We start from the raw sequence: 72089 nt of genomic DNA on the forward strand, positions 1-72089 counted from the left end.
AGTCCAGACGCAGGACAACAGACGAAGATACCAGGAGCTTGGCACTTCACGCTTATTTAAAGATTCCATCATGACCACTCCACTATTCAGTGCAGATACATTCTGACCAGCGTTCAAAATTTTCACAATAATATCATATAAATATTTGTGATAAAACATATAGAAAATCTCTGAGACCAGTTGGCGATATCTTAATGAAATCACTTACAGATTATTCCAACAATTATAAACAAATCTTAAGCATATGAATCGCCACATCGGGCACTTGTGTTAAAACACTGACTTGACCCTGTTTTATACATCACAACTATAATTAAATATACATCGGAAGCTGTTGGACTGTTAAAGAAGGAAACTCGTCCTGATAAGATAATTTTTGTATCGGAGGATTTTATAGTTAGGTCACTAGTTATGTAAATAAACTAACTTGCTTTCGGGTGGATTTAATTAGAAAAATAATCTGTTCGATATGTTGTTATATTACCCCCCGAAGAACCATGGACCTTGCCGTTGGTGGGGAGGCTTGCGTGCCTCGGCGATACAGATAGCCGTACCGTAGGTGCAACGACAACAGAGGGGTATGTGTTGAAAGGCCAGACAAACATGTAGTTCCTGAAGAGGGGCAGCAGCCTTTTCAGTAGTTGCAGGGGCATCAGTCTGGATGATTGACTGATCTGGCCTTGTAACACTAACCAAAACAGCCTCGCTGTGCTGGTACTGCGAACGGCTGAAAGCAAGGGGAAACTACGGCCGTAAATTTCCCCGAGGGCATGCTGCTTTACTGTATGACTAAATGATGATGACGTCCTCTTGGGTAAAATATTTCGGACGTAAAATAGTCCCCCATTCGGATCTCCTGACGGGACTACTCAAGAGGATGTCGTTATCAGGAGAAAGAAAACTGGCATTCTACGGATCGGAGCGTGGAATGTCAGATCCCTTAATCGGGCAGGTAGGTTAGAAAATTTAAAAAGGGAAATGGATAGGTTAAAGTTAGATATAGTGGGAATTAGTGAAGTTCGGTGGCAGGAGGAACAAGACTTCTGGTCAGGTGACTACAGGGTTATAAACACCAAATCAAATAGGGGTAATGCAGGAGTAGGTTTAATAATGAATAGGAAAATAGGAATGCGGGTAAGCTACTACAAACAGCATAGGGAACGCATTATTATGGCCAAGATAGATACGAAACCCACGCCTATCACAGTAGTACAAGTTTATATGCCAACTAGCTCTGCAGATGACGAAGAAATTGAAGACATGTATGATGAAATAAAAGAAATTATTCAGATAGTGAAGGGAGACGACAATTTAATAGTCATGGGTGACTGGAATTCGTCAGTAGGAAAAGGGAGAGAAGGAAATGTAGTAGGTGAGTATGTATTGGGGGTAAGAAACGAAAGAGAAAGCCGCCTGGTAGAATTTTGCACAGAGCACAACTCAATCATAGCTAACACTTGGTTCAAGAATCATGAAAGAAGGTTGTATACATGGAAGAAGCCTGGAGATACTAGAAGGTTTCAGATAGATTATATAATGGTAAGACAGAGATTTAGGAACCAGATTTTAAATTGTAAGACATTTCCAGGGGCAGATGTGGATTCTGACCACAATCTATTGGTTATGACCTGTAGATTAAAACTGAAGAAACTGCAAAAAGGTGGGAATTTAAGGAGATGGGGATCTGGATAAACTGACTAAAACCAGAGGGTGTACAGAATTTCAGGACAGCATAAGGGAACAATTGACAAGAACGGGGGAAAGAAATACAGTAGAAGATGAATCGGTAGCTTTGAGAGATGAAGTAGTGAAGGCAGCAGAGGACCTAGTGGGTAAAAGGACGAGGGCTAGTAGAAATCCTTGGGTAACAGAAGAAATACTGAATTTAATTGATGAAAGGAGAGAATATAAAAATGCAGTAAGTGAAGCAGGCAAAAAGAAATACAAACGTCTCAAAAACGAGTTCGACAGGAAGTGCAAAATGGCTAAGCAGGGATGGCTAGAGGACAAATGTAAGGATGTAGAGGTTTATCTCACTAGGGTAAGATAGATACTGCCTACAGGAAAATTAAAGAGGCGTTTGGAGAAAAGAGAACCAGTTGTATGAACATCAAAAGCTCAGATGGAAGCCCAGTTCTTAAGCAAAGAAGGGAAAGCAGAAAGGTGGATGGAGTATATAGGGGGGCCTATACTAGGGCAATGTACTTGACGACAATATTACGGAAATGGAATTTGAATGTAGATGAAGATGGGGTGGGAGATACGATACTGCGTGAAGAGTTTGACAGAGCACTGAAAGACCTGAGTCGAAACAAGGCCCCGGGAGTAGACAACATTCCATGAGAACTAATTACGGCCTCGGGAGAGCCAGTCCTGACAAAACTCTACCATCTGGTGAGCAAGATGTATGAGACAGGCGAAATACCCTCAGACTTCAAGAAGAATGAAGTAATTCCGATCCCAAAGAAAGCAGGTGCTGACAGATGTGAAAATTACCGAACAATCAGTTTAATAAGTCACGCATGCAAAATACTAACGCGTATTCCCTACAGACGAATGGAACAACTGGTAGAATCTGACCTCGGGGAAGATCAGTATGGATTCCGTAGAAATATTGGAACACGTGAGGCAATACTGATCCTAAGACTTATCTTAGAAGCTATGTTAAGGAAAGGCAAACCTACGCTTCTAGCATTTGTAGACTTAGAGAAAGCTTTTGACAACGTTAACTGGAATATTCTCTTTCAGATTCTGAAGGTGTCAGGGGTAAAATACAGGGAGCGAAAGGCTATTTACAATTCGTACAGAAAGCAGATTGCAGTTACAAGAGTCGAGGGGCACGAAAGGGAAACAGTGGTTGGGAAGGGAGTGAGACAGGGTTGTAGCCTGTCCCCAATGTTATTCAATCTGTATATTGAGCAAGCAGTGAAGGAAACAAAAGAACAGTTCTGAGCAGGTATTGAAATTCATGGAGAAGAAACAAAAACTTTGAGGTTCGCCGATGACATTGTAATTCTGTCAGAGACAGCAAAGGATTTGGAAGAGCAGTTGAACGGAATGAACAGTGTCATGTAAGGAGGGTATAAGATGAACATCAACAAAAGCAAAACGAGGATAATGGAATGTAGTCGAATTAAGTCGGGTGATGCTGAGGGAATTAGATTAGGTAATGAGACACTTAAAGTAGTAAAGAAGTTATGCTATTTGGGGAGCAAAATAACTGATGATGGTCTAAGTAGAGAGGATATCAAATGTAGACTGGCAATGGCAAGGAAAGCGTTTCTGAAGAAGAGAAATTTGTTAACATCGAGTATTGATTTAAGTGTCAGGAAGTCTTTTCTGAAAGTATTTGTATGTCGCGTAGCCATGTATGGAAGTGAAACATGGACGATAACTAGTTTGGACAAGAAGAGAATAGAAGCTTTCGAAATGTGGTGCTACAGAAGAATGCTTAAGATTAGATGGGTAGATCATATAACTAATGAGGAGGTATTGAATAGAATTGGGGAGAAGAGGAGCTTGTGGCACAACTTAACTAGAAGATGGGATCGGTTAGTAGGACATGTTCTGGGGCATCTCGGGATCACCAATTTAGTATTGGAGGGCAGTGTGGAGTGTAAAAATCGTAGAGGGAGACCAAGAGATGAATACGCTAAGCAGATTCAGAAGGATGTAGGTTGCAGTAGGTACTGGGAGATGAAGAAGCTTGCACAGGATAGAGTAGCATGGAGAGCTGTATCAAACCAGTCTCAGGACTGAAGACCACAACAACAACAACAACCCTGTTTTATCTGGCGTATTAGGAGTGTGACTTTTACGATGAGTTCAGGTGTTTCAATTTACTATAAAAAATAATGATAACAACGTTAGTGAATTTATAGCTATTAAAGCTTCAAAACTGGATTTATGTCGTCAAACTACTGCAGTTCCAACGCTGGCAGTGGTTTCTTGTAAGGCATTCTACGCATTTTCATTAACATAATATTAGTGACAATATTCCACATCACTAGCCCCTTCATCTCAGTTCATCATGCAACTGTGCGGTTGGGTCAGAACCCTTTTTCCGCTCGGGAAAACTCCGATGACCACTGGGTCTCGTGGCCTGCTAACCGCCTTCACTATTCTTCAGCTCGCCTGTCACAGACCATCTGAATCTGGCCGCCCCAACCAACATTCATCCCGCCCTTCGCAGCCGACCTATCAGGTTCTGTTCGTCCTGAGGTATTCGAACCAGCTGCTTGTGATGTAAAAAATCCACAATGGGAATCAAACTTCATCTTAGATTTCTTTTTTCAAATAAATCTTCTCTTTCTTTGGTTTGGGGATTGTGCATAAATACGCTTAGGGTTCACTGTGATCAACAACTTTTGTTTGAAGGTCATACAGGGAAAGACGCTGAATTAGTAGTAAACTGATATGAAATTATGTCAACAGTGATTCTGCCTCATCAGTAAAAATACTGACTTATTAGCGATAATTCTGCCTTGTCAGCTGAAATTCTTGTTAGCAAAAATTCTGCATCAGTAACTACATCTCTCTCTCTCTCTTTCTCTCTCTCTCTCTCTCTCTCTCTCTCTCTCTCTCTCCCTCTCTCTCTCTCTCCCCCCCCTCCCCCCCCCCCCCCATACCCACACAGATTTGGATCCCCCAGTCACAGTCCAGCTTTCTGTCTGCCTTTAAAATCCAGTATTCTGTTGCCCATTAAAACGAAACAGCCAGTCACAACGAAGCCAAAGAGTAGGTAACGTGGCCATCTAGAAATTTATCCAATCGCCAGAATCAAAAGGAAAAGGTTACTAATCAAAATATGTAAAGACATTCCAATTCTGAAATACACGTCCTTCCCTAATTTACATTTTAATATAATTTTTTTCTGCAATTATAGTTCACTTGATACGTTACAATTCATGCAAGGCACAACAGAGAGCTAAAATTAAATATTTCTATGTGTTAATAATCTGTCGAAAGAACTTCATTAGCCATAGAGTTAAACATTCATACACGCCATATTTATGTCAAGTGTTGCGATATTATTTGCATTTCTAAAATATCTCTCAATGTTAATGCCTAACCTATGACTGAGGACTCTCAAATAAGGCCCCAAATGCTATGTCCAAATCTAAATTAATATAAAACACGTGTGGCTAAAATTAACATGCTGAGCAGGCAGTTAACATTTCATTTTAGACCGAAATGATGCTATATCTGAAAACGAACCTAACCAAGACAATAAATGTACAAAATACATTTTGGCTAAACTACTATGCTAAGCAGGCAAGCAGCAGTAATTGACACAGATAGGAAATCTGAACTATTCTTCTGTAACTATCAATTACGGAAAGAGTGAAGTATCACAGTTTATTACCACGTATCATCTGATGCCTAAGAATGGCTGAGAACTCGCAAAGTAAATGCCACAATGCTTGTTCTCCGTTTAAAAACGTAAAAAATTTCGCCATTTGATATGAGGCATGTTACTGGTGGTACATATATCGAATTTTCATTACATGATGTTATAGGAGGTTTTCAATAATGCTTCACCTCTACAAAGCACCATTTCAGGGGTGAGTGGGGTGGGGGAATTTATGCAACATGTTCTAAACTAGAGAAATATAATAGATGTTATTGACTGATTAATATTGGTTATAATTTATCTGGGAAATAATTGTGGCAGAATGTTCACCCACGATCATAAGATATTTCCCACACTTATGCACGGCAAACATTATCAAAAATATGAATTTTGACGGAGTATTTAGGTCACTGTATAACTTAAACAATTCTTTTTATTACTAAAGGAAAACTTTGTAGCATATGAGGTGCCAAACGTAAACAGCATGACGCATTATGGCCAAAGATAAAGATGGATCAAATTGGCACACAGTGATGAACGTTCTGTATCTAAAAATATGAAATTTGCACGACAATAAAATTATTTATCAAAATCTAAAACAAAATTCGAATACAGAGGTCATGTGGCACTATTTTCGAGACCGAATAGCTCTATAATATTTAAAAAATGGTTGAGGTTTGCATGCTAGTATTACTGACAAAGACTGTCGATGAACTTAGGGTGATCTATGTTACACACGTTTTAATAAATTTTCTGTGTTATTCACCAAACATGAAGTTTTGTTCTGTTACAATACGAAACACACACGTCTCTATTAGTGATATAACTTAAAGCTTAAAGTGCACTTGTTAACGAGAATAGTTTGATTCTTGTTCCAAAGTAACAAATGATGTTCTCTCAGCTATGATGTCTCATTATTTGTGAAAAACCCATATTCGTTTGACTTTGGCTAAAACTGATATCAGAGTCAGCTAAACACTATAGTGACACCGTACTAGGGTATTATCTTTGTCTAGCTGGATAATATGTCTGTCGCCTTCTGATGATAAATCTAACATATGTTGTTGCACAGTGGATACTGCATGACACTATGAGCCATACATCGCCATCATACAGCAAGGTTGTAACAAACTGCCCCATACAATACTACGCTAAAGCGCAATTGTGATAAGTAACTTCCATTTTATATTTGGTTACAGATAAACAACAAACAAAATTGTAACTGATTGCAGTACACATCGAAATCTTACAGAAAAATCGTGACGAATTATCCTATACATCGCCATGCTTACAAAACATATGTCACCACCATGTACTGTGTTTAAAGTAATTTGGAAGTTCAGTTTACTCTTTTTACAAGTGAGTAAAAAGTAATGTGTGTTGTAAAAACGGTTCATAGACTTAGGTACACGTATTTACACAAATAAAAGAGTAATATTCATTATTACAATTATTTGAAAATGCACCACTTTTTGCCAAACACACTAGCAGTATTTGTATTATATCCCTTTTTCCTGCTACTCTCTGTAAGTTCTTTCTGTCACAATGTAAGGTATGGGATTCGTCCTTGGCCTTTTATCACTAATACTGCATCCTCATGGAGTGAAAGTCTCCAGAATTTTTTGTGTATTTTCTGGGTATCTTTTCAGACAGAAGCAATTCTATCGCCTTTTTTGCAGGTTTCCCATCTTTGAATGGAGAATCCAGCTTCAACTAGACAAGTAGTCTGTGGACACCCTCTGTTAACTGACTTCTGCTAATAGGGAATCCATTCTTTTGACTGTCCAAAATCCTCCTAACTAACGAAGCTTCACATTATTTGTACAGCATACAGAATCGTACATCTTCCTTTGAACTAACTATTTTCCAGATATTCTATTCATCAGGCCTGTTCTGTAAATTAACTAACATTTGCTGTGAGCTTTTTATTTATTTATTTATTACAGATTGCAAAGTTTGAGGCTTTCACACTTAGGAATCCCTTGGGAATCTTCTTTTTCTTTCTGCCACATGTCTGTTACCCTTGGAAAACCAACACGAAGTAATGTGCTAAGCAGACAGAGCAGTTGTAGTTGATAGTTCCAAACAAATAGTATTCTAACACCGAACTCTGTCACCATGTATGTGTAACAGATGTCAGCTACTGAACCTTAAATCTGTTCTGTAACGCCATACGTGGACAGTGCGTATGTGTGGTAGGTGTTAGCTATTGGATTTTAAAAGTGTATTGTAACACTGGAAGTTGACAGTGTGTATATGCTGTAATCTAACTCAAATGAACGAAAAGTTGCGTGGATTATTTGCCAAAATCCAGCACCAATGAAATTGTAACGCCTTTACTGTGGATATGCGGATGAAAACAAGTGACCCAGTGAAATACAACATTGTAGAAGATTGGAGAACTTTAATTGCTCATCTTTATTACCAGAATACATAATCACAAATACTTTATCCGCTGTTTGTGCATTCTTATGAACTAGACCTCGAGTGATCTGTAAGCATATTCAGTGGCGATATGTTTTTCACTTTGTATTTTCCTTGTAACTGTTGTGACTATGTAGGCAAAATGTAATACAATAGACATACAGTGTGATTGTCTATAATTTTACAAGAATCCTAATTTCAAGTGTTTTCAATTATAAAAGGAATTTTGTTACTTCAATACAGTTCTGTATTAAGCCAACTGAACACTCTAATGCATGTACATGTTTTCAGTATACTTCATGTTACGGATATCCGTCGTTGTACTAACGGCTATGTCTATAGTTCGCACCTAGACCTCAGGCTATTATGTTCGCTTATGGTTGTTTTTGTGGTATTTGTATATAATTTAATCATAGTTACTTTGATAGTGTAACTACATCAGTATATTTCACATTATTTATGTACCCCTATTCGTTACTTAATTTCAGGTCATATACTAGACCTTATCACACCAAGACTTTGAGTATCAAGATATGTTAAGACACGGAACTGGTGATGTACTGGTATTGGTCTACAATACTGTGATTTGTAAATCGAACTTTAAAAGTACAATACTTTTGTTACCCCACATACAGTATGACACGTATTAAGGGCACTTTTTCCTTATTCTTGTCACTGAGACCTCGAGCGATTTTCTGTAAGCTTATTCGATGATGATATATTTTCGAAATTGTTCTTATAACTATTTTGACTATGTAGGCACTAGGTATTCAGATGATATACAGCATGTTCTGTTATAATTTTATGGGAAATTTGAAAAAATTTAAAAGAAGGATTTTGTTATTCCAATACACTCCCGTTTGGATTACTTGTGATGTACAGTTACATACTAAAATATATATATTGCATTGTTTTGTCGATTCCTTGGTCGTAAATTATCGTACAGCGCTACAGTGCCACCTGCTTGTAGTTTATAGCAACTTTCCTTTGACTTATGATCCTCAGACTCCTTTCATTTACTGTATGAATATGAGCTTCTACAGGCGGTTCAATATGCATGGTATTTTATGTAATTATTGTTTCATTATTGACATGTCAATATATCACTTTCTTCATGTTCCTGGAATGATGTGTCGTGGCTTGACATGATATATTATAGATGTAACGGAGATATATTGAAGTATATTTGCAAATGATATGTTTTAAATATGAATTTTTTGAAAATATGTAGCCACATTACTACTTTCTGACCTGATTCTGCTTGTAATTTGCAATCTAGATGCTTTACAGATCCAATGATGTTAGCTTAGATTTGCCAAAGGCAGTCACCAGAAATGAAATGACAATTGGTAACCCTGGCTGTTGAAGGTTGTACTTTTACGTTTCATCAAATTAGTTCATCGGAAGATTACTTTCACTTCACAGTTTCTAATCGGAAACTGTGTGAACGTTGACTGTATAGTTTGCACTGCGTCAGCATAAGTTAGCATTATTATCAGAAGATGACAAACGTTGTGTACGGCAAGTTAAAGCTTATACAACGTCAATGGGAACACTTTAAATTTTGGCTGACTTTGATATCGGCTTTACCTGAATTAACAGAAGTTTTTGACAAATGATACTGGCAGTTTAGACGTGGGAATAACATTATTTACTTTGGTACAAAGACGAAACTGTTCTCATTGACAAGTGCAAGTGAAGCTGTTATTTATATCAGCAATAGTCCTATGTGTATTTTGTTTTATAACAGAACAAATATTTACGTAGTTTCAAAATAATACATACCTGGAAGTTTCATAAGTAGTGATAATATGTGAACAACTTGTATTTTGTGTATTGTTATAAGACAGTTAGGCTGTGGTAGTAATGTCATGTGTGTTTCCTACTCTAATTTTTATGTATTTCATTAAACAACTTTATTTTACTGCAAGGATCGAGTTTTCATTCACATTCGGAAGTCTGTAATTTTACTTAAATATTACAATTTTTGTGGAACTATAACTGCTAGCCCACTTACGATAGGATTTTAGCTACACATTTGTTGCACAGCTACAGGATATAGTTGGTGCATAGCCTTATTTAGGCCTAAAATACACTGTCAGCTGGCTGATTAGAATGTCATTTTAGTTGAAGACTTTTGTAACGATTTAGGCACGGAAATAACGTTGGGGTGCTTAACTAGAGAACCCAATGTCATGTTTCAGGCGTATATTTTTACGAGTAGTTCAGATATAGACAGAGCATCGTAACATTTGACATAAGAGTTGTGTGTGTGTGTGTGTGTGTGTGTGTGTGTGTGTGTGTGTGTGTGTGTGTGTCTGTGTGTGTGAGTTTGTGCGTTATTAATGAATTTGTGTATTTTGACGGACAATTTAGATGAGGAAGTATTTAATGGCACCATACATCAAATTTGGTACAGACATAAAACTTCGCACGTCGAAGTTACATTAGAAGTAGTCTCATGCACATTCCGATAATAAATACAGACATTTTAAGTATGTATGTATGTAAATTTACTTTTGTGTTTTTCCTTGTATAAAGTGAGGTACATTAATGTAACAATGGTCGCTGACAAGGGGAGTTTAACCTACAAGTGAGGGATGCATACATATATTTAACTTGGAAATACAGTAAGTCCATATATTTATGCATTTTCATTAATAATTGTGTTCTTTTTAACATGACACAAAATTCTCACCCATGGAATGCTTTTGTGGATGGGCAAGAAGGCTGCTGTGGCACTTCATTGTGTTTGGCTGTTTCTGTTCCATGGCCAGTAAAATATTGAGATGCGATTGACTGTTTCAGTGGTTGATAAATACTGAGTTATGAGTAGGAGATCCAAATATTTGACGTGTGCACAGTAGAAAGATAAAGTTTACTGACGAGCTACAGTTTTTGTTAGTGACGCATAATTTCTGCTCATGAGGCAAAATTTTTGCTGATGACGGAGAATTTGATGTGTTGGCAAGGCATAATACTTCATTTTGTAACTGTGTATCAGGTTACATCTGATTCAGCATCTCACTGTGTATGATCTTTAGCTGACAGTTCAAGACTAAAGTGGATCTGAATGTCTATAGTCTTGCTACTAATACAGCTGCAACAAAAAAACTATTTTTATAGGAACCATTCTCCTGCGGTGTGTTGTCTTGCACAGTTCTGCATGAAATAACTGTCGGTCCTAGTGTTAGTTGCTAGCTATCTAAAGAACGTTGGGAGTACATCGGTCACATGTCTATCACAAGTTACTCTTTGACGAAAAAACGTAGGTTCACTAACCTCTGTTGCACTAATTACAGTCCTACTCTTTTCAATTCATGAAGATGTTATGTAAGTGATGAGAATTTTAAGAACTTATGTATCGACCTTTCTGTGGGTCTATTTATTTATTATTTATTTATGTATTTATTTCTTAAGGGGGAATGTCTGCATCGACATCTCCTTTGTGCAAGGAGTCCGATATTTCTTGTCGCAACTGATGAAAATTTTCAGAACTTCTGAGAGTTCATTTTGAAACATAAAAAGAAGACATGTTAAAAGAAGCGTCTCCATCATGTAAAAACTGCGAAAGCCAGTTGCAATTCTTACGTCTAGTAACAGTAACTGAATATGTCAATCAGTAAAGTAACGCTCTTTTGAAAGGGTTTTTAGTTTGAATCATTGCATAACTCTGTGACGAGATGCTACTAAAACATGTCTAAAGGGATAAACTGCGTATTGTCCTAGGCGGGGAAAAATAGTAGCGGCGTACAAAGACTAGAACACCCAAAACAGATTGTAAGCGACTTTAGAATGTAATAGAATGAAGAGATTAGCACACTTTAGGAAAATATGGAGGTCTCTTATCAGATTGGTAGGGTGACTGATGACTGTAAAAAGCATTTCTATTCGTGAAAATTGCAGGCACAAAATGTTAGATATTTATGACCACGATGAAGGAAAGACATTGCGACTGCCAAAATCCAGCAACTGTAACTGCGGAGATAGAGTGAGTTTGTCCTAACTAAAATGAGTACTACGGTCAGTAACTCGCCTCGGCGGGTTACGGTCGATTGGAATGAAGATTTACGGCGCACTAGTCGCTGCAGCTATACTGTTAGTTGGAGAGCCGAGGAAAAGGCATTTCTCACGTGTAGAGTGAACACACGTTGCTGTCTGCTCTGTCATTTGCCACGACCGAATATCGCTCAAACGACAGTAACGGTATCCGGGCCATTGCAGTGCTATGTGAGCCACTGTTGCCGACGCTCGAAACACTGACTTATGAACCTTTTAACAAACAGAACGAAGTAGCGTTTTTGGATGAAGTTTGTAAGTAGTGTTCAAAGAAAACACAAGTTATAAAGCTAAATGAAACAGTCAAATTTCTGTAAGAAGGCAAAGTCTTCAAACAAACCGTTCTGGAGTAGCACAACTAACGAATTAATTCGTAATTCCAGTTTCTCAGTGCCGGTTTTTTTGGACATTTTATGTGCCCCTGGTAATTAGAGGTTGTTATACAGATTGAGTGCCAGAGATCGGATGATCGGAAGTTCATTGTGACACTCAGGCTAATGAAACACACATCTATTCACGGAAGATGTCGTTTCGGTCGAGGTCAGGTGTGTCGAAACATAATAACATAAAATAAAGCGCGAAATAATACCAAAAACTGCTTTCATTCTTGGTCGATAACGATAATTTTTCACAGCTTGTTCATCAAGTAAAATGTTTGTATTTATTTGGATACTGCATGCCGTAATTTCCGTTACTTTCCGATAGTGACAGCAAGACATTACATTGTTGTTTTCACGGTGTCCCCCCCCCCCCCCTCATCCCCCCCTCCCCACCTCCCCTGTGGAAGTTCTAGTCCTCTCTCGGGCATGGGTGTATGTGTTGTCAGCGTACGTTAGTTTAAGTTAGTTTAATTAGTGTGTAAGCCTAGGGACCGAAGACTTCAGCTGTTTGGTCCCATGGAACCTTACCACAGATCACAAAAAAAAAAGAAAAAAAAAAGCACGCTATCAAACCGTTCTGTTTCGTCTTGGACCAACTTTTCGCTGACTTCCATGGTTTCTGTACTGTATCGTAAACTTTCGCCTTATTAAACTAGACTTTGAGTCATAGAACCATGTTGTTTGCAGCGTTTATTCCTATTAAAATGAACGATAAAGTGACGATATTGTTGCGTAGTTTCCTGTGAAACACTTCGGCATTTTAAGTAACACCGTCGCTGAGACTCATTGAACATGTCATAGACCATTAAAACCTAACGAAGATTATTCTTTCGTGTAGTACTCACTAGTATGATTTACTCCATTTACAGTCTCTCAACATATTAATGGAAGAGTGTATGTATGTGTCCATACATTCGAGCAAGAAGATAAAAGTAAGATTTTCATCTGATGATGTGGCAGCAGTGATTGACTGTCCCGATAGGAATATCAACGTCAGGTTGTTTTGAAGGTCAGCTGCCACCCGCTGGCAGAGGTCAGTTAGATCGTTTTGTTGGTTTGATAAAAGCTGTTTCACTTGTTCGGCAATTTACACTTGCGGACATGACATAACTACATGTTAACATCGTATTCTATGGAAAACGGCCATTGCCATGAGCAGTTTGATACAAATAAGTATTCAGGTGAATTCACAACTCAGGATGAGTGGATTAAAAGGTTATTTCAGAATTAATATACGGGTTTTAAGCCTTTGTAACATTTTTTACATTCAAATTACGATTACAAATAATACATAAAATGAAAGAGCAACTCAGACAGTTTTTCTTACAAGTGTTCAATGTGAGCACCATTCGTCAATCATCGACTCGATAGGCGTCCTTGATCAGAGTATCTGGAGTAACTATTGCAGCAATGTTGTTTCTAAAGGTATAGATCAGCTGGTATCGGAGGCGTGTGTAGGTGATCATTTATGAAGCCCCCGAAAGGTAAAAATCACATGGCTTCAGATCGTGTGTGAACATGGAAATCACGCAAAATAATCTCAGTCATCCAGTCCCTTGTGGCCAATCCGGCAGTTACATCCAAGTTCGTTTAATCAGTCGCGTACTGAGTTATGCCAGTGAGGCAGCGCACTTTCTTGCTGGAAAATAAAGTTCTGTGGTTTAGTTTCTTCCAATTCAGGCAAGCGACATAGTTATAATGCATCAAGATTAGAAACACCAGTTACAATTGCTTCACTGAAAAAGAAAGGCCCATAGACTTTCCTAAGGGATATGGCACAAAAAATATTCAATCTTGGAGAATCTCATTGTAAATGTACCATCTCGTGGGAATTTGCTGTCCCCCACTTGCGTACATTATGTACGTTCACATTTCTGCTTAAATGAAATGTAGTTTCGTCACTGAAGACAACACGATGCAGAAAATATTCACTGTCAAGCAGTAACATTTCGTTTGAAAAGTTGCCACGTAAACCGTAGCCTGTAGGCTTTAGAGCAGGGATAGCCAGCCTTTTCGGCAGGGGGGCCAAATTTTTGAGAGGGTTCTTCGGTGCAGGCTGCTTTACCAATTTTTGTTCTGAGAACCAAAACAAGAAAGAAATATTAATTAATTTTTAACGAAAATAAAACAGACCCGAGGAAAGATAATTTATTATATAATTTAATAATACACAGTATTAGTGGGATGTCTGGCTAAGTTTGACTGAACTAAGTGAGGCAGTGTTGACGTCACCTGATGTTGTTGCTAACAGCAAAGAGTTTTCCAGATGAACATCAGTAATTTGTGTTCTCATTTGTGATTTGATGTAATTCATCTGGCTAAAAAGCTGTTCACACCCGTAAGTATTTCAAGATAATGAAATCATTTTTAAAACACGTTCGTAAAAAGCTGGATGTTTCTTCTTGTCCAAGTGTGTTTTATAGCACTCTTCCAACCCAACCTGATTAAATTTCTGTTTTAACTGTGTATCACATTACATTTCGCAGAATTCCATTTGTAACTTTTCCGGTAGTGAACTCATGTCTACGGAGAATGTCGTAAAAAATACAGACAAAAAGCAGACGATGTTTCTTAAAGTCCCGAAATTAATTTCGAATGTGTATTTCACGTCAGATATCAAAGAAGCGTATTTAATCGCGCCGCCTGTGTGACGTCCGATCGCTTTGACAGAGTAGGAAAATGTGTGAAGTTTTTTGTTCGTAACCGTTGTTCCCAAAGCCCAAGTTTCACTTGGAATGAGGCAATAAGATCATGGATGGCATTAATCAGCTGATCTTTTCCCTGGAGTCTAGTATTAACATCACTTAGGTGGCTAGTTATATCGGCCAAGAATCCAAAGTGGCAAAGCCATTCTTTACCTTCGAACTTCGAGATTCTCTTTGACTTGTTTTCAAAGAATGATTGTATTTCTTGTTTCAAGTCACACAGTCACTTCAACATTTTCGCACGTTTTAGCCATCTTACTTCTGTATAATACGGAATACTATCATACTCTGAATCCAAAGACTTCAGAAATTATTGGAACTAACAGTAATTCAATACTTTCGATTTAATAAGAAACATTGTTTTCACAATTATCTTCATGACATGGTCCATTTTGAGGAACTTAGCTCATAAACTCTCGTGACAGATAATGCAACGAAAGTCAAGCATCGACATATTGTCAACTTTGCGGGCGTCGTTTTCATTCAAGTTAATTACACCTTCGTGTTTGCCAGCCATTGCTGGGACACCATCCGTTGTTAGCTCCGACACGTTGTTAATTTTTAACGAAAAGCGACTTAATGTCGATGTAACTGCTTCCAACAAATCTAGTGGCTTTGTGGTATCCTTAATGGATACAATGCCGGTAATTCTCCTCTTTTATTAAAATGGGCATCAACACCTCAGACATAAATCGCCACTTGAGTGGTATCCGCCATATCTGTGCATTCATCCAAAGCTACAGAATAAAGTGTAAACTCAGATGCGTGATTTTTTTAAACTATCTTCAATTTCTCTTCCACTATCCTCCACAAGTCTAATAGTAGTCTTACGAGACAGGCTTTTTTGGGAAATCCTTTTTCTTTTTCGGACACACAATTTCAACGACGGTCTCTAAGCTTTCCATAACCATTTCGCCATCTGAATACAGGTTTAATTTTTTTGCCAATATCAGAGCTACTGCGTAATTCACTTTCACATAGCATGTTGACTCTGAATTCGCTCTTGTGGATATCTACTGCTGAGCAGAAAGTTTCCATTGTAAGTCGTTTACGTGGTCTTGTCGAAATTGTCCCTTGTAACTATCAAGCATAACTGCAAGTGTAGTCTCGTAATGCCATTTGATGTTATATTTTTTGGAACCGAGACAGATTCATTGCTTGTCAGACATACTGGCTTTATTTTATACTCCACAAAAAATTTGTTTACAGTCCACTCGGCTTGAGAAGTCCTCTACTCCTCTGTAACTTTCTTCTCCTTAGGCACTATTTGTTTGCTAATACCAACTTTACGTCTTGAACTGAAACAGACATTTTTTTACCATAAGTCGGAAGCTTGCAAAGTGACACATTAATCGGGGTTCTGTATTTTCATATAGATGGTATGTGAAGTTCAGAATCAAATATCAGTTACCTAAAGTAACCCTCAAAAACTTCCTGCAAAATTTGCCTTAAAATTCTCAGGAGTCGTTTAACACCGTAAAGCAAGTTGACTGTTTTTATGGGCAGTGTGGCTTTGTGGTGGGGTGCACACCTATCTCATGGGTGGCCTCCGATTCCCAGTTCTGGTAAATTTAAACAAAGATTCATGTTCCAAGGGCATTTCAGAGAACCGTAGGGTACATGAAGATAGGATGAATTTAATTTGAAATGTTTTTCATTGTTTTAAAATAACTTTATGTATGAAGGTTCGCTTATCAGGGATTTACATCTGCAATGAAAACTGGAATATTGTGTGTGAGGCGTAATCAGAAGTAACAAAAAATATTTTTCATAGAAGTGATAATTAAAAATGTGCTAATTAGCTGTTATTTGCATGACGTAGGTATACGAACTAAAGAGGAAAGAACTAAAAAAGTAATGACTGAAACTAGACTCGAACTAGCAATCCAGCAGTTACCTTGCACAAGGCCCAGAGGTAGCCCATTGCGTTTTTGACTTCATCAGTTTGTGAAGATCTGTCTCTTCAATAAATCATCCATTTCTTTCTGAAATCGTAGTAATTCGTTTTCTGTACGTGTACATTACATTTTCGTCCTGTTCGGACAATGCCTTCGTGGTGCGTCCTTTTCTCGTTTTAGATTGCATGTTAATCTACTTCGTTATTGTGAAATGTGGTGTTTGCGGGGTTGCGAACGAACGCGAAGCTGGAAATTCATACTTGTCACTATCAACGGCTAACAAATGTTACAATATTGGCGTACAGCATGTGCTAATTTAATCAAGCTTGTCTGATCTACTTCGCCACTTGATTTGCTAAGCGTAGGGCTGCCCTGCTGCATCCACCAAAGGGCAGCTACCAGCAAAAAGACTGGGACAACGATAGGTACTGGACTGCTAGCCCCTGTAATATGGACTACGATACGTCGAGAGCACCAGCTAAGTTCAGACTGAATTTTCAAATGTTAAAAGAAACCTAAACACTCACGAACTGTTGTTGGACAGCACGCAGTAGTAAAATTATCATTTGTACTGAAACTGTTCTCATTTCATATTCTCACAACTTTTAGCAATAAAATTATGTTGATTAACATTTCCAGTAACTATCATAAATAATGATTAAATTCCAGAATGAGATTTACACTCTGCAGCGGAGTGTGCGCTGATATGAAACTTCCTGGCAGATTAAAACTGTGTGACGGACCGAGATTCGAACAGGGGACCTTTGCCTTTCGCGGGCAAGTTCTCTACCAGCATACAGTTTTAATCTGCCAGGAAGTTTCATATCAGCGCACACTCAGCTGCAGAGTGTAAATCTCGTTCTGGAAACATCCTCCAGGCTGTCGCTAAGCCATGTCTCGGCAATATCCTTTCTTTCAGGAGTGCTAGTTCTGCAAGGCTCGCAGGAGAGCTTCTGTTAAGTTTGGAAGGTAAGAGACAAGGTACTGGCAGAAGTAAAGCTGCGAGGACGGGGCGTGAGTCGTGCTTGAGTAGCTCAGATAGTAGAGCACTTGCCCGTTAAAGGCAAAGGTCCCGAGTTCGAGTCTCGGTCCGGCACACAGTTTTAATCTGCCTGGAAGTTTCAATGATCAAATTAATATAGTTCATTAACTATAGTCCTAATGCAGATATTATAATTTGACAAGCACGTTCTTCCTCTTCATGGCCATTATCATCAGTGGGACGAAAGTCCTAAGTCTTTACTTCTTTTATTCGCTTTCGTTGCGTGTGTGTGAATATTTCGTGTTGTTTACAAGTGTCGTTTTCTGTATTTACATGTTGTCTTATCTTTTGCGACAGTTTCAGGGTTAACCATTGTCTTATGTTGAGGAAGTACATGCGTTGTGCGGAGCTCTCCTTCAAGCTAGCAGGCACCAGCCAATCACGAGGAACAAGTGTGTTCCCATTTGTGAAATACCTCGGCATCGTCAAAGTGTTGCTTTTAGAAGATGAGTAACGATTTTCATTTGTTAAAACCTCCTCCTGCAATGATTTCCTGAATCCTGCTTACGTGTGTGGTAAATATTATTTTTTATTACAGTCTGAAAGTAATACACAATTAATCCCAGGAAATAGTTAAATATTCTTTGCTACCTCCAAACATACTTAGGTGAGATATCATAGGAGATGTTTCAAGGTTCCTCCGCTTCTGTTACTTCAACATGGGCACTTCTAGTAACATTATCATCTACTGTTACTACACAGTTCTTCTAAACCAACTTGGCTTGAATGACAAACACTCGAACAGTACTCTAGAATGGGTCCCATAAATGTTTTGTACGTGGTCTCCTTTATACGTAAGATGCACCATACTACTCTCCCAATAAAACGGAGACGAAGATTATCTCTTCCTGCAACCTACCTTCCGTCCTCGTTCCATTTCATGTTGCTTTTCAATGTTACGCCTAGATATTTAATCGACATCAAAGTATCAAGCAGCACACGACTAATACTGTAATCCAAAATTATAAGATTGTTTTTTCCGTTCATTTGCAATGTAGCAAGCTACCTTTCGTCAAGCCAAATAGAAAATCTGTCCAAGTCGTCTTTTATTGTTTTAAGTCACTCAACGACGACACCGTCCCATACACTACAGCGTCATTGGCAAAGTCGCAGACCGTTACTCACCCTATCAGATCATTTGTGTGTGTAATGTGTATCACACTTTCACTTCGACAGTCATGGCGAAACCTTTGACTCTGGTTAATACTCGCCGTCAAGGACAATATGTTGTTGTTGCTGTGGTCTTCAGTCCTGAGGCTGGTTTGATGCAGCTCTCCATACTACTGTATCCTGTGCAAGCTTCTTCATCTCCTAGTACCTACTGCAGCCTACATCCTTCTGAATCTGCATAGTGTATTCATCTCTTGGTCTCCCTCTACGATTTTTACCCTCCACGCTGCCCTCCAGTACTAAATTGGTGATCCCTTGATGCCTCAGAACATGTCCTACCAACAGGTCCCTTCTTCTAGTCAAGTTGTGCCACAAACTCCTCTTCTCCCCAATTCTATTCATTACCTCCTCATTAGTTATGTGATCTACCCATCTAATCTTCAGCATTCTTCTGTAGCACCATATTTCGAAAGCTTTTATTCCCTTCTTGTCTAAACTATTTATCGTCCATGTTTAACTTCCATAAATGGCTACACTCCATACAAATACTTTCAGAAACGACTTCCTGACACTTAAATCAATACTCGATGTTAACAAATTTCTCTTCTTCAGAAACGCTTTCCTTGCCATTGCCAGTCTACATTTGATATCGTCTCTACTTCGACCATCATCAGTTATTTTGCTCCCCAAATAGCAAAACTCTTTTACTACTTTAAGTGTCTCATTTCCTAATGTAATTCCCTCAACATCACCCGACTTAATTCGACTGCATTCCAATATCCTCGCTTTGCTTTTGTTGATGTTCATCTTATACCCTTCTTTCAAGACACTGTTCATTCCGTTCAACTGCTCTTCGAAATCCTTTGCTGTCTCTGACAGAATTACCTTGTCATTGGCGAACGTCAAGGTTTTTATTTCTTCTTCATGGATTTTAATACCTACTCCGAACTTTTCTTTCGTTTCCTTTATTGCTTGCTCAATATACAGATTGAATAGCATCGGGGAGAGGCTACAACCCTGTCTCACTCCCTTCCCAACCACTGCTTCCGTTTCATGTCCCTCTTATAACTGCAACCTGCTTTCTGTACAAATTGTAAATAGCCTTTCGCTCCCTGTGTTTTACCGCTGCCACCTTCAGAATTTGAAAGAGAGTATTCCAGTCAACATTGTCAAATGCTTTCTCTAAGTCTACAAATGTTAAAAACCGGCCGCGGTGGTCTCGCGGTTAAGGCGCTCAGTCCGGAACCGCGCGACTGCTACGGTCGCAGGTTCGAATCCTGCCTCGGGCATGGATGTGTGTGAAGTCCGTAGGTTAGTTAGGTTTAAGTACTTCTAAGTTCTAGGGCTCTGAGAGCCAGCCAAATGTTAAAAACATAAGTTTGCCTTTCCTTTATCTTTCTTCTAAGAGAAGTCGTAGGGTCAATATTGCCTCACGTGTTCCAACATTTCTACGGAATCCAAACTGATCATTCCCGACGTCGGCTTCTACCAGCTTTTCCATTCGTCTGTAAAGAATTCGCGTTAGTATTTTGCAGCTGTTACTTATTAAACTGATAGTTCGTTAATTTTTACATCTGTCAACACCTGCTTTTTTTAGGATTGGAATTATTATATTCTTCTTGAAGTCTGAGGGAATCTTGCTCACCAGATGGTAGAGTTTTAACAGGACTGGCTCTCCCAAGGCTGTCAGTAGTTCTAATGGAATGTTGTTTACTCCCGGGGCCTTGTTTCGACTTAGGTCTTCCAGTGCTCTGTCAAACTCTTCACGCAGTATCATACCTCCCATTTTATCTTCATCTACACCCTCTCCCATTTCCATAATATTGTCCTCAAGAACATCGCCCATGTATAGACCCTCTATATACTCCTTCCACCTTTGTGCTTTCCATTCTTTGCTTAGAACTGGGTTTCCATCTGAGCTCTTGATATTCATGAAAGTGTTTCTCTTTTCTCCAAAGGTCTCTTTAACTTTCCTGTAGGCAGTATCTATCTTACCCCTCATGAGATAAGCCTCTACATCCTTACATTTGTCCTCTAGCCATCCCTGCTTAATCATTTTCACTTGCTGTCGATCTCATTTTTTTTTTTTTTTTTTTTTTTGCTTGCTTCACTTGCTCCATTTTTATATTTGCTCCTTTCATCAATTAAATTCAGTATCTCTTCTGTTACCGAAACATTTCTACTAGTCCTCGTCTTTTTACCTACTTGATGTTCTGCTGCCTTCACTATTTCATTCCTCAAAGCTACCCATTCATCTTCTACTGTATTTCTTTCCCCCATTCCTGTCTATTGTTCCCTTATGCGCTCCTTGAAATTCTGTACAACCTCTGGTTCTTTCAGTTTATCCAGGTCCCATTTCCTTAAATTCCCACCTTTTTGCAGTTTCTTCAGTTTTAATCTGCAGTTCATAACCAATAGATTGTTCTCAGAGTCCACATCTGCCCCTGGAAATGACTTACAATTTAAAATCTGGTTCCTAAATCTCTGTCTTACTATTATATAATCTATCTGAAACCTTCTAGTATCTCCAGGCTTCTTCCATGTATACAACCTTCTTTCATGATTCTTGAACCAAGTGTTAGCTATGATTAAGTTATGCTCTGTGCAAAATTCTACCAGGCGGCTTCCTCGTTCACCTACTACATTTCCTTCTCTCCCTTTTCCTACTCTCGAATTCCAGTCACCCATGACTATTAAATTTTCATCTCCCTTTACTACTTCAATAATTTCTTTTATCTCATCATACATTTCATTAACTTCTTCATCATCTGCAGAGCTAGTGGGCATATAAACTTGTACTACTGTGGTAGGCGTGGGCTTCGTATCTATCTTGGCCACAATAATGCGTTCACTATGCTGTTTGTAGTAGCTTACCCGCATTCCTAGTTTCCTATTCATTATTAAACCTACTCCTGCAGTACCCCTATTTGATTTTGTGTTTATAACCCTGTAGTCACCTGACGAAAAGTCTTGTTCCTCCTTCCACCGAACTTCACTAATTCCCACTATATCTAACTTATCCTATACATTTCCCTTTTTAAATTATCTAACCTACCTGCCCGATTAAGGGATCTGACATTCCACGCTCCGATCCGTAGAACGCCAGTTTTCTCTCTCCTGATAACGACGTCCTCTTGAGTAGTCCCCGCCCGGAGATCCGAATGGGGGACTATTTTACGTCCGGAATATTTTACCCAAGAGGATGCCATCTTCATTTAATCATACAGTAAAGCTGCATGCCCTCGGGAAAAATTACGGCTGTAGTTTCCCTTTGCTTTCAGTCGTTCGCAGTACCAAAACAGCAAGGCCGTTTTGGTTAGTGTTACAGGGCCAGATCAGTCAATCATCCAGACTGTTGCCCCTTCAACTACTGAAAAGGCTGCTGCCCCTCTTCAGGAACCACACGTTTGTCTGGCCTCTCAACAGATACCCGTCCGTTATCGTTGCACCAATGGTACGGCTATCTCTATCGTTGAGGCCCGCAAGCCTCCCCACCAACGGCAAGGTCCACGGTTCATGGGGGGAAGAAGGGCAATATACTGGCTTTCAATACCAAAACGTGTTTTCTAGCCACTCGCATCTCGTAGAGCCTATTCCGTACTTTCGGACTTAAGTTACCACCCTGCAGCCTGATTCTATGTCAGATTCTTTCCGGAAATTAAGAGTATTGAATTTAAGGGATGCTGTTCGTTGCGAAACAGGCTGTATTGGGTTACGTGGAATATCCGATACAGCAGGTTCCGAGGAGGGTCGTGGTGTTAACACATCGCTCTCCCGGTCCTTATGATGGTATTCTTGACCGAAGCCGCTACTATTCGGTCGAGCAGCTCCTCAATTGGCATCACGAGGCTGAGTGCACCCCGAAAAATGGCAACAGCGCACGAAGGCCTGGATGGTCACCTATGCAAGTGCCGACCACGCCCGACAGGGCTTTGCTTCAGCGATCTCACGGGAACCGGTGCAGCCACTGCGGCAAGGCCATTGCCGTAATCAGTGTTAGAAGTGTATAAATGTTAGTAACCTTCGTCATTTATTTTAGTAATTATAATTACTAGTGAAATTACCATAACACAAATTAACTGTGTAAACCATGAATTTTGGAAATGCTTAACATTTAAGTATCTTTGCAAGTCAGAACAACATATTCTTACGGAAATCACCAACTTACGGAAATCACCAACTAAAAATCTGTAATTAAGCTCCTAATTAATGTTTCTGGAACAGTCTATGGAGAAATTCAGTCCAATGTCCACATATTACGAAAACTAGAGAATATTCATTTAAACTGGAGACATGACCTGATTCAGAAAGACAGTTTGTATCATAAATAATGTTAGAAGAACGATTCATTAATTTTTTGTAACACGGCTTAAAGATTTTGTGATGTACGTAATTATTCCGCATTTTAGCTTTCAAATGTTGTAAAATGTCATTTAGAACGCTTGAATTGTGATTTTGATATTGTAGAAATATTACTATCTCAAAATTGTTTCATAAAGTTGCGTAATTAATTAAATTACGTTAAGGTAGTGGAGAATGTTCTGGGCTGAGTAATAAGAAATTAATTGTTATCTGTATGTATATTCCAAAATAGCACTTGAATTTCAGAAATATGCAATATAATTGTACTCGTTTTAATTTATACTAAAACTCTGTAAAGTCAGTTTTTGCTGGATTAACTTACTACAATTGTAACATCAAACATGAAATAACACAATAATGTCAAAGAACGTAATTGTAAAAAGATGTGTAAATGCACCTTGACCAAAGTCTTTGAGTACTGCGGAGGGAGCACTAACTGGAGTGTGCCGGATCCTGTGAAGTTGGGACAGTCAGCTGTTGTATATATGTGTGAAAATAAACAAGTGTTGTCAACAGATTAATTTGTGTACGTCTTGTAGTGACCCAAGACTTTCTGCAGCAAAGTTGTCATCTCTAAAAACGTAAAACATGGCACGATCTGCTGTACTATGCTAAACCTGAACTGATGGGATTGCTGCGTTAGATTTCGTGACTGGAGCTGGTGTGAGAAATTACGCTAGATTTGGATCATGGAGATGGGCTTCTGGACCTGGTTACGTTTCAAACGGTTTGATGAACTGGGATAGTTACGTTTTACCTCCGTCCTCGGTTCACAGTGTATCGATCGAGGAAAGGACAACCAGTCTCGAACTAACGTTCCTCTTTGAATCCTTGATGATCCGGGAACAAAAGCTTTTCTCCTTCAACGAAATCTGTAATTTTCGAATCAAGATCGCTGAATAATTCTGCAGCAAATGGTTGTTAAATAAATTGATCTCTAATTTTGTAGTTTTTGTTCGCCAAAGAGGCCGTTGCAAGCTATTGGTTTTAAAATAACTACGTAGTACACAATTACAAGATTAGTGATGGCCAACGTGAGTGCATCACATCGTATAAGTGTATAATAGTAACTGTAAGAAGCGACATGAGAAGTGGTGGTCGCGTGAAATGAGTAATAAGGGACGCTAAGAGAAAATATAGTTCGTTAGGAACGCTTCTAGGAAAATACATTGCCTTTGTACACTAATGCGCGCTCAAGACGTAAGTGCCACCAGTTCCATTATTTGAAGCCCATGTAACGTAAGCATAACAATAGACAATGAACGATGAGGTGCACAGCCCACACACTGATGTTTCTGAATCGTGAAGCCGTTCATACTCTTCCTCAGACTTCTTCAACGGTCTGTAACAACAACGACGCTGTACTATTGTACATATAAGTAATTCTTTTCATCTGATTTTACGATAAACTTGCGTAATTGATGTTCTGATTTCATTTTTTTTGTTTCATGCCATCATGTTAAGAAAACTGTAAGTTTCAACGTGAATGTTAATGTTTATGTCAAAAGTCAAGTTATTTTGTAATAGAATTGAAATGTAACAAATGTTGAAACTGTTGTAATATGTTCAAAATTGTAACTGTGCGTCTGGTCCATACGTAGGCAATCTGTTAGAATATGTAGAATGCAAAACCTCTGGTGAATACCCGGTCTGTCGGGGAGCGGTAAAAGGTGGATGGCAGGCGAACGCGGGAAAATGCGCGCGGGCACTGCACGGTACGACGGGCTCAGTAGTAGTTCGAGTTTGTCACTGGTTTGAGCAACATCTTCTGGAGCGAGGAGGCTCTCCTGGAAGACATAGCTTCACTGAGCCTCGGGTATGCCGTTCCAAAGCCCACACACCATGGCAAAATTCCATAGGCACTAAATGGAAAAGTACTGCGACGCTAAGAAGAATTAAAGTGCCGATATGTAGATTAGATTAGTACTTGTTCCATAGATCATGAATACGACACTTTGTAATGATGTCGAACGTTTCAGGTTAATAAAAGGTGTCTATACAAGATATTACATTACACAAAATATTACATGACATTCAATAATTTTTTTTTATTTTTTTGTGGAGGTTGGGAAATTACCCACTTACTATATCCAAAAATTCGTCTAATGAGTAGAAGGAGTTGCCATTAAGAAATTCTTTTAATTTCCTTTTAAATGCTATATGGCTATCTGTCAGACTTTTGATGCTATTAGGTAAGTGGACACAGACTTTGGTGGCAGCATAATTTACCCCCTTCTGAGCCAAAGTTTGATTTAACCTTGAGTAGTGAAGATCATCCTTTCTCCTAGTGTTCTAGCCATGTACATTGCTATTACTTTTGAACTCGTTCGGATTGTTAATAACAAATATCATAAGTGAATATATATATATTGTGAGGCTACAGTGAAGATTTCTAGCTCTTTAAATAAGTGTCTGCAGGATGATCCTGGATGAGCTCCAGCAATTATTCTGATTACACGCTTTTGTGCAATGAACACTCTTTTATTTAATGATGAGTTATCCCTGAATATGATGCCATACGAAAGCAGAGAAGGAAATAGGCGTGGTAAGCTAATTTACTCAGATGTATATCGCCAAAATTTGCAATGACCGTAATAGCATAAGTAGCTGAACTCAAACGTTTCAGCAGATCCTCAGTGCGTTTCTTCCAGTTCAACCCCTCATCAATGCATACACCTAGAAGTTTTGAATATTCTACCTTAGCTACCGATTTTTGATCGAAGTCTATATTTATTAGTGGGGTCATTCCATTTACTATGTGGAACTGTATATACTGTGTTTTGTCAAAGTTTAATGAGAGCCCATTTGCAGAGAACCACTTAATGATTTTCTGGAAAACATCGTTTACAATTTCACCAGTTAATTCTTGTCTGTCGGGTGTGATAGCTATAATTGTATCATCGGCAAAAAGTACCAGCTTTGCATCTTCGTGAATATAGAATGCAAGTCATATATATTAAGAACACCAGAGGACCCAAGACCGAACTTTGCGGCACCCCATTCTTGATTGTTCCCCAGTTTGAGAAATAACCAGTTTTTTGCATATTATGTGAACTGTTTTTTCAACTTTCTGCACTCTTCCAGTTAGGTATGATTTAAATCATTTGAGCACTGTCCCATTCATACCACAGTAGTTGAGCTTATCTAGAAGTATATCGTGATTTACACAATCAAAAGCCTTTTATAGATCACAAAAAAATCTCAACGGGTTACCTCCAGTTACTCAGAGCATTTAATATTTCATTAGTGAAAGTATATATAGCATTTTCCATTGAAAAACCCTTCTGGAAACCAAACTGACAGTTTGTTAAAACTTTATTTTTACAGAGGTGTGAAGCTACTCTACAGTACATTACTTTTTCAAGAATTTTGGATAAGGCAGTCAGAAGAGAGATTGGGCGGTAGTTGTTGACATCAGACGTATCCCCTTTTTTATGCAGTGGTGTAACAATGGCATACTTCAGTCTATCTGGGAAAATACCCTGCTTCAGAGTGCTGTTACATATGTGGCTAAGAATCCCACTTATTTATTGGGAACAAGCTATTATTATCCTGCTGGAAATGCCATCAATCCCAAATGAGCTTTCATTCTTGAGAGAGTTTATTACCTTCCTAATTTCAGATGGAGAGGTGGGTGGAATTTCAATTGTATCAAATGGTGTGGGTAAGGCCTCTTCCATTAACTATCTTGCTTCTTCTGATGAACATTTAGATCCTATTTTCTCTACAACATTTAAAAAATGATTATTCAAAATGTTTTCCAGTTCCAGCTTGTTGTTTATCAAGTTTACATTCGCTTTGATGGTTATGCCATCATCCTGTACTCTTGGTTGTCCTGTCTCCCTTGTAATAATATTCCAAACTGTTTTGATTTTGTTATCAGAGGTATTAATCTCAGACATGATGCAATGCTTCTGGACTTTTTAATAACCTTTCTTAATGTAGCACAGTAGTTTTTATAATATTTGGCTGTTTCTGTGTCATTACTCTTTCTTGTTCGTAGATACAGTTCCCTTTTGTGGATACAAGATGTTTTTATTCCTTTAGTAAGCCAAGGTTTTTTGCATAGTTTCTTATAATTAGATTTAACTACTTTCTTGGGGAAACAGCTTTCAAATTCTCTTACAAGTGTATCATGAAATAAGTTATATTTTAAATTAGCATCAGGTTCCTTCTACACCTCTTCCCAGTCTAACTGCAGCCATAGCTGTGGTTGTATGTTTGCTCTGTGGCTCGCCATCTTGCCGCCCGCCAAACGCCGCATCGATACTAGTAGGTTGAAACTTTTAGTACTGTATTCGTATGGATCAGAGAGTGTACTGTGTTTGTTTGGTGCAATAATAACCACAATTTTACCAGAACTTTTCCCTCATTTAATTATCCTCACAACTAACCGAGACAGGGTCCTTTCCAAACGTTGTGCAATCCGAGTGTCCCGAAATGAAAATCAGAAATTGTGTTAATAATAATTATTTGTAGAACTGGCTATATTGGAATGGTGTTTAAAGAAATGTTTTGTTAATGAACCAGTAAATGAAGAGCGAACGTGTAACGAAGTCGAAGGATAACTTTAGTATTGGTATAGTAATGAAGTTTATTATTTCGAGACAGATTTAATGGCATTTAAATGAGCAGCAAATAAGATGAAAATAGTAGTAACTTATATACTGGAAATCTTGAATGAATAATAAATTCAATAATCATTTTTTTTAAATACAGCGACCATAACAGTTTCAGGGTGTCCCCCTCATTCATTTGAATTCTGGAATGTTCTACATTGGCTTGACCAGGAAAGAGTTAAAGTCAATATAAAAGTCAAAATTTATCAGTGTTTTATCTTTATCAAAATTAACGTTTTGTGTGTGGCATGAAAGTACAATTTCTAGGGTAATCTATACCCGATTGTAATCAGATTAATAGACAGTATAAAGTTTTGTAGTAAACATTATAGTGTAGTGTTATGTGTTCATGATTTTCCATACCAGTAGAGAACGTGAAACTATCAGTTCAATAGTTTTCTGGTTATAAAATTCTACTATATTATGCAGTGTTACAACTTGTTGTTTTGCATGAATATATACCAACTTGTACAGGGAAGAAACTCAGTTAATGCCTAATTAGGCTGGCGACCGTACTATTGTCACGTTGGTAGCATCTTCTAGTTTGCTTTTGATCCATCCTGACGTGTGATTGCATTTCGAACTTACTTGACGGATCATTGTTATTACAGAGTGGATGTAAGTCTGATTTGCCACCATTCAGGTACACGCAGTCGATATCTATGCGAAAATCCTTTCTCATAAGGTGAATCCCGCTCACTTACCATAGCACAGGCTTTAACGAGTACTGTGTCAGGGATTAGAGGTAGACGTTTTGATCCCGTTGTTTAGATTTTCTTCAGCATTCCGCAGGTGTCTCTGGATGGCAGAACAGTCAGGGATGCCCTTCGAATCGCGAAGAAGATCCTAACAAGGGATCGAATTGCCGGCCATTGTCGACTTTGCAAGAGGACTTAGACCGATTTACCGTCACTGTTGAAACTGTTTAGTGAACCAGAATTTGCGGTAGACCAAATGGTGATCTTACAGCCAGCAACATATGTCTAACGTAAGTAGCACGAAGAAAACATAAGAGACATCAGGCCTCGCGCCGAGGGGTACAGACAAAATTTTTTCCTTTGGTACAGTTTACGAGTGGAATAGGGAAGAGAAAGAATGGTTATGGTACACGGTACCCACTACCATGCGCAATATGATTGTAAGTGACGTATCAGATGTGATAAAAAAATAACGGGAACTCCCATTTTTCTTAAAAAATCTATTTATTCATCAACATAAACTTTGTACCCTGCAAACTAATGGCCCTTACGTAACACACTTGTGCCTGCGTTTTTTCTAATCTTGGAATCACTCCTGGAGCTCACTATTCATTGCGGTTTTCAAATCCTCCTCTTTTTTTCTCGACAACTGTGACAAAACGACGTTATTTCATGGCTATCTTCAACCCCGGGAACAGAAATAATTCGCAGCGGCTCATTTCGGTCGAACAAGGCGGCTGAGGCAACATAATGGTTTGGTTTTTTTGCCAAAAAAACAGGGAACAAGCACTGAAATGTAAGCGGTAGCACTATCGTGATGCAATTTCTACTTGTGACCTGACCACAGTTCTGGTCATTTTCTTCGCAGTCCTTCACGCAAACGGCGTGTAAATACCAGGTAGTATTACGTATTGACCGTACGACCATAAGGTAGGAACTCATGATGCGATATCTGATTGTAATCGAAAAAAAACAACGAGAAGAACATTCATACGTCATGGAATTTGCCTTTTTTCTTTTTTTTTTTTTTTTTTTTTTTTTTTTTTTTTTTTTTTTTTTTTTTTTTTTTTTTTTTTTTTTTTTTTACTCTTCATCCAGTTTACATTGCGACGATTGAGCCGTGGTTTCGACATCATACCCGTATACCCAAAGCTTGTCACTTGTTGCAAGCTTCTTTAGAAGTTCTGGATCGTTATCGGCTTCATTCAGCTAATGCTGGGCGATGTCTATGTGACGTCGTGTTTGGTCCACATTCAACAATTTTGGAACAAACTTTGCTGCTACACGTTTCATACCCACAAAATCCGAAAAATTTGCATGCCAGAGGATACGTAGACATCATTAGCAACTTCTCTGAAGGTGGATCGGCTTTTTTCCGTAACGAATTTCCTCATTATTTCCACACTGTCGACTGTAAGTGATGTGCTAGTGCGTCCAATCTAATCGACTTTCTTTGAAATGTTTATACCACCAATTAATTCTTGCCTTATTCATAGTACATTCATGAAAAACTACTCTCAACATTTCTTGCTGCACTTTATTCCATTTTTAAGCAAAATTTAATGCAAAATCTTTGATTCATCTTTCTCTAAAGTAAAACTTCGCCGAGCACTCGAAAACTCGTATAACATTTTCGACCGGGAACAATAAACTAAATATCCAAAACAGCTGAAAATGCAAACATACATCAGAAACATGTGCCATTAACATAAAAGAATTCAAAAATTTAAGTCTGAAGTCGGCGAATTTAGAAGTTCCTGTTACTTTTTGATCAAATATCGTGTGTATGTAGATGTAGAAAACATTGTTGTTGGCATATTCAGCACATAATGTTGTGCGGTTCTTTTCCCATACAACCCTTATAATTTATGGGCGTGGTTTGGTTCCTTCGAGATCAGGAGTCATCCCTGACAAGGGAACCTCCCCATCGCACCCCCCTCAGATTTAGTTATAAGTTGGCACAGTGGATAGGCCTTGAAAAACTGAACACAGATCAATCGTCAAAACAGGAAGACGTTGTGTGGAACTATGAAAAAAATAAGCAAAATATACAAACTGAGTAGTCCATGTGCAACATAGGCAACATCAAGGATACTCGGGGTTTAGGAGCGCCGTGGTCCCGTGGTTAGCGTGAGCGACTGCGGAACGGGAGGTTTTTGGTTCAAGTCTTCCTTCGAGTGAAAATTTTAACTTTTTGTTTTCAGACAATTATTATCTTTCCGTCTGTCGTCCGATGCGAGGTAACTGCGCCGTAGTATCGGGCAGGTTAGAAGAATCTTTTTACCCATTCGCCAAGTGTACAAGTTAGGTGGGTCGACAACATATTCCTGTCATGTGAAGCACACGCCGTCGTCAGTGCCGTATAGAATATATCAGACGTGTTTTCCTGTGGAGGAATCGGTTGACCTATGGTCTTGGGATCAAATGTTTTCGGTTCGCATTGGAGAGGAACGTCCTTTCGTCTACTAATAGCATGGTTTTGCGGTGCGATCGCAAAACACAGACACTAAACTTATTACAGTGAACAGAGACGTCAGTGAACGAACGGACAGATCATAAATAAAAATACGAAAGTAAACTTTTCACTCGAGTGAAGACTTGAACCAAGGACCTCTCATTCCGCAGCCGCTCACGCTAATCACGGGACCACGGCGCTCCTGAGCTCACAGGCTCCTTGATGTTGCCTATCGTGCTCATGGACTACTCAGTTTTTATATTTTGCTTATTTTTTTCATAGTTCCACACAACATCTTCCTTTTTTCTCGATCGATGTGTGTTCAGTTTTTCAAGGCCTATCCACTGTGCCAACGTATAACTAAATCTGACGGGGGTGCGATGGGGAGGTTCCCTTGTGAGATATATTACCGTGGTTAAAAGACCATGAGCCACATTTCTACTACTGCCTGCACACGCGTTCAGTACAGCCGAGCAGGTCTTCGGACTTCACCTGTGACTCGCCCTGCCTGCTACCTACGTCGCCAGTAGAGAGACACGACCGCAGCAGCATCGCCACGGCGTGAAAGCACTCCGGCGGGCGGCCGCAGTACCCACGCTGCTATCCAAATACGCGCGGAAACGCGAATACAAATGAAGGAGAAGCCCTGCGTGACTTTGCATCGAAATTTCCGCCGCTAAATTAGTTGCCGCCCTGCGGAGAAGGTGCTGCCCGGACCGTCCCTCGCTTTGCATAACATTTCATTTCCCTCGAAGAGCATCTCGGGGAGAAATGTACCGTTATGAAGTTTAAAACGAAACGTCTCTCTAAAACGTTTCGCTCTCGCTCGTGCGAGCCGATACTGTGTACCCCACGTCTCCCGCGGGATTAAATCCCTTTTACTCCGAACGGGATAGACCTCTTTCGGGGAAGCTCATTTGGCAGCTCAGGATTCTCCGACGAGTACTCGATCCTCCTGAAAATGTAATCTGCGAAATAGAGAATTTTAAATCGCACTGGACTTAAAAGGCTAAACTAAGATGGACTGGAAGGCTATTCATCTTCAGTTCCTAATGCAGAACTAACATTCTTCGCAAATAATATTACTGAGGGATTGTGTTTTAAGGGAAGGTTATGCAAAAGTAATAACGAATAGTTCACTGTGATAGATGCTGACGGGTATCCAATCGGGTGCCACGCGACGAAATAACCAAAGGAAGGACTGAGCCGGTTTTTGTTCATTTTCGCATAGACTTTAGCTGAGATTAATGGCAGGTTATCAAGATTTGAGTGGGTCTGAACGTGGTATTATAGTCAGTGCACGAACGATGGGACAAAACATCTAAGACGTTGTGATGAAGTGGAAATGTTCCCATACGACAATTTCACGAGTGTACTGCGCATATCAGAAAACAGCTAGAACATCAAATGTCCGACATTGCTGCGTCAGGAAAGAGATCCTGCAAGAACAGGACCTACGATGACTGAAGAGAATCGTTTAACGTGAGAGAACTGCAGCCTTTCCGCATATTGGTGCAGATTTCAATGCTGGGCAATCAACAAGCGTCAGCGTGCGGAACATTCACCGAAACATCATCTATATGGGCTTTCGGAGCAGAAGGTCCACTCGTGTACCCTTGATGACTGTGTGACACACGGATTTACACCTCGCCTGGGCCCGTGAACACCGACATTGGACATTTGATGACTGGAAACATGTTGCCTTGTCGGATGAATGTCGTTTAAAATTTTATGCACCAGAGGTGTACACGTATGGAGACAGACTCGTGCATGGCGGAGGTTCTGTAAAGGTGGTGTGTGTGCGTGCAATTGTAGACCCCTGATATGTCTAGATACTCGGACAGCTGACACGTACTTAGGCATCCTGTCTGATCACTTGCATCCACTAATGTCCATTGTGCTTCCGAGGGACTTGGGATATTCCAAGAGGACAATGCGACACCCCACACGTCCATAGTTGCTACAGAGTGGCTCCAGGAACACTCCTCTGAGTTAAAATACTTCCGTTGGCCACCAAACTCCCCAGACGTGAACATTATTGAGCACATCTGGGATTCCTTACAACGTACTGTTCAGAAGCGTTCTCTAGCACCTCGTAGTCTTACGGGTTTATGGACAGCCCTGCAAGGTTGATGGTTGAAATTCCTTCTAGCAGTACTTCAGATATTAGTCGAGTCCACGCCACGTCGTGCTGTGACACTTCTGCGTGCTCGTGGGGGCCCTATACGGAAAGAGGGTTATCCAGAAAGTAAGATGCGATCGGTCACGAAATGGATACCACTAGAAAAATCCGGTAAATCTTTCCACAGATGTGTTGGGCAGTGTCTCTAGTACGCCCGTCGATCGTGTCGCTTCGCTCGTTTCAGTTTCCTGTGAACAGTGAGTACGTAAAGATGCGTAGGGAATAGCATCTCCCGTCAAGTACGAGGACCTGATTAGAGATTTCACCTGCGTCATGCAGCCCGCATACCACATCTTTCGAGCAATTCCTTCTTTATGCCAATTCTCGGCCGTACACTGCACAGGCAATGAAGAGGCTCCTACAGCCTTTCCGATGAGGTTTGATCACCTACAGTACAGTCCGTAATTGGTTTCCCCTGAGTCTCATGTCTGCTTAGAAGAACCGCTGGCTGGAGACAAAATTTTTCCACAGACAAAGAGCTGCAGACCAGTGCAGATAAGTGGCCGAAACCAAAGGCGGCAGCTTTCTATGACGAGGATATTGGAAAGTTGATGCAACACTACGGCAACACTCGAAGTTGGAGCAGCGACTATGTAGAGAAGTAGGTGGAAGGTGTACCTAACTGTTGCAAACAAAACGTTTCTGGTTTTCACTACGGTTTCGTGACCGATCGGAACTTACTTTCTGGACAACCATCGTATTAGGCAGGTGTACCAGTTTCTTTGCCTCTTCAGTATCTCTTTTTTGATCATCGAACATGTATATTTTAATGTATCGCAACTCTGCGTTAGTGCATGCAAACATCATAGCAAGTCTAAAATCTTTTATGTAAGATTTTAATGAACAAATGTTAACATCGTTAACAGTGCTAACTACGTGCCGTTATTTGCTACGTTATTGAAAGACACTGGCATTACTGAACCTTAAACTGACTTCTCAAACGGTAGTTCTAGAGGCTTAGTCCACTCGCTACTAGCTTCCATTACAGCCTCGCACAAGGGGGCGGAACTCCTCAACCTACGAGCTACTTCTGTGGTTGGACGCGAGATGGGTGGAAAATTACAACGTTTGTGTCCTGTCTTGATGGGACAAAGCACATGCCCTGCATTTGCAGTAGAAATGTGAAGAGGTGGATAAACTCTGCAATAATACTGAGGACGCTATACATAAGGACACTATGACGCTGATAGCACCGAACGTTGTGCAACCGGTAGCGAAGGTTAATTCCAAAACAGCGCCCCTTTCATACTGTTTCGGCCGTCGCCGCCGTATGTCTCCATTTTCATAGATTCTACACAGCAACTTGAACATACTGCTACTTCCGCCAATGGTTTTCCAAATTCTGAAGAAATGTTGCCAACCTCTTCTGCCTTATTTGACGGTAGGTCGTCCAAAGGTCTGTCATGAATTTTTTCTATTATTACTTCACTCGGCAAGTGCTCTCCCTATTAGGCCCTTTTAGCGTATTCCTTTTACCTATCCGCTCTCTCCTCTGTGATTAGCGGTGTAATTCCCAGTCTACTCTTAATGTTAATATTTAATTTCACTGAAGTTTGTTTTGACTTATCCGTATGCTATGTCATTCCTTACGACGATCCTTTCTTTTTCAGTTTCTTCACATTTTTCTTTCAGTGATTTCATCTTGGTTTCCCTCCACTTCCTATTTATTGTAATCCTAGATTCTTTATCCTGTACATTCCTGTTTTTTCGTCTTTTTGAACAAATTAGAGCTTCCTTCTTCCATCGATAAACAGGAAACTTCGCTCTTCCATCGATAAATAGAAATATTTATTCTGCTATGACACATATCTTCGTAGGTACAAAACTTTTATCCAAACTTGTGTGTCCAAATTCTGAGTTTGCCGTTTTCTTAGATGCCTATTCCTCCTCAACCAAAGTTCATGCTCTGCTGTTCTTCACTGCAGTACCTACGCCTTGGAGAACTCCAAAAGCATGTCATCATCCATCACTTCTTTAGCATTGTAGCGTCCTGCAGTCGGCACTAATATCCAAATGCAACAACAACAACAAGCACAACAATTTCTGTGGTGGTAAAACCAGTACTAGACAATGGAAAGAAGAATAAAAACAAAAATACTACTGTACATAATTACAAGATATACCCGTGGTTTCTTCGTCAACGATTGTCGGTGATAGACCGTACGACGCCCTGTGGTGTAGACCTTTTAGAGATCATTCAGCCACAAAAACTGAGATATCCACGAGCAAAAAACAACGCTGCAAAGTGGATCATGGGCCACACAGCATCGTTTATTAAGCAGAATAGGCATGCTACTTTTCCTCGACTATTATTCTTACATAGAAATTGAACACTTTAAAATGAGACAACACTGTGACTACAGGAGGATATTTGGAAATATGCTGAACATCATAATTAACGGTTAAATGCTTCAAATACACTCTTTCGGATCGCAGAGGTTGCCAGTGACCTGTATGTATGAATCCCATTTGCTTCCTGGGACTTTAGTACTTGTCGGAATTTTACGATATTATTCAGATGCTCACCAATGCAGAAGGCATTTTTTCTTTCCCTTTTTCGCTTTCACATTTCCGTTCTCTCGCAGAGCAACCTTCCTTCAATGATGATGTGATAGTCTTTTGTGCACCATAAAAAAATTCTGTTTACTACTTGGCCCAAAAAAAAAAAAAAAAAAACCTCAAGAAGACATTTGATTTCTTATATTGCGCTACGGCAGCCTAGCAATGATATACACTTTGTTCATTCTATTCTTATTACAAATTGGCGCATATGGTAAAAAAAAACTCAAGAAAACTTTTCATTTCTTATTTTGCGCTACGGCAGCCTAGCAATGATATACGCTTTGTTCATTCTATTCTTATTACAAATTGGCGCATATGGTAAAAAAAAGTGGTCTAGGAGCAAAAAAAAAAAAAAGTGGTCTAAGGGGTAGCGTCTCTGATTCATAATCAAAACGTCTTCGGTCCCGGGTTCGATCCCCGTCACTGCCTAAATTTTGATAAATAATCAGCATTGGCGGCCGAAGACTTCCGGCATAAGAAGTCAGCCTCATTCTGCCAACGGCCTTGTCAAAGACGGCGGCGGAGCGGATAGAGGTTCAGGGCACTCTCTTGTCCTAGGGGTGGGAAATTACCCCTAAAGGCGGAAGAATCAGCAATGATCAACGACGTGAGGATGCAGAAGGCAATGGAAACCACTGCATTAAAGACACGTAACGTGTATACACAGGACATGTGGCCTGTAATTGAAGATGTGTCATGATGATCTCTCCATTGGCAAAAGATTCCGGAATAGTCCCCCATTCGGATCTCCGGGAGGGGACTGCCAAGGGGGAGGTTACCATGAGAAAAAGATTGAATAATCAACGAAAAGATAACGTTCTACGAGTCGGGGCGTGGAATGTCAGAAGTTTGAACGTGGTAGGGAAACTAGAAAATCTGAAAAGGGAAATGCAAAGGCTCAATCTAGATATAGTAGGAGTCAGTGAAGTGAAGTGGAAGGAAGACAAGGATTTCTGGTCAGATGAGTATCGGGTAATATCAACAGCAGCAGAAAATGGTATAACAGGTGTAGGATTCGTTATGAATAGGAAGGTAGGGCAGAGGGTGTGTTACTGAGAACAGTTCAGTGACCGGGTTGTTCTAATCAGAATCGTCAGCAGACCAACACCGACAACGATAGTTCAGGTATACATGCCGACGTCGCAAGCTGAAGATGAACAGATAGAGAAAGTGTATGAGGATATTGAAAGGGTAATGCAGTATGTAAAGGCGGACGAAAATCTAATAGTCATGGGCGACTGGAATGCAGTTGTAGGGGAAGGAGTAGAAGAAAAGGTTACAGGAGACTATGGGCTTGGGATGAGGAATGAAAGAGGAGAAAAACTAATTGAGTTCTGTAACACGTTTCGGCTAGTAATAGCGAATACCCTGTTCAAGGATCACAAGAGGAGGAGGTATCCTTGGAAAAGGCCGGGAGATACGGGAAGATTTCAATTAGATTACATCATGGTCAGACAGATATTTCGAAATCAGATACTGGATTGCAAGGCGTACCCAGGAGCAGATATAGACTCAGATCACAATATAGTAGTGACGAAGAGTAGGCTGAAGTTCAAGACATTCGTCAGGAAGAATAAATACGCAAAGAAGTGGGGTACGGAAGTACTAAGGAATGACGAGATACGTTTGAAGTTCTCTAACGCTATAGATACAGCGATAAGGAATAGTGCAGTAGGCAGTACAGTTGAAGAGGAATGGACACCTCTAAAAAGGGCCATCACAGAAGTTGGGAAGGAAAACATAGGTACAAAGAAGGTAGCTGCGAAGAAACCATGGGTAACAGAAGAAATACTTCAGTTGATTGATGAAAGGAGGAAGTACAAACATGTTCCGGGAAAATCAGGAATACAGAAGTACAAGTCGCTGAGGAATGAAATAAATAGGAAGTGCAGGGAAGCTAAGAAGAAATGGCTGCAGGAAAAATGTGAAGACATCGAAAAAGATATGATTGTCGGAAGGACAGACTCAGCATACAGGAAAGTCCAAACGACCTTTGGTGACATTAAAAGCAACGGTGGTAACATTAAGAGTGCAACGGGAATTCCACTGTTAAATGCAGAGGAGAGAGCACACAGGTGGAAAGAATACATTGAAAACCTCTATGAGGGTGAAGATTTGTCTGATGTGATAGAGGAAGAAACAGGAGTCGATTTAGAAGAGATAGGGGATCCAGTATTAGAATCGGAATTTAAAAGAGCTTTGGAGGACTTACGGTCAAATAAGGCAGAAGGGATATATAACATTCCATCAGAATTTCTGAAATCATTGGGGGAAGTGGCAACAAAACGACTATTCACATTGGTGTGTAGAATATATGAGTCTGGCGATATACCATCTGACTTTCGGAAAAGCATCATCCACAGAATTCCGAAGACGGTGAGAGCTGACAAGTGCGAGAATTATCGCACAATCAGCTTAACAGCTCATGCATCGAAGCTGCTTACAAGAATAATATACAGAAGAATGGAAAAGAAAATTGAGAATGCGCTAGGTGAAGATCAGTTTGGCTTTAGGAAAAGTAAAGGGACGAGAGAAGCAATTCTGACGTTACGGCTAATAATGGAAGCAAGGCTAAAGAAAAATCAAGACACATTCATAGGATTTGTCGACCTGGGAAAAGCGTTCGACAATATAAAATGGTGCAAGCTGTTCGAGATTCTGAAAAAAGTAGGGGTAAGCTACAGGGAGAGACGGGTCATGTGCAATATGTACAACAAACAAGAGGGAATAATAAGAGTGGACGATCAGAAACGAAGTGCTCGTATTAAGAAGGGTGTAAGGCAAGGCTGTAGCCTTTCGCCCCTACTCTTCAATCTGTACATCGAGGAAGCAATGATGGAAATAGAAGAAAGGTTCAGGAGTGGAATTAAAATACAAGGTGAAAGGATATCAATGATACGATTCGCTGATGACATTGCTGTCCTGAGTGAAAGTGAAGAAGAATTAAATGATCTGCTGAACGGAATGAGCAGTCTAATGAGTACACAGTATGGTTTGAGAGTAAATCGGAGAAAGACGAAGGTAATGAGAAGTAGTAGAAATGAGAATAGCAAGAAACTTAACATCAGGATTGATGGTCACGAAGTCAATGAAGTTAAGGACTTCTGCTACCTAGGCAGTAAAATAACCAATGACGGACGGAGCAAAGAGGACATCAAAAGCAGACTCGCTGTGGCAAAAAAGGCATTTCTGGCCAAGAAAGTCTACTAATATCAAATACCGGCCTTAATTTGAGGAAGAAATTTCTGAGGATGTACGTCTGGAGTACAGCATTGTATGGTAGTGAAACATGGACTGTGGGAAAACCGGAACAGAAGAGAATCGAAGCATTTGAGATGTGGTGCTATAGACGAATGTTGAAAATAAGGTGGACTGATAAGGTAAGGAATGAGGAGGTTCGACGCAGAATCGGAGAGGAAAGGAATATGTGGAAAACACTGATAAGGAGAAGGGACAGGATGATAGGACATCTGCTAAGACATGAGGGAATGACTTCCATGGTACTAGAGGGAGCTGTAGAGGGCAAAAACTGTAGAGGAAGACAAAGGTGGAATACGTCAAGCAAATAATTGAGGACGTAGGTTGCAAGTGCTACTCAGAGATGAAGAGGTTAGCACAGAAAAAGGAATTCGTGGCGGGCCGCATCAAACCAGTCAGTAGATTGATGATCAAAAAAAAAAAACACACAATTACAAAGATGCAACTTCCTACTGAAGACACGGCGACTGTGAGTGTCCACTATGCCAGAGCCGGCGTAGGTATTGGCTAGAGCTGTCCCAGCTGTAGGTACACACTGCCGGTCTGACTCTGCTGGCGTGCTTATTACGCCGATTTGGCGGAGTGCTACATCTAGTCACCTTAGTTCCAATAGGTAGATCTCTGTTACACGGCTTTTCACCAAGTACTTCCCTGTTTATGCGGAAAGTCTGTTGTTGTCATCCAATGGTGAAGTCCCGATCTGAGATCGTGAAGAGAGGTCGGCAGCCCACCTTGCTTGTCTGTTGCGCGGGCCCTCTAACTGGTAAGGGGCCGCTACGACAAGCATTTCACTTCTTTCCTCCGGATGAGCCTCTTAAACTTAACTCAACTCTTCATAATCACTAAATTCTGATTCGAGAGCATAATCAGCTCTTTGGTACTCCTTTACAATCCAGTATCTTGTTTCGAAATGTCTGTTTGACCATGATGTAAACAGCTCGAATCTTCCTGTCTCCACTCCCTTCTTCCATATATGCATCCTCCTCTTGTAATTTTTGAAAAATGTGTCCACAATTAGCAACTGTAAATCATTGGTTATAGTAATTAGTCTTTCAGCTCTCTCGTTACTACTGTCAAGCTCATATTTCCCAATAGCTCTGTCATCAATCCCTTCCCCTTTTACCGCAATCCCCCATTATTACACTTCCCCCCCCCCCCACCCCCACCCCTGCCACTGCTCAGTATCCTCAATCTTCATACATCCTCCTATCCCTCCATGTTCTGCTGAAACGATCTCGAATGAGTCTAATGTTAAAGATAAAGTTTAAGTGTTTCTGTCTTCTAACACACTTCCTTGATGAGTAACAAAGTAGCTACTGCTAAGCGTAACTTTCTCCATCGCATCATCCTCAATGCCGTCGCTCACAGTGGGATGGGGTAGTGATTACTCCACTGGAGTCATACTCTAGAGAAGTGGGGTTAGAATCTCCAGGCAGTCATCCAGATTTAGGTTTCCCGACATTTCTCTGAATCTTTCAAGACGAGATATTTCCTTATTCTTGTCATCCAATCAGAGCCTTAGTTCCGCCTCAAATTACCTCAATGTCGGCAGGTCTTAAAAACACAAATCCTTCTACCCTGTTGTGAGAACAGTGTGGCCGAACATACCAGTTGCCGGTGTCATAGATCCTGCTCGCGCACTACGATCTCTCTGGCCCAACTTGCTGCGTACAGGGCCAACTCCCGACGCATATCACTGTGTTAGAAGTTCGTGCGTTGGCAGTAATACCAGATTATTCTGGTTTGCGTCGTACTCCGCTAGGTAGCGGCACATAAGCCTATAAACTGAGGGATGGCTGAATGCAGGCCATGGGGAATTCAGTACTGCACGCATACGTAGAAATCACTCGCCGTGCACGAGCAGCGAATTAGTGAGTGTTGATTTTCAAATGTAACTACACACATCTGTGCGGTATTACTATTTATTTATTGATAAATTTAGTTCATCTGTCAACAGCACGGCTTCAGTGTTTTCGTACGTCCAAGCAGGCATTGCTACTCACCATACATATATAAATGGACAAAGTATTGGAGATTCTAAATTATTGGTAACTGACGGGAACAAGAACAGATAATTTCGAAAATGTGTTTCTAATTCTAGTCTCTGCAAACAACATGGCCGTATGAAAGAAAAACGATGAAACCAATGCAATCAAACAAAAATTCTGAAAGAATGCAGGGAAATAACCGGGTTACAAGTTTCCATAAGAAAAAGGCAGTTCATGTGCTCACAAAAAGAAAAAAGAAAATTTTTGCACTATGTATGAGAAGGACAAGGGAGTCGGTACTTCAATCACCTACTGGGGGAGAAAACAATTGCACTCGAATTCCACTGTAGGAACTCAAGAAGAGTAGTGGAAGAACACAGGACATCGGTAACAGGAGTATATCCACACACACAAAAATGCGGCACTACTAGACAGTTGTCAAACCAGAAGACCTATACGGGGGTATTAAACCGGGATTTTCACGTTCCAGATAAAAGACGACATGGAAAGCATCCTGACAGAGGAATACAGCACTATGAGAAAGGTGTCAAAAGTCTAAAATCCAGGAAAACAATTGAAAAATATTGAACACCGTGCAGACGTACGAAAAAGAGGATAAAAATTTTATTTGCACGCCCATGGACCCCGATGAAGTATATTGCCGACAACATTTATAAGAAAGGGCTACAATCTGCACTCTGGTTGGAACAAGTCAGTCTACAGTTTGTACGGTTCTCCCCACATATTATGTTCCAAATGAGGCCGCATAAAGTTATCCTGCATTGTCTTCTTAAGTTCGGTTTCATACTTGACTTTAGCAAGGCGATAGATTGGAGACTAATTTCCCGTTCTCGTGCCGGTTTTGATCTTTGATAGTGTCGTCTTTTGTCTCTTCGGTCTTTCCGGAGTCTCGACAACGTTGTAGACCATGGCATTCCCTGTTTGCTTCCTTCGTTTGCTACTGGTACCGCAGCCAGTTGGGCTTTTTGTAATATATATACATATATGTCAGTGTGCAAACTCTGAAATAAATTCTACCGTGCGTGGTATAGAGACATGAGTTACTGATCTCCTCTCTCAGACTTTGTCAGTTTGCTTTGTGTAGCAGTAACCTGGGTGCTGTGTTGTGTGTATCATTGTCCCAGTAGTGGTTGGTGTGTGTGTGTGTGTGTGTGTGTGTGTGTGTGTGTGTGTGTGTGTGTGTGTCTGTTACGTTGTGATCACTATGTGTGACTTTCTCTAGGACATGCCAGTTCAGAACGTGTGTGACTGATTTTTCATTTGCGAGAGTAATGTCAATGCTACTGGTTTCACCTGCAGATCCACAGAAGGGTCAGCGGTTGTTCTTCTCTATTCAACATGGAAAGGTTACATTCGTTTACTGTGTCTACAACGTCCTGCCCTCTGATATCCGTTCTGTCGGCATGCCAGAGGTTCGAGCGTGCACTGATGTCAGTGTGTATCAGTAAGCACCTGCCTCGGGCATAATGCATTATCTCCCTTATTTTATTTGTGAAAGGTTCCATTTCGTGTGAGTACTGAGCATACATGGAAGAGATTACCCAGTGTTCCCTGCCTAGTGTGATTTCTATTGTTACTGAGTGTCATTTGTGTAATTTGTGTGACTGTTATCTGTATGTTTGTCACCACGAGTGATGTCTTTGCTATTGTGGAACCTATGATAACAGCCTATTGCTTTGGAATCACGTCAGCTGCTTCGTCCTCTATTAGTTTAATTAGCTCTGTCCCTACTAACACACTTCTCATGCAGTTTAGCTGGACAGGTTTCATGTTGCTGGTGGATATTTTATGCAGACGTACATTTTTGTCCTTTCTCTTCAGGATCATAGTAAACATGCCCATGAGCCCTTAAAAATCCTTGTAAATTCGTTTCCTGTTTATTCCTTCACCCTCCTTGAGGCATGCCTGTCCCAGCAGTTTCATTAAGATACGGTGGTCTGTCGGAAGGTCTGTCGTTCGGAGTATCATTCTATCTGTTTGTTCAGTGGTTGAAAAACATATTTTATCCCTCTCTGGGTGTTTCATACAAGTTACTATTCTTATTGCTGTATGTAAAATATCTTTATTTTCTAGTCCACTAAGAGATAGGTTACTTTCTAAATTTTTACACATTTGAGTGAAGTATTTCTCCCAGCCTGTGAGTGTATTTGATGTGGGTGACATGCTATCTGCCTGTATTTCTACAGTGACTGTGTTTGGCTTTCGTTTTTGTGACAGGTTTGTTTTGCTGCTTAGTGTTAATCTTGTTATCTTCATTTGTAGCATTTGTGTTTACTCAGAGTGTTGATGTATTTTGTGTGGTGCTTTGGTCGTTTCTGTTTTCTGTTTTTAGTGTATCTGGGCTGTATATGCTACCTCCTAATACAGGGTATAAATTTAAAGTTAACAAACGAGAATAAGTCGAAAAAATGTGTAGGATCCAAAGTTGATTATTTTCGAGGGGAACATCTGCTGTTGCTAAAATTAGCCTGCCACCCCAGTCCCATGGGGTTGGGGCGGGAGGAAACTTTAAAATTTCAAATGGGAACCCCCATTTTTAATTGCAGAATCAGATTCTACATAAAAAAACTACGTACATTTTTTCTAAAACATTTGTTTGATCCTTGGTAGTTGACGCCGTAATTCAAGAAAATCCATGTTTATACCTAGGGCAAATGGTGTAGATTCACAGTTGCATCAGACATTTGATGTGGGGGAAAATCTGCCAACGTTTCATATCAGCGGACACTCCGCTGCAAAGTGAAAACCTCATTCTGGAAACATCCCCAGGCTGTGGCTAAGCCATGTCTCCGCTATATCCTTTCTTTCACGAGTGCTAGTTCTGCAAGGTTCGCAGGAGAGCTTCTGTAATGTTTGGAAGGTAGGAGACGAGATACTGACAGAAGTAAAGCTGTGAGTACCGGGCGTGAGTCGTGCTTCGGTAGCTCAGATGGTAGAGCACTTGCCCGCGAAAGGCAAAGGTCCCGAGTTCATGTCTCGGTCGAGCACACAGTTTTAATCTGCCAGGAAGTTTCAATTACTCTGATTGTTTACGTGACGTTTGGAGCTGAATTTTATTCACAGTAATTTAAAGCAAGTGTTTGTTTATAGAATCAAGCGTCACATAGGGAACATTTTTTCCTGCTATATAGAGGTTATTAAACAATTTTATTGTGAAAGTAAAAATGACTTGTGAAACGATGTGTCTAGTACAGTCGTTCACGTGATGAAAGAGGGATTGGGGAGGGTGGGTGATCGACAGACAATTGGAGTGAGTGAGTGAGAGAGAGAGAGAGAGAGCGATACTCACATTACATAGAGTAACCGCTGACGTTAAGAGTCTGTGATGAGTAACATAAACGGATGGCTTCGAAGACAAGCTTATTTTTAGAAGAAAAATAGCATATGAAACTTTTTCTGAAGGGGGTTTTATATAATTTTGAAATCGGAGTATTCTTCTCCGTTTCCTACATGGCGTCGTAGGTTCGGCTTACTGGTCCAAAATAGTTGTCTGGCATCGCATATATGCGCATCAAGAATTTCTTGCAGTTACTGAACGAGACCCTACAAGTGAACCGTAGAAAACAGTTTCATGTTTTGGCCGTGTAGTTTATTCCAGTTTTTGGGACGTACAACCTATTGAGATTTGATGAGAGTGCTTCCATGTGTTGAAAAGTAAATTGCTATATGTATTTCAAAATAATCCTAAACTGGATGGCGAATAACATAATGCGTTGGTAGAGCAGTTTCCCGATAAAGGCAAAGATCCCGAATTCGATTCTCGGTCCGGCACACAGTTTTAATCTGCCAGGAAGTTTCATATCAGTGCACACTCCGTTGCAGAGTGAAAATCTCATTCTGGAAACATAATACGTTAGAACACGTGAACAGGAAACATTCCATTAATGTCTTAGAAAATAACGACGCAGTTTCGCAAATGAATATGGACTTTATCGAAGTCCAGGCGTACAGCAAAGCTTGTTTTAACAGCAGTGAGTGCCATGTAGTTATACGTATCGTTTAGGTGACTCTGGTATGTAGTTATGTAGCTTAGGGGATGATGGGATTTTAGTGGATGAATGTGTCGTAAGGAGAGCTTGAAATGCGATGTCAGCACGTAAATCACTGCTTTAAAAGAACAGCAAAATTGCCACCTATATAGGTATCACTATCCAATGGAAAGATCGCTCTCGGAAATATCACGTACCCCCAGTGAACAAGACATGGTGTATGACCTCTGCACAAAGCGACGTTGGATGCCTCCTGGTGGCATGTGACGCGGTAACAAATGTATGCAAGCAGAGGAGACACGGACGGAGGATCATCCTAGCAGAGATATGGGCTTAAATTGGGAAAATCGATTGACATCGGTGAATTTGACAAAGAGCATATTATTATTACACATAGCTTGTGAACTAGCACCTCGAAACTGGCGAAGCCGGTCAAGTGTTTACATGTTTCTGTCGTGAGAATCTACGGAACGAGGTAGGACAGTGAAACTACTACTAGGGCTAAATGGTTGGAAATCCACGATTCTTTACAGAATGTGGGTTTAGTAGGCTTACCTGCACTTTAAACTAGGATAGAAGACTTTGTCTGTTACGATTGAAGTGGGCACGGGACCATCTGGATTGACAGTCGATCAAAGGAATCTTGTCGACTCTTTGGGTGAATCACGTTTTTGCTACACTAGATGGAAGGCCGTCTCCACAAACACCGTCATCGAAGAGAACGGTGCCACGAAACGTGGAAATGCGCCACGGACGCAGGCTGGCGGTATCAGTATTATCTTATGGGAGACATTCGCCTGCGCTTGCGTGTGACGTGTGCTATTAATCGAAGACATGCTGATAGCTGCGAACCACCTGAAACCCTTCATGCTTGAGGTCTCCATCGCGGAAATGTCCGGTTTCAGCAGTATAATTGTCCGTGTCTCGGAGCCGGACCCGTGCTACACTGACTTGAGGTGCATTACACTGAACTCACGTTGATGTCTCGGTGACCAAATTCGGCTGATGTTAACCCTACGGAACCCACCTGGGTCGCTACCGGTCCTATTCACCGCGTACGCAAAACAGCGGTCCGTTACCTACCCGAATTACATGACCTGTGGGTGGACGTTGAATGCCAACTTACCTCCACAAACCTACCAACAAACTGGTCGATCCCTGACACGCAGAAGCAGTGATGTATTCTTACAAAAGACGGACAGACACAATATTAAGCAGGTGGCCGTAATGCCTTGCCATATCAGTGTTCTAGTTGTTGATGTTGTTGTTGTTGTGGTCTTCAGTCCTGAGACTGGTTTGATGCAGCTCTCCATGCTACCCTATACTGTGCAAGCTTCTTCATCTCCCAGAACTTGCTGCAACCTGCATCCTTCTGAATCTGCTTAGTGTATTCATCTCTTGGTCTCCCTCTACGATTTTTATCCTCCACGCTGCCCTCCAATGCTAAATTTGTGATCCCTTGATGCCTCAGAACATGTCCTACTAAGCGGTGCTTTCTTCTTCTCAAGTTGTGCTACGAACTCCTCTTCCCCCAATTCTATTCAATACTTCATCATTAGTTATGTGATCTACCCATCTAAACTTCAGCATTCTTCTGTATGTTTTAATTCACTAATATATTTTCCTACATAGTCTTCGCCAACATATCAATCTTATCCTTTGTGCCTGTCAGAACCGTATTACTAAGTCCCACAAGTATAAAATATTACAGATGATTAAAAATTTGCATTATCGTAGCAGTCATTTGGCATTAATCACGAAATCCTGTTTACGCTTTGTGTTAGTTTTGGAAAAGAGTTCGTTTCTGCAAAGTTTTCATTGTGGCTTCGAATTAACTGGAGTTACAGTTGCTTAGTCTTCCGCAGGCAAAGTCAATTGACATAAAAGTTTTCTGAATATGTTACCGAGTCACAGTTTTTCGCCATTGGTTTTTTTGTGGCAGTTTGTTATGTCGATCACTTGTCATGAAAGTTGCATTTTAAGAGTCGACAGTCTTTTATACCGAGATATAATATGTAAAAAAATGGGAGTACGTTTTATATAAATGATGCTCTGTAAATCGTTGCTGACTGCTGGAAAGCACTATTTCACGTCCACGTATCGAAGGGAAGATGAAATACTGAGAGCTGAAATTTTGGACTGTTTGTTTCGAAATTTCATCATCGAAATAAGTCACTGCTCTGAAATGCTAACGGCCTCGCAAGTGGCACGTGTAAAGATAAATAATTGCTGAGTCGAAAGAAATTAAATTCGCTTGACAAAGCACCGCCATCAGACATGGTGCGATACATGTGAGATACGGAATCGATCACGCAAAAGAGTTGGTCCCCTTCCGACATGCTGTTATCGAAGATGATGGAAGATCTCCTGTATCGTCCTCGAGACACAGACAAGATTTTCCTCTATCACTGTAGGCTAGTAAAGAAAATAAGATAATAAGAAATGCTGAATCATGTGTGTGAGTCGAAGTCCCTCTGCTAGACACGATACCAGTTGTAAAATTTAAAATAATTCGCCTAAGCATGGAAACATATTTCATACAATTTCACAACACTGTCTTTAGTAATTAGATATAATTATACACAGAAAGCGTTATTTGATATGTATAACACAGTAAAACTGAAGAAACTGCAAATAAATGCTTAAAGGTGGAAATTTAAGGAGATGGGACCTGGATAAACTGAAAGAACCAGAGGTTGTACAGAGTTTCAGGGACAGCATAAGAGAGCAATTGACAAGACTGGGAGAAAGAAATACAGTAGAAGAAGAATGGGTAGCTTTGAGGGATGAAGTAGTGAAGGCAGCAGAGGATCAAGTAGGTAAAAAGACAAGGGCTAGTAAAAATCCTTGGGTGACAGAAGAAATATTGACTTTAATTGATGAAAGGAGAAAATATAAAAATGCAGCAAATGAAGCAGGCAAAAAGGAATACAAACGTCTCAAAATCAAGATCGACAGGAAGTGGAAAATGGCTAAGCAGGCATGGCTAGAGGACAAATGTAAGGATGTAGAGGCTTATCTCACTAGGGGTAAGATAGCTACTGCCTACAGGAACATTAAAGAGACCTTTGGAGAAAAGAGAACCACTTGTATGAATATCAAGAGCTCAGATGGAAACCCAGTTCTAAACAAAGAACGGAAAACAGAATTGTGGAAGGAGTATATAGAGGGTCTATACAAGGGCGAGGTACTGGATGGCAATATTATGGAAATGGAAGAGGATGTAGATGAAGATGAAATGTTAGATGTGATACTGCGTGAAGAGTTTGACAGAGCACTGAAAGACCTAAGTCGAAACAAGGCCCCGGGAGTAGACAACATTCCATTAGAACTACTGACAGCCTTGGGAGAGCCAGTCCTGACAAAATTCTTCCATCTTGTGAGCAAAATGTATGAGACAGGCGAAATACCCTCAGACTTCAAGAAGAATATAATAATTCCAATCCAAAAGAAAGCAGATGTTTACAGATGTGAAAATTACCGAACTATCAATTTAATAAGTCACGACTGCAAAATACGAATGCCAATTCTTTACAGACGAATGGAAAAACTGGTAGAAGCCGACCTCGGGGAAGATCAGTTTTGATTCCGTAGAAATGTTGGAACACGTGAGGCAATACTGACACTACAAGTTATATTAGAATATAGATTAAGAAAAGCCAACCCTACGTTTCTAGCATTTGTAGACTTAGAGAAAGTTTTGGACGATGTTGACTGGAATATTCTCTTTCAAATTCTGAAGATGGCATGGGTAAAATTAGGGAGCGAAAGGCTATTTACAATTTGTACAGAAACCAGATGGCAGTTATAAGAGTCGAGGGACATGAAAGGGAAGCAGTGGTTGGGAAGGGAGTGAGACAGGTTTGTAGCCTCTCCCCGATGTTATTCAATCTGTATATTGAGCAAGCAATAATGAAACAAAAGAAAAATTCGGAGTAGGTATTAAAATCCATGGAGACGAAATAAAAACTTTGAGGTTCGCCGATGACATTGTGAGTCTGTCGGAGACGGCGAGGAACTTGGAAGAGCAGTTGAACGGAGTGGATAGTGTCTTGAAAGGAGGATATAAGATGAACATCAACAAAAGCAAAACGGGGATAATGGAATGTAGTCGAATTAAATCGGGTGATGCTGAGGGAATTAGATTAGGAAATGAGGCACTTAAAGTAGTAAGGAGGTTTGCTATTTGGGGAGCAAAATAACTAATGATGGTCGAAGTAGAGAGAATATAAAATGTAGACTGGCAATGACAAGGAAAGCGTTTCTGAAGAAGAGAAATTTGTTAACATCGAGTATAGATTTAAGTGTCAGGAAGTCGTTTCTGAAAGTATTTGTATGGAGTGTGGCCATGTATGGAAGCGAAACGTGGACGATAAATAGTTTGGACAAGAAGAGAATAGAAGCTTTCGAAATGTGGTGCTACAGAAGAATGCCGAAGATTAGATGGGTAGATCACATAACTAATGAGCAGGTATTGAATAGAACTGGGGAGAAGCGGTATTTGTGGCACAACTTGAGTAGAAGAAGGGATCGGTTGGTAGGACGTGTTCTGAGACATCAAGGGATCACCAATTTAGTATTGGTGGGCAGCGTGGAGGGTAAAAGTCGTGGAGGGAGAGCAAGAGATGAATACACTAGGCAGATTCAGAAGGATGTAGGCTGCAGTACGTACTGGGAGATGAAGCAGCTTGCACAGGATAGAGTAGATGTGGAGAGCTGCATCAAACCAGTCTCGGGTCTGAAGACCACAACAACAACACAGTAATTTAAGAACAAACTCATTAATCTCCTTGGTGATGTGAGTGGGGACGACTGGTGTCAAAATTAATTGGACGTGTTGTGTAATTTATTGTGTTCAAATATTGTAGTACATCTCATTCTTGAGTACTGCACCTTTTCTACAACCCATAATAGTTAGTTTTAATAGGAGAGAAAGAAACTTCATAGATGATCTGCGAGATAGATTATGAATTTGTAAAGCCAAACTTACGCGTTTATGCTGGTTGACGCGCAATGAGACCACTGCACAGGTAAATCATGTAGAACAAGTTTATTCAATATTCAAGAACATAAGTCTCCTACGTGGAGTTTTGAGTTACCTGTCCGTTTGGTACTCTTGAGTCCCCAGAAGGAAGGCAAACAATAAGATGCCGAAATGTTCTGGAGTTAACAACGCAAGGCGTCGTGGCCTCAGCAAAGGTTCAAGTCTGAAGGAGAAGTCACTGCCTTAAGCGTGGAAGAGATTACAAATATAACACAGCATGGCGACTGTCCGACAATGGTTCCTTATCCAGATATCAAATTGGTTGGCCGTTACTGCTGTCGGCGTGTGGCCCAGAGAACTTGATGAATGACTGGCTCACATGTGCCACGAGAGAGGAACAATCCTGCTGAGAGTGTATAAGATATGTACGAAGTCTCACAAGACATCAGCCATGTGGTACAACAAAGCCGTCAGTTTAAGTACTGCTTCCATGATCGTGTCTGCATGTAGGTCGATCATGCGAGCGCACCAAGTGCCACTCATTAACCACCGAGTGCCTTATTTTGGAGAACCTGTAGGTGGACGATTTGAGTTGTGCTGCTGCCACGCAGGATCGTAGAGAGGACGATCGCTTTGTATAGCCATCGTTTCAGTTAGATGTTTCATTAAGTAGTCGTAAAAATGGGCTGAGGTGCTTGGCCATGCCATACTCCTTAATCTGAAGTGCATCATTGTGTGTATGGAGAACAAACTGTTTACCCAAGGTGACCCCCAGATACAGGGGTATGTTGCCCATATAATCACAAATTAGTACGAAAAGGCTGTTTCCTACTAGATTAGATAGTCCTACACGGAGATGCCGTGTCGTCCGTGCAACTGATCTGTAAGCGCCTGATATTGGCCTACGCTTGTCGCCCGCTGGTGACAAAGGCTGTTGAAACATGGTTCAAATGGCTCTGAGCACTATGGGACTCAACATCTGAGGTCATCAGTACCCTAGAACTTACAACTACTTAAACCTGACTAACCTAAGGACATCACACACGTCCATGCCTGAGACAGGATACGAACCTGCGACAGTAGCGTCACGCAGTTCCAAATTGAAGCGCCTAGAACCCGCTCGGCCACATCGGCCGGCACAAAAGCTGTGCCATCAGCAGAAAATGACGCTATTTGGAACCCTTTAACATTCAGCATGTCATTAATGTAGATGTAAAGTACGATCGGGGGAACACGGAATCCTGAGGCAGCAACGCACTCTCTGTCCGGAAGTCTGGCGATTGATAAGAAAACTTGCAATAAGTTTCAAGTAACAGTCTTGGCATATTCTCATGTAGCTTGCGGAGCAGTTGCCCATCCAAACTTTGTCGTAGGCGTTAGCGATTTCTGGAAAGTTTGCAGCAGTGGCTTAATTCATATTTAAGTTCCGTGTCACGATTCCGGCCAAACATATAGGTTGTAACTCTGCAGAGAGCTTAGGTTGGAACCCAGACTGATCCACTCGAATCGTACCGTCTGCAATAAGGGGCTCCAAATGACGGGACCGTCTTAAACGCTTTGTTCAAGCCGCTAAGAAGACTGATAAGTTCGGTAGCAGTTAGCAACAAGTATCAATCCTTCTGCAGCTTGGAAATCAGGGCCGCCTTAGGGATCTTTGACGCGGATGGAAAAGAGTAAGAAGACAGCCATTACAAATCCTAGTAAGGACCACCAAGGCTTTATGAGACAAGTGCTTCAGGTGTGGTTTATTTGCGTTGTCCACATCGGGGGCCCTATTCCCATTCAGTTTTCTGACAACAGTCCTCACTTTGCTGGACGCCGTTAAGAGCGGTTGTTGGCAAGTTTTTTTAATTTTTTTTATTTTTTTATTTTTTAAAAATCTTTTCATTCCCCTCCCTGAGGGGGATAGGGCGGGCTGCTAGAGAGCTTCTTTTTGCTCTATTCAGCCTTAGGATTACACATATTTATTTTATTAACTTTATTTTCTTTCAATTTTGGGGGTTGTCATTTGTTTAATTGAATATAACGCTAAGTTGGTTGCTTAAAACTAGTTTATATTATGTATGTTTAATTATTCTACTCTTATGCTTAAGTACAGATCCCACTGCTCTGTGCAGTTACTGGTTACTACAATGGTTGTTATGTTTGTAGATTTTTCGTCTTCTTCTTGTTTGCTGTGATCTTGTTGGCTGCGTCTGCGGTTGTTCTATTCTTCGTCTTGTCTCTCATCTAGGTGTGGTGGTGTTTCTTCGCCTTCGATGAGGGGCGCCATTCTTGGCGCTAGTTCAGGGAATGTTTTGGTAGTATTTTGTGCCACTATCCTGTTTGGATGAATGTATTTATATTTTGGCTTTCTTGTATATGTGTTCTAAGTCGGGACGGTTCTGTAGTATTTTTTTGCCGTATTTCGCTCTTAGTTTGGCTAAGCGTGTTTGCAGCGGCGTGATCTTGGCTGTTCTGTATACTTCGGTGCTTGGTGTGGTGTTTTGCAATTTGAGGAAGCTCCGTAGGAGTCGTCTTTCTGTCGTGTACGTTTTGTTGGCTGTTGTGGCTGTCATTCCTCCTAGTGCTGGGGCCCCGTACTCGTAGTGGTCTTATAAACGTTTTATAAGTGTGTATTGCTGTGTGTGTGCTACAACCGTCGAATCGTCCTCGTAGCTGCCTGATGAGTCCCTGCCTTTTCCTTATCCTATTGAGTACATCTTGTTGATGGGTATGCCAGTTCAGGTATTTATCGCAATAGATGCCTAGATATTTGGCGGCGTTTCCTAGCTGAAGTGGGGTACCCCATAGTGCTAGTCTTATGTCTCTTTCGTCTTGGTTTCGCTTTTTGGTTAGGTTTCGGTGCCGAAAAAGTACCATTTGAGTCTTGTTGGGGTTGGGTTTTATCCTGTTTTTTGCCATCCATTTTTCTAGTTTGTTTAAATACGCACTTGCCTTTCTCTGTATTGTCTGTGTTTATCGGTCTGTGACCCAGTACGCCGTATCATCAGCGTATAAGGCTACTGCTTCTTTATTGCCGTCTTTGGTCGGAATGTTCGCCGTGTAAACGGTATATAACAATGGGGAAATGATGGCTCCCTGCGGTACGCCAGCCTGTGGTGTGAAGTAGTCCGACGTTTCGTTTCCTTCATGTACCCGACATTGCCTTTCGGTTATTTGTCCTTTTATTACCCTGACCATTTTTGTGGGGATTCCTAGATCGGTTAGCTGTGTTAGCAGGCCGCTGTGCCATTTTTTATCGAAGGCTCGTTCGATGTCTAAAAATATGGCCAGGGTGCATTGGCTGGTGTTAAACCCCTGTGTGACATCGGTGGATAGCCTCATGAGCGGATCATTTCTGGAGTGGTTTTTGAGGAATCCCGCTTGGATAGTGGGTATTATGTTCTTGTTTTCCACGCATTTGCTGATTCGATCCGTTATTATTCTTCCATACGTTTTTCCTATTACGTTAACCAGGGTGATAGGCCTGTATGAGTTGACATTTGTTTTCGGCTTGTTCGGTTTGGGTATCATGATGATTTTCCCTTTCTTCCATGCCTCTGGTGTCGTTTCCCTGGTTAAACAGTAGTTAAATACCTTTGTTAGTATTGGCGCTACTGTCCCTAGGGGGGGGTTTCCTGAGGTGTAATCTGCGAATTCCGCCTTCTACCGGTGCCGAGTCCCTGCCTGTCATTATTGCTTCTATTACTTCGTTTTCGATGATTTGTGATGTGAGCTTTTCTTCTTCCTCCCCGTCTACTGTGGGTGCGTTTAGTATTCCGTGTATGGTCTGTTCCGTCGCTAGTCGGTGGTTTTCGTCGAATCTCGGGTCTTGTGGATATGAGTGTATTACTTCTAAGTTGTTTTTGGACTCCTGCGCTATTTTCCTGGCATCAGTGGTTGGCTCGTTGTCGATTAACAGGCATGGTGCGTTGTTTTTTTTCTGGCCTGGGAGTGTTTTAAACCTGTGCCAAAATTTGCCACCGTCCCTGTAGTCTAGTTCTTTGCATGTCTCAGTCCATTTTTCTTGCCTGTATTCGGATATTGTTCGTTTTATCCTTGCGTTTAGTCTGTTCCAGATTGGTTTCAGTGTGGGGTCATTGGTTCTTTGGATTTCCCTGTACAAAATGGTTCAAATGGCTCTGAGCACTATGGGGCTAAACATCTATGGTCATCAGTCCCCTAGAACTTAGAACTACTTAAACCTAACTAACCTAAGGACATCACACAACACCCAGTCATCAAGAGGCAAAGAAAATCCCTGACCCCGCCGGGAACCGAACCCGGGACCCCGGGCGTGGGAAGCGAGAACGCTACCGCACGACCACGAGCTGCGGACTCCCTGTACACCCTTTTCTTTTCTCTTATGAGGACTAGTGCTGTCTGTGGGATTGTGGGCTTCTATCTTTGTATCACTTTCTTTGGGATGTTTTCTTCGATTGCGATTTGGATTGTCGATTCCATTTTGCTAGTGACCGTTTCTAGGTCCTGGTTGTTTGTAATCGTTATTGGGTCGGATAGTTCATTCCGTATTTTTTGCTTGTACCCCTCCCAGTCTGCTGCTCTGTAGTTTCTGATCGTTCGTGTTTCGGGTCTTGGAGGTGGTGGTGGGGGGGGGGGGGGGGGAGGGGGAGTGCTGCGTTGGTTGTGAACAGTATTGGCAAGTGGTTACTTGTTATTGTTGAGCCTGTTTCCTGGTGTATTATGGTTTTTTGTAAGCATGGGGTGTATATGATGTGGTCTGGAGTGGAGAGGCCTGCGTATCCTATATATGTCGGCTGATTGATTGGAAGTCTGCTCCACGGTTCGGTTGTCAGTAGATCGAATACGAGTTCAAATGTTCAAATGGCTCTGAGCACTATGGGACTCAACTGCTGTGGTCATCAGTCCCCTAGAACTTAGAATTACTTAAACCTAACTAGCCTAAGGACATCACACACACCCATGCCCGAGGCAGGATTCGAACCTACGACCGTAGCAGCAGCGCGGCTCCGGACTGCAGCGCCTAGAACCGCAAGGCCACCGCGGCCGGCTCGAATAAGAGTTGTCCGTTGTTATTTTCGGTGGTATCTCCTAAATTTCTGTGTTGGCAAGTCAGAAGATAGTAAATTTATACTCTCTCTGCGTAACAGTGATCGGTTCCTGCGAGAGCGTCGACTATTGTTCGAAGGCTGTAACAAATGTTTCCGCCATAGCAAGATGGTCGTTTGTAAGACCTTGGGGGCCCTGGAGCGGTCTATCAAGAGTGTGGTCAGCCAATAACATCTTGACCAGCTTCCATTATTCTGTGGCCTTTTGGAGGATGGAAGATATCTTGGCCTCCCTCGTCTCCATACGCCATTTCAGAAGCCGACAGTGGAACCACCTCTCCGGTCTGTGTAACCGTCGACGGTAAGCCGGGTTTCTCATCCATTACTACAGTTTACAAGAGTGATTCTTCTGCAAGCGAAGTTCTTCAAGCAAAGGAGGCAGTGGGTCGCAGGTACTGCGGTTCTCCACCATAGTTGAGAACAGCAGGTGAGCATTCTGAATTTTACGTTTGAGATAGTCAATACGTAATCGACATGGGCTAGTGACAAGACCTCCAATGCAGGAGCTTTATTGTTGTTCAAATAAGGCGGGAATTGAGTTTCCCGGTAGACACGTCGAGGCTAATATCTCGTTCATGACAGTTTTGCCAGGACAGGTCTATGATTCGATGACAATCTGCTGACCGTCACGAGCTGTAGATTCATCCCGAGCCGTTTGGTGACAGCAGAATCGAGTACATCCTCAATCCGCAATCAGAATTTTAAGGCAAGTAACCACAGTCACGGCTCAACGACTTCAACGCGAGAACAGCAATTACAAAAAATTAAACGAACATACATAAAATACAGGCAGCAAATTATTTTGAAAAACAAGCCAATGTGGTCGCAATCAGAATTTTAAAGCAAGTAACCACAATCACGGCTGAAGGCCTATAACGCCAAAATGGTAATTATATAAAAAAATTAACAAATATACTGTCAAACGGCGAATGGCATAGCAAAAGCAAAAAAAAGGAAAGAAACAGATCACCAAACAAGTGAGACAAATGATCGTAACTTAATAATACAATAATAAAATAAAACACAAGGGCCAGTGACAGACAGTGCTCCGGGAATCTACCTCTGAGTAGATCTCACCAAAAACACTTTCACGAGGGAAGAGAAGGCAGCCAGGAGTTGCATTCAGACCACAAGATGACAACTCGGACTAGTGGCAGTCTAACGAGCGACTAATGATAATCTTGATGAGGCTACCTGACATCCAACAAAACAAATACAATATGTAAAATTACGCCGAAGCCGGAACCGCCGGTCTGGGCTCCGCCCGCAGAATACTGTGCTTAGAGCGCTCGGAACAAGAAGGACTGACTGCCACTAAGGTAGGAGAACGCCACACAACATACAATCAAGAAGCTGTCAAACTTACACGCCTCACCAGACACACCAAAATGGCAGGCAAGACAAAAAAATACTGCTGGTTGAACTTAACAATGTAAGAAGCTAAATATAGTAAATAGTAATTAGAAGCTCAGGATGACAATCAGATCCGCCTTCCCCAGATATTCCACTCGCTGCATTTCGCGTTGGCGACACTACGAGGAGCAACACGAACCCAAGTCACTGGGGAATCGCGAGATTTCACAATGGTGGCGGTTTCTCTACGCGAATTGCAATGCACTCAACTTAAACATGCATGATCCGGCTTCGACGAGGTCTTACACCCTCGTGACCACTGCCCTTTGATCCGACAGTCCATACACGCCGCCAGCGTGTTATCGTTTTGTGCGGACTTCGCTGCTCCCGCGTCCCCAACCAAACTCTCCACTCACACCACAAGGAAAATGCACGAGGACCCCCCAAAGATAGGGCAGCAGAACTACATATCGATAAGCGCCGCTGCTGCCACTAGCGGACAGCGGACAGCGGACAGGCAACGCTTACGAAACCGAGTGGCGCCAGTGAACACGAGAATAAGGCAAACAACGCAACCACGCCAACTAAACGATACGGACTAGCAGAAACCTACACACGGGAACAACGCGAGCAACAGCACGGCTCACTTTGGTGTGATTGTGTGTCAAATGCTTCTTGAACGTTAAATAATATTTCGTATACCTCATTTCCTTAGTCCATAGTTATCAAGAAGTCGTGTAAGAGACGTATGAATGAGATTTCCGGTGAAAGATATTTTCAGAAACAAAGTTGATCTGCTTCGATGACGTCATTCGATGTGGTGAAGGTTGGTCTTAGGATTCATTCTATTTGGTATACTTAAAGTTGGCCTTAGGATACATTATAAGATTTTACGACACATGGACATCAATGAAATTTGGCGACAGTTCGGTGGGCACCCTGCTAGTTTATTTGCAAACTGCTGTTGTGTTTTCGCTTGTAACCACCGGATATAGGTTTCTGTGGCCAACGGCCTTGCCACAGTGGTAACACCGGTTCTCGTCAGATCACCGATGGGTGACCGTCCAGTCTGCCGAGAGCTGTTGGCAACGAGATCGCACTAAGCCCTTGCGAGTCAAACTGAGGAGCTGGTTGATTGGAAAGTAGGGGCCCCAATCTTGTAAACTGAAATACGGCTGGGAGAGCGGTGTGCTGACCACATGCCCCTCCATATCCGCATTCAGTGCCGCCTGTGGGCTGAGGATGACACGGCGGCCCGTCGGTACCGTTAGGCATTCACGACCTGTTTGGGCGGAGTTTAGTCTTATTTTTTTCAGGTCTCTGTTCGATGCATCTACAGTACATAATGATTAAAATGGGTGCTAATTCAGCTGAAAATTCTGTATAAAATGTGACACTATTCTTTCCAGTCCTGGAATGTCGTTTCATTTCTGCAATTTGAACTGTTTCTCATCGGCACTGTCGTAAGATTTCAATAAGTGATGCAACACACTTATTTCTGAAAGCACTTTTATTTTATTCACGTTCTTCCCCATTCTTTAGGTGGTGGTGGTGGTTAGTGTTTAACGTCCCGTCGACAACGAGGGCATTACAGACGGAGCGCAAGCTCGGGTTAGGGAAGGATTGGGAAGGAAATCGGCCGAGCCCTTTCAAAGGAACCATCCCGGCATTTGCCTGAAACGATTTAGGGAAATCACGGAAAACCTAAATCAGGACGGCTGGAGACGGGATTGAACCGTCGTTCTCCCGAATGCGAGTCCAGTGTGCTAACCACTGCGCCACCTCGCACGGTCCCATTCTTTAAGCTAAAGAACCCTAGTTTTCAATATAATCGCGGTTCAGTGCAACGGCCTCACGCTAACTCACTGAGAGAGCCTGTGTGAGCGCATGGTGCAGCTCTGCTCGACAACGTCAGAGCCATGTTTTGCTCAATCAATAGAACTCATTATCCGCGTACTGCTTTCCGCGGAGAGCTTCCTACATTGAGCCAAAGATGTCGGAGCGTGAGGGATCTAGGCTGTACAGTGAATTAGGAAGAACATTTCAATGGTGTTTTGTGAGCTCCTCTCGGATGCAGAGACTTATGTGAGGCCTTGCGTTGTCAGGAAAAAGGAGAAGTTCGTTTGTATTTTAATGCCGACGTACGCTCTGAAGTCGTTTCTTCAGTTTCCTGAGGGGAGCAGTTATTGGTTGATCGTTGCACCACGAGGGAGGACATCAAACAGAATAACCCCTTCAGAGTCCCAGAAGGATGTCGCCATGACTTTACTAGCTAAGGATGCGACGTTGCACTTTTCTTCGGAGGAGTGGTGGAATGGCGCCACTCCATGGATTGCCGTTTTGTTTCCAGTTCGATGTGGTGAACCCATGTTTTTTATCGCTTGTCACCATGTTCGACAAAAATTGTTACGAGCAGCCTCGTCATTCGCAAGCAATTCCGCGCAGATGGTCCTTCGTTCCCTCTTATGGTCTTCCGTTAAGCGGCGCGGAACCTAGCTGCAGACGCCTTTGAGAAGTGCAACTGGTGGACGAGTGTGTCAGCAATACCACCAAGATGTCCAGTTGAGCAGCGTAGTGTTTGACTGTAATCCGGCGATCACCTCTTCGAATGAGAATGTCCGCTTGTTCCAACTTTGCAAGAGGCACAGTTGTGTGAGGACAGCCAGTACGTGGGTAACCGTACAGATCTGCCCGCCCTTGTTGCGATAATGAGAGATGTTTAGCTCATCAATTCACGTGATTCTGTTCACTGTTAACTCTCTGTAGACATTCTGCTAGCGCCTATGAATATCCACGGTTTTCTGGTTTCCTGCCATATGGAATTCAGTGGGAGCTCTCTGCTTGGAACGCATCGCCATTGCAGACGCCATTTTGAAGGCTAAGTTAGCGCCACCATGTATCGGAACTTCGTGAAAGTATAGTGGCTGAAGAGGGAATATTGCACGATGTGCCACAAAAAATTTCGCACTTTTTTCCACCAAAACTGGTCGACAAAAAAATTTAAAGTTCGTGAGATGGATAATAAAGCCTGAATCTGCTCTTTCACAATTGAACTATCTTATATAAACGCTATACAGGTAAGTACAATGCGCAATTAAACGAAAAAGACAGACGGGAAAAAGACAGACGAAAAAGACAGACGGGAACTTTTAATACAATGGCATAGATTTCACCATCACAGCTTCAGGTATCATGTAATCCTTGCTGATGCCAGCCCGGTTAGCCGTGAGGTCTATCGCACGGCTTTCCGTATTAGGAAGGAGCGCCTGGTCCCTGGCACGAATACACCCGGCGGACTTGTGTCGAGGTCCGGTGAGCCAGCCAGTCTGTGGATGGTTCTTAGGCGATTTTCCATCTGCCTCGGCGAATGCGGGCCGGTTCCCCTTATTCCGCCTCAGCTACATTATGTCGGCGATTGTTGCGCAAACAAGATCTCCACGTACGCGTCCACCACCATTACTCTACCGCGCAGACGTAGGGGCTACACTCGTCTGATGTGAGACGTTCCCCAGGGTACGTGGAAGAGGGGGGTGCAAGGGAGGGAGTCCACCGGGGGCAGAACCGCACAATAACCCTGAAAGTGTAGTTCGGTGTGGGGCGGCGGAGTGGTGAAGTGGACTGCGGTAGTCGTCGTGGACCACTGCGGCTGCGGCGGGGAAGGAGCCTCTCAGTCGTTTCTAGGCCCCAGTTAATACACAGTACAATACAATACAATCCTTGCTGATACAAAAGCGTAAAAATGTGCAAGTTACTTCATTGCAATGTCGTATGCAAGAGGAATCAAGAAAATTCATAGTACATGATTCTGGCATTGAAATCGCAATGACAATAATGACACTAGAAATGAAGCACTGATGATGACGCTGTGACTTCGAAACGCACATTAGTGTTTTAAAAAAGCTATTGAAAGCGTCGTTGTCGATGTTTTTCAAAATGTTTCTGTTTCGATAATCCATTCTAAGTAATTTTTCTGTTTATAAGAAGAAAGTTAACACTGTGTTCTTTTTTCTATATACTCGTCACTTTATTTGTTTTGTTTTCTTTTACTGCTTTCCGAAGCCGCCATGATAAAAGCTACATGAGTAAGTACGTTTATGGCGGTTGTTACAGCAATTTTAGCCTTCTCTAAATATGCTTACATAGCGAAAGGAATTATCGACACTCTGAAGCACAAAAAACTGACAAATTAAACAAATTTCCTGAAGGAATACCGAGGTGGCATTAATACTTTACCGGCCGTTGTGGCCGAGTGGTTTTGGGCGCTTCAGTCCGGAACCGCGCGACTGCTACTGTCGCAGGTTCGAATCCTGCCTCGAGCATGGATGTGTGTGATGTCCTTAAATTAGTTAGGTTTAAGTAGTTCTAAGTTCTAGGTGACTGATGACCTCAGATGTTAAGTCCCATAGTGCTCACAGTCATTTTGAACTAATATTTTCAGTTTGCCACAGTCGCAGGTTTCAAGCCATATACGATCGAAACGGGGGACATATAACTGCTGGTGCGCTGTCACTTATTAAACAGGAAAAAAAATCAAGCAATTGGATGTGCTGGTGTCTCTCAATAATACTGTTTAAGAAACAATCTCTCTTTACCATAATTCAGTAAAATTCAGCTTATAGTTCACACAGCAGCTCTTCGGCTTTCAGAAATCGCTTGTACACCTTTTTCGCTAACTTAAGTCCCGGAGTAGTTCAAAGAGATTTAATCTTCATAAAATCTTGCGGAATCTCTTTTCCTTTCCCCCCTTCCATTTCCTTTCGGCTTTGCGTTCCTCTGCTGTTACACAGGTATTGATGTCTGTGGGCACAGGAAATATACATGTTCAACACGTACATGCATACAGATTTACATATGTATGCTAGATAATATGCACGGCAGGAAAAATTGTGTCCCGGACCCAGACTGGATGCAGATATACCCAGTAGTTGCTACTATGCACGTCCGCCGCTGAGCGGTCGAAATTTTCTCTACGGAAGTCGAGGACCGTAAATATCTCTGAGAGTCGCGAAGCAGTGGCTACGGTTATGTGAAGTGGAGGAGGCAATGTGGCCGGAGAAACGCGGCCGAGTCGTAAATAACGGGCCAAGTTTCGGTCGTTACTAAACTTGTTTTTGCCAGCGGTGCGTTTCGGTCATTTGAGAACATCGGCAACGCAGGACTCTGGGAACAATAACGGAACAGCATCTTCAAGCAGAAAAACTGCCGCGCCGCGACATTCGTGAAATATTGAATGAGCAAAGTGACTGGTAACCAATCATACAGAGAAATTCTGCACATTTGTGTCGAGCGGTAGAGTACTGAGATGGCTTCTCCAAATTAAACGCACCTTCTTCGCAGTTCTCCTGTTGATAAATGCGTGCATGCGGTAAGTAAGTGTACCTCATGGACCGGTGTGTCAAGTGTTTTGGGAAGGTGGTTATACGCTGGGCACCGCGTCTCGACAATGCTACTTTTCCGATCGCAGCGCACGTTCATTTTCAGGTAGTCACTAAGAGACAGTGGTTTCAACCTTAGGGTCCAGTACACAAGCGCGTCGCGAAGAGAGATAGAAAGAATTTTGAGTTACGTGGAACACTGTGTTTATTAATATTAAAGGTGAGTTAAATGTCCACTGCAAGTAAGAAGTGGAAGTCCGATAGAAGGATATACGAGGGTCGGAACTTTAATAGTGGCAATTATTTATTTACAGCTCGTACAAAATAGATACGTGTTTCAAAGTTTTACTGACCTTGCGAGTAGTCGCCGGCATTGTGTATAACACGTTGATAGCGATGTGGAAGTCGTAGGACACTCTTGGCAGTCATTGCTTCCATACCACGACGTTTCGTCGTTATATCTGTGACGAAAGTGAACATACCGGAGATTAGCTAGGTGATTATAATGTTCTGACTGATCAGTGAATGCCGGCCAGTGTGGCCGAGCGGTTCTAAGCGCGTCAATCTGGAGCCGCGAGATCGTTACGGTCGCGGGTTCGAATCCTGCTTCGGGCATGGATGTGTGTGATGTCCTTAGGTTAGTTAGGTTTAAGTAGTTCTAAGTTCTAGGGGACTGATGACCTCAGATGTTAGGTCCCATAGTGCTGAGAGCCATTTGAACCATTTTTTTTTTATCAGTGAATGTCGTCGCACGGTAAGAGCATTATGCCACAATAACTGGATCATTATCAAAGCGGAGTACACGTACTCCGTTTTCTGCACATACAGTGCCACTGCGATACGGATAACAGCAGTAGCACAAAGAGCGAGTGAAATGGTGTGGCGAAAGGAAACGTACTCCGAAGTTGAATTACGAACGACAGTACGATTCTTGATGGCAGAACGTCTAAATTCTGGCGGTGTACGGATCAAAAGCAATATCGGATTCAGCAACGGTGAAACGGTGTCTGACCAAGGACGCTAGGTTGCTTGTGATTATATTGGGGAAAGAGGGCGATCGGGATCCTTTCACAGTGTCCACACATTCGAGGGACTGATTCGCAGAATTCGCAGAGTACCTATCACGGACATTACGACTGAGGTGGTGCAGTGGTTAGCACAGTGGACTTGCATTCGGGAGGACGACGGTTCAATCCTGCGTTCGGTCATCGTAACTTAGGTTTACCGTGATTTCCCTAAATCGCTTCAAGAAAAAATTCCAGGATGGTTCTTTTAAAATGTCATGGCCGATTTCTCACCTTTCCCTAAACTGAGCTTGTGCTCCGTTTCTTATGACCTCGTTGTCGACGGGGCCTTAGAAACTAATCTCCTGACATTGCTCAGCAGATGCGCATCTCAGATGGCAGTTGTATATTCCATAATACATCAGCGTACTTGTATGGAGCATATGGTCAGCACACCGCTCTGCCGCCCAATGACTGTTTTCGCGATCAGATCCACTACATCTCCTTCTCCCTCCGCTGGTCTTACACAAAGGCTGAGACCACCCCGCTTACCAATAACGTTCGTCAGAGCCGGATGGTGACCCATCCACGTGCTAGCCAAATCCGACAGCGCTTAACTTCGGTGTTCCTACGATAACCGGCATTACCACTGCGTCGAGGACGGTTCCGTGAGATTACCCGCAGTACCGGAAATTGTTCTCACTATAGGTTCCGTGATCATTTTGTCCTACACACAAAGGCTCAGGGTTTATGACGTCTCTGGAATTCCTTGAGAGTTACTCAGTGGGAGGCAATGGGTTCCCTAGATGCTTCACTACGTCGGATGAGATGTGGATCCATCATTTCAAGCCCGCAACAAAGAGCGTCTATGGAAGGGAGATACACCTCCTCGCCTCGGCGGAAGGAGTGCAGCGTTGCGCCATCAGCAGCAAAATTCACGGCCACCGCTTTATTTGCCTTTGATGAATTATGTACGCAGAGTTTATGACCAGTAGAGCAATCATTAATGCCGATTTGTAGCGCACAACACTAACGTCGCTGCGCAACGCCATACACGTGACTAAAGTAATGGATTACCACTAATATCGTGTCATACCTCATTTTTGCCCAGCGCAGTTCAGTAACTCGGCGTGCCATGGCCTTAACAAACAGATAGAAAACTGCTGAAGAAATATTTACATTATGCCTCTGTAGCCGTCCATAATTGCAAAAATGTAGTTGGTGCAGAATTTTGTGCACGAACTGGCCTCTTGATTATATCCCATAGATTTATTTATTTATTCACACTTCAAGATCCGTATGACCAAATTGAGAAGCAAATCTCCAAGGTCATGGAACGTGTCAGTACATGAAATTACAACATAAAAATAATACCAGATAAAAATAAAATGTTTATGAACCCGGGAAAAGGCCGTCCATAAGTTTAAGTAAACGCAATCAACAATACAACAAGGAACTCCTCGACAGAATAGGAGTGACCCATGAGGAAACTCTTCGGCTTCGATTTGAAAGCGAGTGTATTACTGTTAAGATTTTTGAATTCGAGTGGTAGCTTATTGAAAATGGATGCAGCAGTGTACTGCACACCTTTCTGCACAAGAGTGAAGGAAGTCCGATCCAAATGCAGGTTTCATTTCTTCTGAGTGAAAGTTGTTCTTGGGAGTAAGCTAGTACTGTTAACAAAAATGACACTAAGGAACATATATATTGAGAGGCCAGTGTCAAAATACCCAGACTCGTGAACAGGGGTCGACAAGAAGTTAGTGAACTTACACAATTTATTGCCTGAACCGCCCATTTCTTACCCAAAAATATCCGTTTAGAAGGGGAAGAGTTACCCCAAAATATAATACCATACTTTATAAGCGAAAGAAAATAAGCAAAGTAGACTAATTTTCGTGTCGAACGATCACTCACTTCGTATACCTTCCGAATAGCAAAAATGACAGCATTAATTCTTTGAACAAGATTCTAAATGGGAGTTTTCCACAACAGTTTGAAATCTATCTGAACACCTAGAAATTTGAAATGTTCAGTTTCACTAAACATAGGCTATGTCCATTCTGTGAAATTAAAACTTCAGGTTTTGTTGAAGTGTGTGTTAGAAAATGTAAAAACTGGGTCTTACTGTGATTTAGCTTTAGTTTATTTTCTACAAGCCATGAACATATGTCATGAACCAAGCAATTTGAAACTGAGCCAGTGTTGCACACAACATCCTTTACTAACAAGTGATTTTAGTAGTACTAGAAGGCATATCGTTTATATAAATAAGAAACAGGAGTGGTCCCAAAACTGATCCCTGTGGCACCACCCACTTGATGGTAAACCACTCAGACCCCACATCACAGCCATTCTCAACATTGTGAATAATGGCCTTTTGCTGTCTGTGCAATGGGATTTACGCCTGGCGATCTGGGTGGCAAAATCATTCTCTTGAATTCTTCAGAATGTTCTTCAAACTATTCGAGAACAACTGTGGCCTGGTGGCACGCCGTATTGTCACACTTAAAACTTCCATCGATTTCCGGTAACGTGAAGTCCGTGACTGGCTACAGATGTTCTGGAAGTACCAAGTCCGAACGTAGTCATTTCCAGTCAATGATCGGTTCAGTTGGACCAGAGGACTCAGACCACTACATCCTAACACTGCTCTCACCATTATGCAGTCACAACCAGCTTGCACAGTGCTTAGTTGACAACTTGGGTCCATGGATTCATGTGGTCTGTGCCATACTCTAACCCTACCGTCAGCTCTTACAAACCGAAATCGGGACTCATCCAGCCAGGCTACGCTTTTCCAATTTTCTAAGTTCCAACCGATGTCACGTACCTTGGAGAGGCGCTGCAGGCGATGACGTGCTGTTACCAACAGCACTAACGTCGATCGTCTGCTGCCATACCCTATTAACACCAAATTTCGCCACTCTGTACTGTAACTTATACTCTCGTCCTAGGTTCCACATTGATTTCTGTGGATATTTTACGCAGTGTTACTTGTCTATTAGCATTGACGATTCTACACAAACGCCGATGCACTCGGTCAATCAATGAAGGCTGTCGGCCATAGCGTTGTCCGTTGAAACGCGTACGTTTCATGTGTTTTCATTACCAGCGATGGCGAGGCATGACAGAATCTCTGACCAGAGAGTTTTTTTATCGTGGCTAGTCTGCGCTTGACCGCGCGAGAGTTCAGTTGCGAGTTGTACTCAGTCGGAAGTGGTGTGTGAGGAGTCGGCCGGCGTCGACATGGGTCTCTGGTCACGGTTCGGGACGAGGTATATTGTTAAATAAGGTAATGAAGCAGCATTGCGCACATCTGATAATGTAATGTATGTTAATTGTAATTAATTTGTTCAAGAAATGCCGCAATAATAATTTTGTTTTCAAAGCAACCGTTTTTTAAGAAAAGAACTATTGCAATTGAAACAATATTTCCTATGCTTTTCCTCCCAGAATCAATTTATCAGATTAATTATTGCACAGGTCCTAAGGTTAGCGATGCTGCCCTATTATTGTGGGTTTAATGATTAATGTTCATTTCTCAATTTTTGTGTCGAGTTTACATTGGGCCATTATTTTTCAATATTTTTGTAGCGAAGGTACAGTCGCTTTTATTTCAATGTAACGATGTCTTGTGGGAGCTCAACGACGTTTGGCTCTATTCCGATTAACATTCAAATATAGTCATTTACATTATTTGCGGGGAGGTAATTATTGTCATTCACATTTTTGTGGGGCGGTTACACCGTGATGAGAGGCATTGCCTGAAATTTGGTATTCTCGTTAGATTCTTGATCTCTGGACCTCGGAATATTCCATATGCAAAATCTGTTAATTAAAGTCGTGAGGCCATAATCACGTTGGAAACCTCTAAAAATGAATGATATCAGTACAAGTGACAGCTGCGCCAACGTAATGCCCTTTTATACCTTGTGTACGCCATACTACCCCAGTCAGTATATGTGCATGGCTTATGTCACCTTAGTGTCCTATCAAGAAACATTTGTTGGACGTGGTGAATTGAGGAGTACTGGCGAGCACAGTATACAGATTGAGAGGAATTCCAGGAGAACGGAAGTATTTAGGTGTAGCAGGAAATGAGAGTAGCAGCAAACTTAACATCGAAACTGGGGACCATGTCACAGACGACATTAAGTATTTTTTCCTACGCTGGAAGCAAAATAATAGATGACCGGCTAAAAAGGTTGACATGAAAGGAGACTAACAAAAACACAGAGCTAAACGAGTATAACTGCTACCACACTTGGACCTGGAGGAAGAAATTTCTGAGAATGCGCAATATGGAACACAGAATTTTGCGGAAGGGGATCATGGACCCTGGGAAAGTTGCAAGTGAAGATATTTTCACCTCACTGTATAGAACAAGAGGCGCGTAAAATTAGGCAAATTCTCCCGCACGATATTGCAACACTCCACACGGTGCCCACAGTTCTAGCATTGCGTCAACGTTTTGATAGGAGATCTGGAAGCATCGGCCGTACAGTTTTTGCACCTTACGATTTCCCTCTTTTAGGCAAACTGAAATAACATTTGAGAAGAAAGAGAATTTCCATTGATTAGGACCTTCACACAAGCAATGGATTTCTACCGCTGTTTGAGACTTTGTGACTATATAGAAAAATCTGTGTCACTTTGAATTACAATGTAGCATTCAACGAAACTTACGTTTTCAATCACCCTGGTAACTAAAAGATTGGCATAGCTGTAATATAATGTAAGTTATACAATGAGATGAAAAAAAAGCATGGGTTAGTGGTAAGTACATGCATAGGAGACGGTAGCATTCGTACACTTAGTATAAAAGGGCAGAGGATGGGCGGAGCTGTTGTTTGAACTCATGTGAAAAGATGGCGATTATGGCCGCACGATGCGAGTTAACAGATATTGAACGCGTAATGACGGTTGGAGCTAGAAGCATGGGACATTCCATTTTGTAAATCGTTAGGGAGTTCAGTATTCAGAGATCGATAGTGAGTAGAGTGTTCCCACAATACCAAATTCCAGGCATTATCTCTCATTGCGCGCAACACAGTGGCCCGCGGCCTTCACTTACCAATCGAGAGCAGCGGCGTTAAACTGTCAGTGCTAACAAACAAGCACCACTGAGTGAAATCGATGTAAGACCCACGACGAACGTATACGTTAGCACAGTACGGCGAAATCTGGCGTTAATAGGCTATGGTAGTCGTCGACCGCCTTTATTAACAAGACGACATCGCCTGCTGCGCCTCTCCAGGGGTCGTGGCCATATCGGTTGGGCCCTAGACGACTGGGAAACCGTGGACTGATCAGATAAGTTCTGATTTCAGTTGGTAGGAGCTGATGGTGGGGTTCGCACGGGGCGCAGATCCCACTAAGCTATGAACTGGACCGCAGACTATGTTCTCTCGTCCGAGTGAACCGATCATTGGCTGGAAATCGTTAGCTTCGGCTATTTGCGGGCTGTTGGAGCCATTCATGGACTTCATATCCCAAACAACGATTGAGTCTTTATGGATGACAATTCGTGATGGTAGCGGGCAAAATTTGTTTGCTGCTGGTTTGAAGGACGTTAGGGACAGCTCAAGAGAATGAGTAGACCATCAAGATAGCCTCACACGAATCTATCCGAACATTTATGGGAACGTAGCCGAGGGGTCAGTTTGTGTACCAGCAACATTTTCGCTATTATGGACTGCTATAGACGCAGAATTTCTCAATATTCCTGCAGGGGTTCCCAACGACTGATCTACGCCGGGAAATAGAAGGTACGGGACGGTAATAGGTGGTATCCCATGGCTTTTGCCACCTCAGTGTAACCGAAACATGTCGGAAATGTGACACACGCCTGCGACAGGTCACTTCTAGAATTTAGTAGTAACCCAACCGACTGAACAGTTAATCTTCACCAGCTCCAAGATACACACTTTTCAGCCAGCGCGACCAGCATTACAATGGAGCTAACTGCAGAAGTCAGCCCACCGGCATCTGTATGTTGGTTTCGTTCTGCCTGTCTAGTCGAACCGTGTCATCCAGACTTTGTTGTTATTGCTTGGATACTGAACGGGCCTATCTCACGGACTCGTAGTGGATTTTGCCCTCTTGGAATTGCTGTTAGTACGTCTGCATCTCATTATTTTGCTCTCTGTTTCAGAAGCCACCAACCCCTTGGAATCCACTACCGGGACCATCAGAAAGTATTTCCTTGAAAGGACATTGGATCTAAATTTCATCTGATATTTTGCAGAATAACAATAACCTTAATGAGAAAAGTACTGTAAAGACACTGACGGGTGCGGCTGTGAAATGTAGTATGGTAAGGTTGAAACTGGGTAATGAACAGTGATTTCACTTTCTATTATATTTTCTAAATTATTAACGATAACTACAACAGTTTATAACACCTATTTACGTACGTTGTGCCAAATATTACGTTAACGCACAATAAGTGTTACCCTCTGGGAGGAATTTTAAGTTTGACCGTGAGTTAACCTAATGGACAAGAGGGTATCGAGCATGAATTTCCTTACTATGGCAATTAGTAGAACACTGAAAGACTTTAATTTTGTAAGTAATGAAAGTAGTAAAATTCACGTAAATGAAATACTACACGGTCGCCAGCCTCATTATACACCACAATTTGAAACATTACGCTCAAAGAATTTAAATATAATTTAGCAAAAGGGCGTTTCATTCTTTCTCTCTTGGTGAAGGGCAATGAACACACACAAGTACCAGACTAACTGACACATGGTAAGCAGTAGTTATCATTTGCATAAACTGGCAATCACAGAAAGATAATTAGCACTTTACTCCTACTGATAATAATCACTACCTCAACCGTTTACCAACTCAGCACCAAAAGGCTATCAATGACCTCACGAGACTAAATGAAGTATGACAAGAGTCCTGCTTTAACTAACACACACACACCACAATTGCAGATAAATAACACTGTACAAAGACTTTTTTACCCTCTCTCATTTATAGAAATATTTGAGATTTCTTTAGCAAAACAATCTTTAGTTCAACTTTCTCATTATAGAAAAGAATATAGTGGGGACCCACACACAGTAACTTCCTTTAGAAGCAGACTATGCACACATTTCATAAACAATTTACATCACGCTATTACTGATTTCCAATCCCATTTGAAATTATTTATCTTTCAATGCTTTATAGCAATTTTCACCAAAAATATTCTTAATTAACTTCAGAAATAAGCTCAAAGTAAAGTTAAATGCCAGGTAGGTTCAAAATTGTGTGCCTCGTTCGTTACTGTAGCACTAAAACTTTGTCACATTCAAAGTACAAACAATTCAAAGCAAAATAAAGTTTCTATAAGTTCCAGATTATGTGCCTTTCTCTTTACCTGTGAAACAAGTAATTTTACTGGCGACATTTATATGCTTTAACATTCAAACATAGGCACATTCAAATAGAAACACGTTAGTGGTTCTTCACAAACAGGACACTCGGTCTTTATTACGTTTAGGATAGGACTCTGCTTGGTTTCATGAACAGGACAGTTTCAAAGTTCAAAGACGAATTTCTTATCATAGAGAAACACTCACATCAATATATTGGTCCATATTTTGATAGATATCTGAACTCCTGCAGTAGGTGGAGCAGTGGCGCAATAGTGGTGGCAAGCACGTGGCGGCTAAGTGGTTCCATGCTCTTAAAGTTGAATACTCTTTATAAATTCTTCTTGGCGACGTATTTCCTTCATTTCAGAGCCATTCCAAGATAACAAGAGCACCATACGACAGCGAAAACCATATCTGAGGATATTTCAACATCAATTGGCTTCGAAATGCCTCACTTCGCACCTGCGTTGTTGACAGTACAACGACTAACCACTGACTGCGTAATGTACTCTCTCTCCCTTGCCGCCCAGTTTGACCGCCAAATCCATCTTTTCCCACTCGCCAAACCCCTTCCGTAGCGGAGAGGGCTCCCTACGTCTTTTAAGTTACATCATACAATTTCCCTAAGTATGAACAAGTATTCAAATTAAATATTCTCTATTATAACCAGGCATAATTTACAAAATTGCATTACTTTTACACATCTTTTAGGTTCTTATACTACACAGGGTGGTCCATTGATAGTGACGGGGCAAAATATCTCACAAAATAAGCAAACGAAAAAACTACCAAGAACGAATCTCGTCTAGCTTGAAGGGGGAATCCAGATGGCGCTATGCTTGGCCCGCTAGATGGCGCTGCCATAGGTCAAACGGATATCAACTGCGTTTTTTCAAATAGGAAACCCCATTTTTATTGCATATTCGTGTAGTACGTAAAGAAATATGAGTGTTTTAGTTGAACCACTTTTTTCGCTTTGTGATAGTCACTGTGATAATCGCTCTGTAATAGTCACAAACGTATAAGTACGCGATATAATGTATCATTCCGTCAGTTGAACGGTATTTGCTTCGTGAAATACTACCCCTGTTAAAATGGACCGTTTACCAATTGTGTAGAAGGTCGATATCGTGTTGATGTATGGCTATTGTGATCAAACTGCCCAACGGGGGTGTGCTATGTATGCTGCTCGGTATCCTGGACGACATCATCCAAGTTCGCAGGATAGTTACGTTATTTAAGGAAACAGGAAGTGTTCAGCCACGTGTGAAACGTCAACCACGACCTTCAACAAATGATGATGCCCAAGTAGGTGTTTTAGCTGCTGTCGCGGCTAATCCGCACATCAGTAGCAGACAAATTGCGCGAGAATCGGGAATCTCAAAAACGTCGGTGTTGGGAATGCTACATCAACATCGATTGTACCCGTACCATATTTCTATGCACCAGGAATTGCATGTCGATGACTTTCAACGTCGTGTACAGTTCTTTCACTGGGCACAAGAGAAATTACAGGACGATGACAGATTTTTTGCACGCGTTCTATTTAGCGACGAAGCGTCATATACCAACAGCGGTTACGCAAACCGGCGTAATATGCACTATTGGGCAACGGAAAATCCACAATGGCTGCGACAAGTGAAACATCAGCGACCTTGGCGGGTTAATGTATGGTGCGGCATTATGGGAGGAAGGATAATTGGCCCCCATTTTATCGATGGCAATCTAAATGGTGCAATGTATGCTGATTTCCTACATAATGTTCTACCGATGTTATTGCAAGATGTTTCACTGCATGACATAATGGCGATGTACTTCCAACA

Source organism: Schistocerca piceifrons, chromosome 1 (genome assembly GCF_021461385.2).
Source record: "Schistocerca piceifrons isolate TAMUIC-IGC-003096 chromosome 1, iqSchPice1.1, whole genome shotgun sequence".
Classification (NCBI taxonomy): Eukaryota; Metazoa; Arthropoda; class Insecta; order Orthoptera; family Acrididae; genus Schistocerca; species Schistocerca piceifrons.